The 66,065-nt window shown below is 43.0% G+C and overlaps 2 protein-coding genes across 2 annotated transcripts; one reads left to right on the top strand and one right to left on the bottom strand.

Annotated features, from left to right (window-relative positions):
* Nucleotides 1–13,126: 13,126 nt before the first annotated feature.
* On the bottom strand, nt 13,127–28,967 carry LOC139418690 (reticulon-3-like). The gene is made up of 7 exons (XM_071168334.1): nt 28,739–28,967; nt 22,921–23,128; nt 22,606–22,744; nt 17,809–17,878; nt 14,197–14,243; nt 14,043–14,101; nt 13,127–13,750 (listed from the first exon to the last, which is right to left on the bottom strand). Exons 1-7 carry the CDS (start codon nt 28,815–28,817, stop codon nt 13,702–13,704), a joined length of 651 nt encoding a protein of 216 aa, XP_071024435.1. The 5' UTR covers nt 28,818–28,967; the 3' UTR covers nt 13,127–13,701.
* Nucleotides 28,968–33,146: 4,179 nt separating this feature from the next.
* LOC139418689 (mitogen-activated protein kinase kinase kinase kinase 2-like) lies at nt 33,147–64,364 on the top strand. Its single transcript, XM_071168333.1, is given in 33 exon segments — nt 33,147–33,239; nt 48,050–48,107; nt 48,217–48,307; nt 48,388–48,452; nt 48,607–48,662; nt 48,836–48,883; nt 49,097–49,139; nt 49,787–49,859; nt 49,949–50,080; nt 50,266–50,328; nt 51,035–51,116; nt 52,777–52,887; nt 53,013–53,091; nt 54,931–54,989; nt 55,106–55,152; nt 55,251–55,289; nt 55,478–55,511; nt 55,604–55,820; nt 55,823–55,879; nt 56,009–56,148; nt 56,246–56,287; nt 56,372–56,456; nt 56,550–56,629; nt 56,835–56,895; nt 56,995–57,118; nt 57,269–57,327; nt 57,423–57,526; nt 57,632–57,806; nt 62,052–62,120; nt 62,274–62,360; nt 62,442–62,512; nt 62,621–62,676; nt 62,776–64,364. Coding segments are annotated over 33 exon segments (2,688 nt in total). The 3' UTR covers nt 62,864–64,364.
* Nucleotides 64,365–66,065: the final 1,701 nt, after the last annotated feature.

Genomic DNA, 66,065 nt, shown 5'->3' with positions numbered 1-66,065 from the left:
CTCAACCCAAGATTACCCAATTATCCACGTTGAAATGCCCAGTGGGTGGATTGTTGAGTTACTTTGACATGATGAATATGTTGAACACAATGACGCTTTATAGGGTAAGGGAGGCCGGGGATGGTTGTGACGGGATAGTTGTAACACTCTCTATACCTACAATCAGTAACAAGCTAGAATAATGTGACTCACTGTGCACTTGCTCAGTTTAGTGCTCAACCCTAATATGAAGACGCAAGACCCTGTGACAGACTGCAGATTTTATTGAGAAAAAATAAAGATTGAGGTAAAGAAAGTCTTTTGACCAAATTTGTTTTTGTGATGGCATCAAATGCTTTGCAGTTAGATTCATCAAATGTATATCAGCTTTATAACCAGTGTGTGTCTATCTTTGACGTAAGTTAGCAATGCTAAAGTTTTAACATGTAGCCAAAATTGAAGCTAGCTAATGGCTGCAAGGGTCAAACTTAGTTGCAACAGCATGTCCAGCACTCACTCTCACAGCGCGGGTGCACACGCACACGCCACCGCTCTGTCTCTCTCGAACTCACACACACACACACACACACACCACAAACATTCAGTTGTTTAGTTCAGATGTTGAGAAGGGCCAGTTAATGGAGTGTAAAAATAATAAACATTTTATGATTTGTATCATTATTTTATTATGTCAGCCATACAAATATTAAACATGGCAATGTTGTTCTCATCTTCTCAAAAAAGGCTTTCAATATTTCGTTCCATGTCATGATTTATGCATTTTCTTGCACTGTTCCATTTCACCCCAGGCACTGTTACAATTGCCCCGGGAGACGGGGTAGATTGTATCACTTCACAGATGTAGAGATCATACCTATCCCATTTTGTAGCAGACAGACGGACGTTGTTCTTATCATATTCTGAATGTAGTAGTTCAAACGACCTCTGAGAAATTGACAAAAATGCTAAAAGTCTTACAACCATCGGTCTTCCCTATTCCATGTATGGGGCAGGATGCTCCCCTGTCTGACAGCCCTCCAAATATGATGGCCCCATGCCACGACCCCAACATTGTAAATAGTCTGGCTCATCGGTTTCATAGGACGGAGGGTACAGACCAAGTCCCACTGGAAAACAAGATCGCAATCAAGCTTTTTCTTTAGCAGGATTTTAATGGGCCTATCCCATTCTTTGCCTTGTTATGTCATAAGGGCCACTGTTAGGAGATTATTAGGCCTACTGAAAGATAATCATAATAGTAATCCTAATATGCAACTTCATTCATAAATATATATTTTTAAATTGAATGGGTAAAAAGTGCGTTTGCATACCCGCACTTTTCTTATTTTCTTTTATAACACATAGACTACTTATTAATGGAGCATGTAGCCCACTGTAAAAATGCACATGGACAGCTCCACAGAAATGTAGATTTGTCATCAGGTCCAGCCATCCAGACATACAGTGCCTTGCGAAAGTATTCGGCCCCCTTGAACTTTGCGACCTTTTGCCACATTTCAGGCTTCAAACATAAAGATATAAAACTGTATTTTTTTGTGAAGAATCAACAACAAGTGGGACACAATCATGAAGTGGAATGACATTTATTGGATATTTCAAACTTTTTTAACAAATCAAAAACTGAAAAATTGGGCGTGAAAAATTATTCAGCCCCCTTAAGTTACTTTGTAGCGCCACCATTTGCTGCGATTACAGCTGTAAGTCGCTTGGGGTATGTCTCTATCAGTTTTGCACATCGAGAGACTGAGATTTTTTCCCATTCCTCCTTGCAAAACAGCTCGAGCTCAGTGAGGTTGGATGGAGAGCATTTGTGAACAGCAGTTTTCAGTTCTTTCCACAGATTCTCGATTGGATTCAGGTCTGGACTTTGACTTGGCCATTCTAACACCTGGATATGTTTATTTTTTAACCATTCCATTGTAGATTTTGCTTTATGTTTTGGATCATTGTCTTGTTGGAAGACAAATCTCCGTCCCAGTCTCAGGTCTTTTGCAGACTCCATCAGGTTTTCTTCCAGAATGGTCCTGTATTTGGCTCCATCCATCTTCCCATCAATTTTAACCATCTTCCCTGTCCGTGCTGAAGAAAAGCAGGCCCAAACCATGATGCTGCCACCACCATGTTTGACAGTGGGGATGGTGTGTTCAGCTGTGTTGCTTTTACGCCAAACATAACGTTTTGCATTGTTGCCAAAAAGTTAAATTTTGGTTTCATCTGACCAGAGCACCTTCTTCCACATGTTTGGTGTGTCTCCCAGGTGGCTTGTGGCAAACTTTAAACGACACTTTTTATGGATATCTTTAAGAAATGGCTTTCTTCTTGCCACTCTTCCATAAAGGCCAGATTTGTGCAATATACGACTGATTGTTGTCCTATGGACAGAGTCTCCCACCTCAGCTGTAGATCTCTGCAGTTCATCCAGAGTGATCATGGGCCTCTTGGCTGCATCTCTGATCAGTCTTCTCCTTGTATGAGCTGAAAGTTTAGAGGGACGGCCAGGTCTTGGTAGATTTGCAGTGGTCTGATACTCCTTCCATTTCAATATTATCGCTTGCACAGTGCTCCTTGGGATGTTTAAAGCTTGGGAAATATTTTTGTATCCAAATCCGGCTTTAAACTTCTTCACAACAGTATCTCGGACCTGCCTGGTGTGTTTCTTGTTCTTCATGATGCTCTCTGCGCTTTTAACGGACCTCTGAGACTATCACAGTGCAGGTGCATTTATACGGAGACTTGATTACACACAGGTGGATTGTATTTATCATCATTAGTCATTTAGGTCAACATTGGATCATTCAGAGATCCTCACTGAACTTCTGGAGAGAGTTTGCTGCACTGAAAGTAAAGGGGCTGAATAATTTTGCACGCCCAATTTTTCAGTTTTTGATTTGTTAAAAAAGTTTGAAATATCCAATAAATGTCGTTCCACTTCATGATTGTTTCCCACTTGTTGTTGATTCTTCACAAAAAAATACAGTTTTATATCTTTATGTTTGAAGCCTGAAATGTGGCAAAAGGTCGCAAAGTTCAAGGGGGCCGAATCCTTTCGCAAGGCACTGTATCTCTGTCTCAGGCTCTGTAAAGTTAGCCTGATGTCCGATGACGCTCGCATTGCTCTCTAGAAGATGCCACTGCGCTTCGACGTACCTTGTGCACTTCGACAATTCGGTCCCACTGGCATCCATCGGGATAAAGGTTTGAAGGAGCTGTCTGTCATCCACTTCTGACAGAGAATTTGATTCACTGCTCGGGTGGTGGACCTTCCTTCATACACACGGGAAACTGTTGAGTGTGAAAAACCCAGCAGTGTTGCAGTTCTGGACACGCTCAAACCGGTGCACCTGGCACCTACTACCATATCCCGTTCAAAGGCACTTCAATCTTTTGTCTTGCCCATTCACCCTCTGAATGGCACACATACACAATCCATGTCTCAATTGTCTCAAGGCTTAAACATCCTTCTTGAACCTGCCTTCTCCTCTTAATCTACACTGATTGAAGTGGATCTAACAGGTGACATCAATAAGGGATCAAAGCTTCCACCTGGATTCACCTGGCCAGTCTATGTCATGGAAAGAGCATGTTTTGTACACTCAGTGTATGAATAAAATACCATTTTATTTGTCACATGCTTTGTAAATAACAGGTGTAGTTTAAAAGTGAAATGCTTATTTACGGGTAAAAATGTAAATAATGACACAAGGAATAAATACACAGTGAATAACGAATAACAATGACGAGTAAAAATAACACGGCAATACAGGGAATACCAGAACCGAGTCGATGTAGTTGCGGTTGCTATGTACATATAGGTAGGGTTAAAGGGACTCGGCAACAGGATAGATAATAGACAGTAGCAGCAGTGGGTTACCATTTGATGAGCTATTTAGTCGTCTTGTTTAACAGTCTTGGGGGTAGAAGCTGTTCAGGGTGCTGTTGGTTCCAGACTTGCTACACTGGTACCGCTTGCCATGCGGTAGCAGAGACAACAGTCTCTTTGTCCATTTTTTGGGCCTTCCTCTTACGCCTGGTATAGAGGTCCTGAAATGCAGGGAGCTCAGCCCCAGTGATGTACTGGTCCGTATTCCCCACCCTCTGTAGTGCCTTGCGGTAGGGCGCCTTACCACAGTTGCAGTACCAACCGGTGATGCAGCCAGTCAAGATGCTCTCAATGGTGCAGCTGTAGAACCTTGTGAGGATCTGAGGACCATGCTAAATCTTTCCAGCCTCCTGAGGACAAAGAGGCGCTGTCTTGCCCTGTTCACAACTACGCAGGTGTGTGTAGACTACATTAATTCCTTAGTGATGTGGACACTGAGGAACTTGAAGTTCTCAACCAACTCCACTACAGACCCATTGATGTGGATGGGAGCGTGCTTGGCCCTCCATTTACTGTAGTCCACAATTAGCTCCTTTGTCTTGCTGACGTTGAGGGAGAGGTTGTTGTTATGGCACCACACTGCCAGGTCTCTGACCTCCTCCCTATAGACTGCCTCATCGTCATCAGTCCTACCACTGTCGTGTCGTCAACAAACTTGATGATGGTGTTGAAGTCGTGCACGGCCACACAGTCGTGGGTGAACAGGGAGTACAGGAGGGGACTAAGCACACACCCATGAGGGGCCCCGTGTTGATGGTCAGTGTGGCGGATGTGTTGTTGCTTACCCTTACTGCCTGGGGGCGGCCTGTCAGGAAGTCCAGGATCCAGTTGCAGAGGGAGGTGTTCAGTCACAGGTTCCTGAGCATGGTGATGAGCTTGGAGGGGACTATAGTGTTGAATACTGAGCTGAAGTCAATGAACAGCATTCTTACATAGATATTCCTTTTGTACAGGTGGGTGAGGGCAATGTAGAGTGCAATAGAGATTGCGTCATCTGTGGATCTATTGGGGCAGTATGTGAATTGGAGTGGGTCCAGGGTGTCTTGGATGATGGTGTTGATGTGAGCCATGAGCAGCCTTTCAAACCATTTAATGGTTCTAGATGTGAGTACTATGGGGCGATAGTCACTTAGGCAGGTTACCTTGGCGTTCTTGGGCACGGGACTGTGGTAATCAGCTTGAAACAATTTGGTATTACAGACCGGGTCAGGGATACGTTGAAAATGTCAGTGAAGACACTTTCCAGCTGGTCAGCACATGCTCTGAGTACTCGTCCTGGTATTCCATCTGGCCACGCGGCCTTGCGAATGTTAACCTGTTTAAAGGTCTTACTAACATCTGCTATGGAGAGCTCTCTCATGCACAGCTGGTGCTCTCATGCATGGCTCAGTGTTGCTTGCCTCAAAGCAAGCATAGAAGGCATTTAGCTTGTCTGGTAGGCTTGCGTCGATAGGCACGTGTCGGCTGGGCTTCCCTTTTGTAATCAGTGATGGTTTGCAAGTTCTGCCACATCCGTCGACCATCAGAACCGGCGTAGTAGGATTTGATCTTAGCCCTGTATTGACGCTTTGCCTGTTTGATACAGTGCCTTGCGAAAGTATTCGTCCCCCTTGAACTTTGCGACCTTTTGCCACATTTCAGGCTTCAAACATAAAGATATAAAACTGTATTTTTTTGTGAAGAATCAACAACAAGTGGGACACAATCATGAAGTGGAACGACATTTATTGGATATTTCAAACTTTTTTAACAAATCAAAAACTGAAAAATTGGGCGTGCAAAATTATTCAGCCCCCTTAAACCTCTTAAAGCTCCCCTGAATTATTTCAACATTTTGATAAAAATCGCGCAACATTTCAACGTCCTGCTACTCATGCCAGGAATATAGTATATGCATATGATTAGTATGTGTGGATAGAAAACACTCTGAAGTTTCTACAACTGGTTAAATAATGTCTGTGACTATAACAGAACGTGAACAGCAAGCGAAATCCCAAGAAAAACCTGGTCACAAAAACCACAGAAAAGTATTAATCCGCCAGTCTCTGAATTGTTTATTGCAAGCAAAAATATATAACGGTGAGCTTGCAGTTCCTACAACTTCCACACGATGTCGCCAATACTGCCATTTTCGTTGACAAAAATCCTTTGTGTAATGAGAAGTAGATCCTTCCTTTTGTCCAGTATACAGGAAGAGACTTTTGGAAGAGAGAGAAAGGACAACGTTTTCTAGAGTAGCTGCTATTGAATACAGATCGCCCAGTGATCAATTTGATCGATTATTAACGTTTACAAATACCTAAAGTTGGTTTACAAAAGTAGTTTGAAGTGTTTTGTCAAAGAATATAGGCAACTTATATAATTTTAAAAAATGACGTTGCGTTTTGGAACGGAGCTTTTGGATGGATCAGACAGGCTATATAAATTGATATTTTGGGCATACATGGACGGATTTAATCGGGAAAAAGACCCAATTGTGATGTTTATGGAACATATAGGAGTGCCAACAAAGAATCTCATCAAAGGTAATGAATGTTTTATATTTATTTCTGCGTTTTGTGTAGCGCCGGCTACGCTAATTCTTTTGTTTACGTCCCCTTCAGGTATTTTGGGGTGTTGCATGCTATCAGATAATAGCTTCTCATGCTTTTGCCTAAAAGCATTTTAAAAATCTGACATGTTGGCTAGATTCACAACGAGTGTAGCTTTAATTCAGTACCCTGCATGTGTGTTTTAATGAAAGTTTGAGTTTTATCGAATATTATTAGCATTTGGCATTGCGCACTTCCATTTCCTGTTGCCTAGGTGGGACGCTAGCGTCTCACATGGCTCTAAGAGGCCCTTAAGTTAATACTTTGTAGCGCCACCTTTTGCTGCGATTACAGCTGTAAGTCGCTTGGGGTATGTCTCTATCAGTTTTGCACATCGAGAGACTGACATTTTTTCCCATTCCTCCTTGCAAAACAGCTCGAGCTCAGTGAGGTTGGATGGAGAGCATTTGTGAACAGCAGTTTTCAGTTCTTTCCACAGATTCTCGATTGGATTCAGGTCTGGACTTTGACTTGGCCATTCTAACACCTGGATATGTTTATTTTTTAACCATTCCATTGTAGATTTTGCTTTATGTTTTGGATCATTGTCTTGTTGGAAGACAAATCTCCGTCCCAGTCTCAGGTCTTTTGCAGACTCCATCAGGTTTTCTTCCAGAATGGTCCTATATTTGGCTCCATCCATCTTCCCATCAATTTTAACCATCTTCCCTGTCCCTGCTGAAGAAAAGCAGGCCCAAACCATGATGCTGCCACCACCATGTTTGACAGTGGGGATGGTGTGTTCAGGGTGATGAGCTGTGTTGCTTTTACGCCAAACATAACGTTTTGCATTGTTGCCAAAAAGTTAAATTTTGGTTTCATCTGACCAGAGCACCTTCTTCCACATGTTTGGTGTGTCTCCCAGGTGGCTTGTGGCAAACTTTAAACGACACTTTTTATGGATATCTTTAAGAAATGGCTTTCTTCTTGCCACTCTTCCATAAAGGCCAGATTTGTGCAATATACGACTGATTGTTGTCCTATGGACAGAGTCTCCCACCTCAGCTGTAGATCTCTGCAGTTCATCCAGAGTGATCATGGGCCTCTTGGTTGCATCTCTGATCAGTCTTCTCCTTGTATGAGCTGAAAGTTTAGAGGGACGGCCAGGTCTTGGTAGATTTGCAGTGGTCTGATACTCCTTCCATTTCAATATTATTGCTTGCACAGTGCTCCTTGGGATGTTTAAAGCTTGGGAAATATTTTTGTATCTAAATCCGGCTTTAAACTTCTTCACAACAGTATCTCGGACCTGCCTGGTGTGTTTCTTGTTCTTCATGATGCTCTCTGCGCTTTTAACGGACCTCTGAGACTATCACAGTGCAGGTGCATTTATATGGAGACTTGATTACACACAGGTGGATTGTATTTATCATCATTAGTCATTTAGGTCAACATTGGAACATTCAGAGATCCTCACTGAACTTCTGGAGAGAGTTTGCTGCACTGAAAGTAAAGGGGCTGAATATGGATAGATTAGAGCATTTTAGTCTGATTAATGGTTTGAAAAGTTTTCATGGTACAATGTTTTCTAATCCCTGGGTTAAGGGAACTGAGTTTGACTCGAAGGCAGGTTTTGTTTGGGACATGTATCAAGAGTTGGCATTAAAATTGAATTATCAGCAGATTGCTCATTCTCTTGAAAAGCCATGTTAGCGACAGAAGTTATGCTCACAAACACAGAATGTCCTTCTCTGAACCAGATAATATAGGTTACTCAAATATAGATGATTTCTATCCTTCATCAATGATTTCAGTTTGGATGGCTATTTAGGGAGACCTTTCTCCACTTCTCCCCAGAATTACATCCTCCATATCAGCCTTTTTTTCTGCAGGTGACCTAACTCCAGACTCTGATGGGGAGCTTGTACCCTGGGCCGCTTGGGTGTATGTTGATTCCGGATTGTTTGAATGAAGGCCAGCATTGATGTTTGGCTGCCTTCTTTTGTATTCCCCAGAGAGTTGCACCGTCTTCGGGATCTCTTATTAACCTCAATGTTTTCTATTGGGTTATGATTGTCACTTGACTCAGTAGCCACTTTCCCAGCTTCATTTTTAGCATTTTTCTTTTTCTTGGAATGAGAGGTCAATGTTGCAGACTCTGGCTCATCAGGTACCATTCTCCAATGTTCAATTCACTCCGTCTTTGTCCTTGGGAGCCGAGGAATTATTCTCTTCAATCTTAGTAATTTCGTCTGAGATATGGGACACGTCTGCCCTACTCACGGGGACATGATTGTTGTCCGGCAAATAGTGTGACAACGTTTCCTCTATGCACCTTACGCTGTCCAGTGGAGTAGGACTGTACTCTAGCATCTCCTGACCCCCTCTAGCGTGGGATTGTGTCAGCCAGTCCTATATACGCGCAGGACCTTGTCCATCATAAAATACTTTGATCCAGTGAGAGGCCCATCTTTACAGCCCGTGTTATAGGAATGATGGATGCTGCTTCAACATACACAAAACAATCTCCACTGGAGCAGTTTATGAAGTTGACCCTTGTATCTTATCATGTGCCTCATCACTCTCCCCACCACCTTACATCCAGCTCTAGCCAGAAACTCAGTCACAACACTATCATCAGCTGATTCAGGTAGTTCTTTAATTGTAACTTGAATTGAGTTCTGGTCAGCCACGTGCGACTTCAAACCGAACAGATTATTCTCTTTGAACACGACATGTTTTCCTCTGACTGTTATTCCTCTGATCAGAATCTTTGCCTTTGCTTCCTTACTGAGAAGATACATACGCCAGAGTGCACGTACTCTCTGTGCTGACCTCAAGTGGTTTGGATGAATTTCATGTATGAGACTGTGGTAGAGCTCCTCCTCCTTAACGGGGTTGGATATGGCCTCCTCCTTTGTCAGGATTTCTCTCTCCATGATAAAAAGAGGTAAAACAGTCTCCTTTGGGGTATTTCGACCCACAACCTTGCTCCAGGTCTCATTTTCCTTGACATCAGTTTTTACATCGCTGGAAATAGACACAACTACAGCAGCCATTTTAATTGTAATGTTAATGATTCAAGTCATTTGTTGTGATAATGAAATAAATCAACAAATCTATTCAGCATTATACAGTGAGGATACTTCTTACTTAAGAATTGATGGATGGTTGATTCACAAATATACACTGCTCAAAAAAATAAAGGGAACACTGAAATAACCTCATCCTAGATCTGAATGAATGAAATATTCTTATTAAATACTTTTTTCTTTACATAGTTGAATGTGCTGACAACAAAGTCACACAAAAATGATCAATGGAAATCAAATTTATCAACCCATGGAGGTCTGGATTTGGAGTCACACTCAAAATTAAAGTGGAAAACCACACTACAGGCTGATCCAACTTTGATGTAATGTCCTTAAAACAAGTCAAAATGAGGCTCATTAGTGTGTGTGGCCTCCACGGGCCTGTATGACCTCCCTACAACGCCTGGGCATGCTCCTGATGAGGTGGCGGATGGTCTCCTGAGGGATCTCCTCCCAGACCTGGACTAAAGCATCCGCCAACTCCTGGACAGTCTGTGGTGCAACGTGGCGTTGGTGGATGGAGCGAGACATGATGTCCCAGATGTGCTCAATTGGATTCAGGTCTGGGGAACGGGCGGGCCAGTCCATAGCATCAAAGCCTTCCTCTTGCAGGAACTGCTGACACACTCCAGCCACATGAGGTCTAGCATTGTCTTGCATTAGGAGGAACCCAGAGCCAACCGCACCAGCATATGGTCTCACAAGGGGTCTGAGGATCTCATCTCGGTACCTAATGGCAGTCAGGATACCACATGGAGGGCTGTGCGGCCCCCCCAAAGAAATGCCACCCCACACCATGACTGACCCACCGCCAAACCGGTCATGCTGGAGGATGTTGCAGGCAGCAGAATGTTCTCCACGGCGTCTCCAGACTGTCACATGTGCTCAGTGTGAACCTGCTTTCATCTGTGAAGAGCACATGCCAAACGTCCTGCACGGTGTTGGGCTGTAAGCACAACCCCCACCTGTGGAAGTCGGGCCCTCATACCACCCTCATGGAGTCTGTTTCTGACCGTTTGAGCAGACACATGCACATTTGTGGCCTGCTGGAGGGCATTTTGCTCCTCCTTGCACAAAGGCGGAGGTAGCGGTCCTGCTGCTGGGTTGTTGCCCTCCTACGGCCTCCACCACATCTCCTGATGTACTGGCTTGTCTCCTGGTAGCGCCTCCATGCTCTGGACACTACGCTGACAGACACAGCAAACCTTCTTGCCACAGCTCACATTGATGTGTCATCCTGGATGAGCTGCACTACCTGAGCCACTTGTGTGGGTTGTAGACTTCGTCTCATGCTACCATTAGAGTGAAAGCACCGCCAGCATTCAAAAGTGACCAAAACATCAGCCAGGAAGCATAGGAACTGAGAAGTGGTTTGTGAGCACCTGTAGAACCACTCCTTTATTGGGGGTGTCTTGCTAATTGCCTATCATTTCCACCTGTTGTCTATTCCATTTGCACAACAGCATGTGACATTTATTGTCAATCAGTGTTGCTTCCTAAGTGGACAGTTTGATTTCACAGAAGTGTGATTGACTTGGAGTTACATTGTGTTGTTTAAGTGTTCCCTTTATTTTTTTGAGCAGTGTATATTTGCTGGATTCAGTGTTCTCCGGCAATTGAAGCTTCCCAGCCAGGCCAAATACCCAAACAAAAGGAGATGTCAAAATAAAACAAAATATGGATATATCATTCCGGACCTTAAATCCCAAAATAATCAAACAAACAAACAAGCAAGCAAGCCGTCTGGTGAGTATCAATTAACCTATTTACAAAATAAAATTATCTGGCAACAGCTCTGGTGGACGTTCCTCCTTGGAGGCGGCTCTGGAGCACTGTAGGGAGCACTACACGGACCTCACCAACCGAACCATTTCTTTGTGGATTTTGATGTGTGCTTGGGGTTATTGTGTTGCTAGAAGATCCACTTGCGGCCAAGTGTCAGCCTCCTGGCAGAGGCAACCAGGTTTTTGGCTATAATGGCCTGGTACTGATTAAGGTTCATGATGTCGTTGATCTTAAGGGCCCCAGGACCAGTGGAAGAAAAATCACCCCATGACATCAAAGATCCACTTCCATATTTTACAGTAGGTGTGGGGTTATTTTCTGCATATGCACCAAACCCACAACTGGTGTGTGTGGCCAAAGAGCTCTATTTTCATGCCATCCAACAAATCTAAACTCCTGAAGTTTGCTAAATGACATTTGGATTGGAACTATCGGTGCTATGGTTTGATGACATGAAAATAAAACATTTTAGAAAAAGGCTCAGTGCCGTTATCCTCGCAATGTAAGTAATTGAAAGGTATTGGGAATTGTTTTTATTACAAAATCTGAGCAATTGTATTAGTTTACAATAATATAATCCCCCCCCCCCCCCAAAAAAAGCATACAATATAGCTCAGTTTTGTATAATTTATTTTATACATTCTTTGCTTATCTGTACCAAGGGTGCAAATAATTTTGGACCTGGCTATCTTACTTCCCTTGAGATATCCAAGGGGTCTTACCCAGTGTATAGACCCCACTGCGTGTGTACATAGTTGGCCATATAGTGGCCCCTGAGTGTAAACAGGGACAGTAAAGCCATGCATAACCTGGCCAATCAGAGATTGACAACAGGGGTCCTGTGACTGTTTAAGGCTAACTAGGCTGAGGAATAATTGACAACAGCACTCTTTGCTCTGAATATCTGGATCCTTCTCTTATAACGTCTATTGGCCAGTATAAGGACAGTTATATCTTATCCACCTTGACCTCTTCATCACCGATAGACCTCATCTAGGGCACATGCACATGATTTAGTTCTGTTTGATTCACCCAGATCACATAAGAACACGGCAGAAACCATGGCAAATGTGTATAACTGCAGGAAATTAGCTTTAAAACAAAATGTTTCCCTCAGTCCCAAGGCAAAATTAGTACAATTAAAACATCAAAATCTTCTCTTCACCATCAAGATGGTGTTTGTTATTTCCCCAGGGCCCCAGGTTTGGTTAGTCCGGCACAGTCATCATAATCACCACCAAACTAATAACGCTTATGGGATGACTTCTCAATTTGAAGTACCAACCACATCTGATTGAAATTGCTCAAGCTAGAGCAAGATCACATCATTCACTCAATGTTTTAACCAAATTGTTCCCTATTTCACGTCATTGCCGCCATCTACTGCTCAGAATAAAGAACTGTAGCCTCCCTACATCACTCAAACTTTTCATATGTCATCTCTTTTCCCCCCTTCCCCCAAAATTCACAAATTGTCAGGGATGGAAGTAAAATGGGATGAGAGCCAGATGGCACTATATCCTACTCAGTGGAGGGCTATGGGGTGCCATCACCATACTGTACTTCTTAAACCAGTCTTCCGGTTAAGGTGCCAGAGTGTCATTGAAAAACGTTTTTGGGGGGGATTTTTTAATTCAAGAATTGAAGTGGCATATGTAGCCTACTTAAGCAATCAATGTTTGCTTGTCTAACACTCTTAGGCTGCTCTTTTGCAAATAAATTGTGCAAATGCTAATACAGCCATATTAAAGTTTGGAACATCTGTGTATGCCTTTGCTTTGCTAACTGTTTCCCCAACTCATACACACAAAACAGGATCAATCATGACTGATGAGAGCTTTTTCCAGAGTTTCCTTCATTTTTATTTCAAGTTTGATGAATTACTTACAAAATACTCCGTGCAGTACAGATACCAAGTGTCTTTAGGATGAACTGAGACAATGCTGAAAAGGTTGAGTGCCCCAGAAACAGAAAACACACCAAGTGCTTAAGTTATTATTTTTTTCATAAATTAAAAATGATTTATTTTGTGAAAATGTACAAAACTACAACAAAGAACTTTCTCCGCAAAACAGATTAGAGTACAAACATTTGCTTTTTAGAGATGTTTCACACCATTCTGTATCCTTGAAATAATTAAAAGTGAATCAGTGATTCTCCTGACTTAAACCCCCCCCCCCCCCCCCCGGGTTCAACCAGGAATCATATGTTAAGGAGTACATGGTCTTTGAGGATCAAGAGAATGTACAGAATGTGGATGGCTCCAACAACAAAACACAAGCATTGCACCCTATGCAAGTTAGTTACGGTACATAGAATATTGAGCGATGACTGCCACTAGTTCGACGCTGTGTAGGACTGGAGTTGCAATATAAGTGAGGGAGATTAGTTGTTGAATAGGGTTCATGGACCGTCACTCTGCTTTGGTGCGCTTTACTGCCCCAGGGAGTTTATCTTGAAGCCTGAAAAGGAAATGGGAAAAAAATGAATAATACTATACTAGAACAAGGTTGGTGTGGCTGGCCTTTCACCTTTATATACACGGATACATTAGGTGTCATATTGTATCTGGACAAAGACAAATCCTTTTAATGGTCCCACCAAGACAGTTGATCATGAAGGTACTGATGCTGCGTTCCTTCATGCCATGACTCTAAAGGTAAAATGTCCACTTATACTGCTGAAAAACGGAAAATTGTGTTCTGTGATTTCACTTTATCTACACATTGATGATTAGAAAAAGAATGCCCTTACTTTGCAAGTGTGACTTCAACTCTGGTGCGAATCAGTTCAATGTATTGATCGATCTGAGTCTGAAAGATAACCATTTTTAACCAACAAGCACACAGGTTGATAACAAACATTAGTAATTGTATGCCAAATAAAAACTGCTTCCATTCACACTTACTTTATTTCTCTCATAAACCAGAGGCGTGCTGAAGAAAATGATATCAGCTGTCAATGAGAAACAGAGTGGACATCGGTCAAGTATGTCATTTCTAAGGAGGTTTCCAGATGCACTACATGGCCAAAAGTATGTGGACAACTGCTCGTCAAACATCTCATTCCAAAATCATGGGCATTAATATGGAGTTGGTCCCCCCTGTGCTGCTATTACAGCCTCCACTCTTCTGGGAACGCTTTCCACTATATATTGGAACATTGCGGCAGGGACTTGCTGCCATTCAGACACAAGAGCATTAGTGAGGTCAGGAACTGATTAGGCCTAGCTCACAGTTGGCGTTCCAACTCATCCCAAAGGTGTTCGATGGGGTTGAGTTCAGGGCTCTGTAGAGGCCAGTCAAGGTCTTCCACACCTATCTCAAACGATTTCTGTATGGGCCTCGCTTTGTGCACGGAGGCATTGTCATACTGAAACAGGAAAGGGTGTTCCCCCGAACTGTTGCCACAGTTGGAAGCACAGAATCGTCTACAGTCGTGGCCAAAAGTTGAGAATGACACATATTAATTTCCAAAGTTTGCTGCTTCAGTGTCTTTAGATATATTTGTCAGATGTTACTATGGAATACTGAAGTATAATTACAAGCATTTCATAAGTGTCAACGGCTTTTATTGACAATTACATGAAGTTTATGCAAAGAGTCAATATTTGCAGTGTTGACCCTTCTTTTTCAAGACCTCTGCAATCCACCCTGGCATGCTGTCAATTAACTTCTGGGCCACATCCTGACTGATGGCAGCCCATTCTTGCATAAGCAATGCTTGGAGTTCATCAGTATTTGTGGGTTTTGGTTTGTCCACCCACCTCTTGAGGATTGACCACAAGTTCTCAATGGGATTAAGGTCTGGGGAGTTTCCTGGCCATGGACCCAAAATATTGATGTCTTGTTCCCCGAGCCACTTATACCCCGACTACACCGCTCGCGTCGAGTGCGTAGCATTTATTTTTTTAGGAATCTATGTTATTCATTTATTGCGCGCGTCAACGAGTGTCTGCGTTGCCATGGCTAAAATAGAAGTCATTCCTATTTCTGACGCAGATCGCGCTGCAAGTCCTGCCTCTCCCATCTCCTCATTGGTTTATAGAAGCAGGTACCCACGTGCCATCTCCTCATTGGTTATACCCACGTGGGTGATTGAAATATTAACTGTTGCCGGTTGTCGTGGTAATACTATGAAAGTTTAGATGCCAATCACCATATAAGTTCAAAAATGAAAAAGCCTGGAAGGAGGAGAGATGACTAGAAACGATTCGGTTGACTGTTTTTATGTGTGGATTAATTGTCGGAGTAGAGGACCTTGTGCATTTCAGGTTAAAAAAAAACAACCTAATGTTTATATCCCAGGACAAATTTGCTAGTAACAGCAAGCTAGCTAAATAGGACAAATTAGCTAGCAAGTGCAACTCAAACCTGAGAAAAAAATCCAACCAGGAAGTGGGAAATCTGAGGTTTGTAGTTTTTCAACTCATTGCCTATCGAATACAGTGTCTATGGGGTCATATTGCACGCCCTAAGGCTTCCACTAGATGTCAACAGTCTTTAGATCCTTGTTTGAGGCTTCTACTGTGAAGTGGGGGCGAATGAGAGGGGATTGAGTCAGAGGTCTGGCAGAGTGCCATGAGCTGACCACGCGATAGGGAGTTAGCTTGCGTTCCATTGCAATTCTACATACAAAGGAATTCTCCGGTTGGAACATTATTGAAGATTTATGATAAGTCCTAAAGATTGATTCTATACTTCGTTTGACATGTTTCTACGAACTGTAATATAACTTTGTCTGAACTTTCGCATGGATTTGCCTGCGCGTCGTGAGTTTGGATTGTGTACTAAACACGCAAACAAAAAGGAGGTATTTGGACATAAATGAGGGACTTTATCGAACAAATCAAACATTTGTGGAATTGGGATTCCTGGGAGTGCATTCTGATGAAGATCAAAGGTACGTGAATATTTATAATGCTATTTCTGACTTCCGTTGACTCCAACATGGCGGGTATCTGTATGGCTGGTTTTTGTGTATGAGCGCTGTACTAAGATTATTGCATGGTGTGCTTTTTCGGTAAAGCTTTTTTGAAGTCTGACACAGCAGTTGCATTAAGGGGACGTTTATCTAAAGTTCCATGTATAACACTTGTATTTTCATCAACATTTATGACGAGTATTTCTGTAAATTGATGTGGCTCTCTGCAAAATCACCGGATGTTTTGGAGCTACTGTCCATAACGCGCCAATGTAAACTCAGATTTTTGGATATAAATATGAACTTTATCGAACAAAACACACATGTATTGTGTAACATGAAGTCCTATGAGTGTCATCTGATGACCATCAAGGGTTAGTGATTAATTTTCTCTCTATTTCTGCTTTTTGTGACTCCTCTCTTTGGCTGGAAAAATTGCTGTTTTTCTGTGACTAGGCGCTTACCTAACAATCATTTGGTGTGCTTTCGCCGTAAAGCCTTTTTGAAATCAGACACTGTGGCTGGGTTAACGAGAATTTTATCTTTAAAATTGTGTAAAATACTTGTATGCCTGAGGAATTTTAATTATGAGATTGTTGTTTTGAATTTGGCGCCCTGCACTTTCACTGGCTGTTGTTGAGGTGGGACGCTACCGTCCCAAATATCCCAGAGAGGTTTTAACGAGAGAATCACTGAAGTGTTTTTGGGGGATTTAGTTCATTTGCATGGCAGAGGGACTTTGCAATTAACTGCAATTCAGCTCTTCACTCTTCATAATATTCTGGAGTATATGCAAATTGCCATCATACAAACTGAGGCAGCAGACTGAAAATGTATATTTGTGTCATTCTCAACTTTTGGCCACGACTGTTGGACTAACATTTCACGGCTGAGTCGTTGTTGCTACTAGATGATTCCATTTCACAATAACAGCACTTACAGTTGACCGGGGCAGCTCTATCAGGGGAGAAATTTGAGGATCTGGCTTGCTAGAAAGGTGGCATCCGATGACGGTGCCACATTGAAAGTCACTGAGCTCATCAGAACAGGCCATTCTACTGCCAATGTTTATCTATGGAGATTGCATGGCTCTATGCTCGATTTTATACACTTGTCAGCAACGGTGTGGATGAAATAGCCAAATCCACTCATTTGAAAATGGTATTCACAATTCCACATACCTTTGGCCATGTAGTGTAGCGTTGGACACACCTCTAACATGATAGTATTCAATGAATAGCGTTGTGTTAAACTATCAACCCGATTAAAAGAGCAATTTATTACAGCAGTACTGCACAGGATCTCACGAGGCAACTTAAACCATGTCTACTATACACCATTCAGACCCCCCCAATGTAAACACAGGTCTGATTGTTTCAATTCAAAATACTTTATCCCATAAAGGACAACATTTTAGGCAGGACTGCAGATACGTAAAAACAACAATCCCAGTAGTTGAATGAAAAAAACATGATAAGTCTAGGTTCCTAAAGAATACTAAAAAACAGACTATCATGAACATAACGTGTCTAAGTGACTGGGTGCACCACACTGTTTTGGGACATTAGACATAAAATCAAAGACTGGAGTGTCTTACTCAGTATCAGGATAGTGATGCCATTGAAGACAGCGCCCACATAAGTCAGCAGCCACATGAAACCAGCCAGCTGCAACAGAGGGACCAGCACATTTCAGACCACCACACTATACCGCTAAATGCCATGACAAGCATAAGGGCTGCATTTTCCTTGGCCACAATCGATCAATGTAATTATCATCGAAATTCTAACATTGTGTGTGTTTGAAAAAAAAGAAGGTTAAACTATGAAAATAAAGGAAGTCGTTCACTCCATGTATAAACACAGTGATGCCGAAACATGGTAAATACCCATTAAATTGCTGGGAGTTTATTCGCCGTTAGTCAGCACCTCCACACAAACTATTATTCTGGGTGTGCGCCAGCTCATGTTTTTTATCTGTTTGGGAAAAAAAGGAAAATATAACAAGCATCCCATAATATGTAGCCTTTATTAATACTTGTTAGGATACCACACACTGGCTGCCTTCAGCTGTGTAATCCACTCCTTACTTCATCTGATAAACTCTTAATCCCTAATTTGAACATCAGCCAGGTATTTCTCTCTCTGCCAGTCCTCATCACATGACGGCTTTTCAGGCTTTCTTAGCCAGCCGTTTCAATGCACAATAGTGTGGACTTCAGTGTTTTAAAAAAACATATCGCCAACGGCACAGAAGGTGACCACAGTGTATATGGACAAAGCCTCTTAAGGCATGCATTTTTATTTTTTAAATCATGAGCCCTATTTACAACCATTTTTTCCTACAGTCAAAATAAATCCATAAAGAAAGTGTATTGCCATTCAGTCTAGATAAAGCTAGACAGACTATTCTGTCATGCATGCGAGTTTGTCAATCAAGCACTGCTAGAAATAATAGTTTAAATCCAATTAAAGCTACAGTATGTAACTTTTTAGGCGACCTAACCAAATTCACATAGAAATGTGGGTTATAGATATTTCATTCTCATTGAAAGCAAGTGTAAGAAGTGGTAGATCTGTTCCATGTACGCTATTTCTATGCTTTCAGTTCTTAAGTTTCGTTTTTGCGTCTTTTGCTTTCGGTTTTGTACACCAGCTTCAAACAGCTGAAAATACAATAGTTTTGGTTACGGAAAATACATTTCACAGCAGATTAGATGGTACAATGACTCTCTACACAATGACTGCTTGTTTTGTCACAAACTGAAATATTACAATTTCAGCAACTAGGAAATGGCTGAGCGATTTCTGCATAGTGCATCTTTAAAGGCCATAGCATTGGAAATATCCTAGACCGCAGTAGCCTATAGCCGATGAACACACACTCAAAATCAATCAAATGTATTTTAACCCCCTAGAGTCGCAATCTATGTAACATTAAAAAAATCCACATCAAAATCCATCAGTTTAAACTAGATATGTTTTTTGCATTGGACACGTCTCAATCCACCACATCCGCCGGTGTCACACTTCCGCATCTGTGGTGAAAGGTGGCAGAGCTAGAGCGGTGTTTGTCAGACCAGGAGACATCCCGAAAATCGATCTTCTCACCAAAACAGGTTGATTTATTATGACCACTATGGAAAGGGGAGACTCTCACGAACATGACGGTGGTTTCGGTTTTACTCTACGACTCCCACAAGTGATACCTAAAGGGTCCCTACAATTTAAAATCAAATAGCTAAATAAGCCATAGTATGACAATCTTAAAACAATTCCATATGTAATCTTAGAACCCCCCCTTTAAAGCCCTTTTTACGTCAGCAGTCTGCTTTACAGACACCCAGCCTAAAAACTCAAAAGAGCAAGCAATGCAGAGGCAGAAGTATGGCTAGAAAAAGACAGAAACCTAGAGAGGAATCAGGCTCCAAGGGTTGCCTAGCAGAGGTCGACGTGGTCGATTAATTAGGGCCGATTTCAAGTTTTCATAACAAATCGGTAATTGGCCTTTTTGGACGGCGATTACATTGCAATCCATGAGGAAACGGCGTGGCAGGCTGACAACCTGTTACGCGAGTGCAGCGTCAAAAGGACCTTGTGGCTGCAAGGAGCCAAGGTAAGTTGCTAGCGAGCATTAAACGTTAAATCTTATAAAAAAACTATAAATCTTCACATAATCACTAGTTAACTACACATAGTTGATATTACTAGGTTAACTAGCTTGTCCTGTGTTGGATATAATCAATGCGGTGCCTGTTAAGTTATCCAATCACAGACAACTTCACCAAACGAAAAAAAGCACAATCTTAGCACAATTGTACCTAACCATAAGCATCAATGCCTTTCTTAAAATCAATACACAGAAGTATATTTTTTTTTAAGCCTGCATATTTAGTTAACCTCTTGAACCTCTTGGGGCAATATTTCATTTTTGGATGAAAAACGTTCCCGTTTTAAACAAGATATTTTGTCACGAAAAGATGCTCGACTATGTATATAATTGACAGCTTTGGAAAGAAAACTCTGACGTTTCCAAAACTGCAAAGATAGTCTGAGTGCCAAAGAACTAATGCTACAGGCGAAACCAAGATGAAATTTCATACAGGAAGTGAGCCAGATTTTGAATGCGCTGTGTTCCAATGTCTCCTTATATGGCTGTGAATGCGCAAGGAATGAGCCTACACTTTCTGTCGTTTCCCCAAGGTGTTTGCAGCATTGTGACGTATTTGTAGGCATATCATTGGAAAATTGACCATAAGAGACTACATTTACCAGGTGTCCGCTCAGTGTCCTCCGTCGAAACTATTGCGTAATCTCCAGGTGCGTGCATTTTTCCATTTTGAACAGAGGAGAAACCAAACTGCCACGAGTGATTTATCGTCGAATAGATATGTGAAAAACACTTTGAGGATTGATTCTAAACAACGTTTGCCATGTTTCTGTCGATATTATGGAGTTCATTTGGAAAAAAGTTTGCCGTTGTAATGACTGAATTTTCGGGATTTTTTCTTAGCCAAACGTGATGAACAAAACGGAGCGATTTCTCCTACACAAATAATATTTTTGGAAAAACTGAACATTTGCTATCTAACTGAGAGTCTCCTCATTGAAAACATCCGAAGTTCTTCAAAGGTAAATGATTTTATTTGAATGCTTTTCTTGTTTTTGTGAAAATGTTGCCTGCTGAATGCTAGGCTTAATGCTATGCTAGCTATCAATACTCTTACACAAATGCTTGTGTAGCTATGGTTGAAAAGCATTTTTTGAAAATCTAAGATGACAGTGTTGTTAACAAAAGGCTAAGCTTGTGAGCCAATATTTATTTCATTTCATTTGCGATTTCATGAATAGTTAACGGTGCGTTATGTTAATGAGCTTGAGGCTATAATTACGCTCCCGGATATGGGATTGCTCATCGCAACAGGTTAAAATAAATTCCTGTTAGCAGGCAATATTAACTAGGGAAATTGTGTCACTTTTGGGTTCAGTGCAAGCAGTGTCAGGGTATATGCAACAGTTTGGGACACCTGGCTCGTTGCGAACTGTGAACAAATTTGCCAGAATTTTACATAATTATGACATAACATTGAAGGTTCTGCAATGTATCAGCAATACTTAGACTTAGGGCTGCCACCTGTTCTATAAAATAAGGAATGGTTCCGTATTTCACTGAAAGAATAAACGTTTTGTTTTCGAAATGATAGTTTCCAGATTTTACCATATTAATGACCAATGGCTCATATTTCTGTGATATTATAATTAGGTCTATAATTTGATAGAGCAGTCTGACTGAGCGGTGAAAGGCAGCAGCAGGCTTGTAAGCATTCATTCAAACAGCACTTTACTGCGTTTGCCAGCAGCTCTTAGCAATGCTTGAAGCACAGAGCTGTTTGACTTCAAGCCTATCAACTCCCGAGATTAGGATGGCAATACTAAAGTGCCTATAAGAACATCCAAAGGTCAAAGGTATATGAAATACAAAATGGTATAGAGCGAAATAGTCGACGCATCACAATACCTATAATAACTTCAACTTCTTAACTGGGAATATTGAACCACCAGCTTTCATATGTTCTCATGTTCTGAGCAAGGAACTTAAACGTTAGCTTTTTTACATGGCACATATTGCACTTTTACTTTCTTCTCCAACACTGTGTTTTTGCATTATTTAAACCAAATTGAACATGTCATTATTTATTTGAGACCAAATAGATTTTTAGTTATGTATTATATTAAGTTAAAATAAGTGTTCATTGCTCATTCAGTATTGTTGTAATTGTCATTATTACAAATATATACAGTTTACATACACTTAGGTTGGAGTCATTAAAAAAAAAAATGTTTTTCAACAACTCCACAAATTTCTTGTTAACAAACTATAGTTTTGTCAGGAGGAATGGGCCAAAATTCACACAACTTATTGTGGGAAACTTGTGGAAGGCTAACCAAAACAATTGACCCAAGTTAAACAATGTAAAGGCCATGCTACCAAATACTAATTGAGGGTATGTACACTTCTGACCCACTGGGAATGTGATGAAAGAAATAAAAACTGAAATAAATCATTCTGACATTTCACATTCTTAAAATAAAGTGGTGATGCTAACTGACCTAAGACTGGGATTTTCACCAGGATTAAATGTCAGGAATTGTGAAAAACTGAGTTTAAATGTATTTGGCTAGGGTGTATGTAAACTTCCGACTTCAACTGTAAATGTAAAAAAATAATTGTCCGATTTTTTTTGATCCTCCAATAAATCAGTATCGGCGTTGAAAAATCATAATCAGTCGACCTCTAGTGCCTAGTCCTCTTCTGGTTGTATCGGGTAGACTTAAGAGTACATGTGGCCATTAATGCCAGATCGTTTTTCAAGAGTGAGATCTTAAGCAAGTACCTTCAGCGAGTCCACCATGTCCTCCACCAGCAGCAGGTGCCTGGCCTGTGTGATGGCAAGATTCACATAGGTCAGACACACATCCACATATTTTCGGAAAATCTCAGGCTGAACGGTCAGGTCCTTCTCCATCAGAGCCCTGGGGGAGACAAAGATTTACCATCATCACCAAAAAAACAAAACTAAGCTTAAACTACAACGACTCAAATCAGACAATGACTCCAAGGGGTAAAGTTCAATGTGCCTTGTGTACTACTAAGTACACTAAGAATATATCCTTGTTCTCCCATCATATCCCAAACTGAGCTGTCGTACTTGAAGGGGTGGCCCTCTTCAGACTTCTGCACTGCCTGAATGACAGACTTGTAGACGCGGAAGGTGATTGTGACACAGAGCAGTGCCAGCAGCATGTAGGAGACCACACTGATGACGCTGAAGGTAGCCAGGGACAGAAGGACCAGCAGGGACATGCCAAAGGCCACCGCAGATTTCTTTGGGTCCCGCCAGTACACCAGCTCCATCACTTGAAGAAGGACGAGGGACAAACAGGAGGGAGCAGGATTAATTATCAAGCCAATCCTGACGGTTGGACGATCACAGATCTCATTTATATAATGGGCATTTTCATTAACCTCTGGGGTAGGGGGCAGTATTTTGACATCCGGATGAAAAGCGTGCCCAGAGCAAACTGCCTGCTACTCAGGCCCAGAAGCTAGGATATGCATATAATTGGTAGATTTAGATAGAAAACACAAAAGTTTCTAAAACTGTTCAAATGATGTATGTGAGTATAACATAACTGCTATGGCAGGCGAAACCCAGAGGACAAACCATCCCCCGAAAAACCCATTCAGCTTACCATTATTTTCAATGGCTAGTACTAATTATAAGCCCAAGTGCTCCCAAACTGCAGTTCCTAGGGCTTCCACTAGATGTCAGTCTTTAGAAAGAGTTTCAGGCTGTTTAAAAAAAAATAATTAAATGACCCAGAAAGTGTAGTTTTTCTAGGTGGCTCCCATTTTGGCTGTAATGTTTCCAAGCGTGTGGAGGAAAGCGTGTTCTCATTTTTCTCCGGTAATGAACATACTATTCTCAGTCTTAAATTTGATTGTTTATTTGCGTATTAGGATACCTAAGTTGATTATAAATGCTGTTTGACTTGTTTGGAAAAGTTTATTAGTAATGTTTGGGATTCATTTTGTATGCATTTTGATGGAGGGAAACAGTGGATTATTGACTGAAGCGCACCAGCTAAACTGAGTTTTTATGGATATAAAGAAGGACATTATTGAACAAAACGACCATTTGTGATGTAACTGGGACCTTTGAGTGCCAACAGAAGAAGATCAAAGGTAAGGCATTTTTTATATCACTATTTCTGACATTTGTGTCGCACCTGCCTGGTTGAAATATGATTTTCATGTGTTTGTATGCGGGGTGCTGTCCTCAGATAATCGCATGGTTTGCTTTCGCCGTAAAGTCTTTTTGAAATCTGACACGGCGGCTGGATTAACAAGAAGTTTAGCTTTATTTTGATGTGTAACATTTTCAAGAATGTTAAATATTTTAATGTAGCATTTTGGAATTTCGCGCTCTGCAATTTCACTGGATGTTGGCCAGGTGGGATGCTACCGTCCCACGTACCCTAGAGAGGTTAAAAGGGACCCTGAGCACCAACATGTGAAGTTCCTAGGATCATGTCAAATTGAAAGCAAATAATTTTTTATAAAACTCTGAAAGAAAAAAAAATCCTCACTGTCAACTGTGTTTATTTTCAGAAAACTTAACATGTGTAAATATTTGTATGAGCATAAGATTAAACAGCAGACAAACTGAACAAGTTCCACAGACATGTGACTAACATAAATTGTATAATGTGTCCCTGAACAAAGGGGGGGGGGGTCAAAATCAAAAGTAAGTCCGTATCTGGTGTGGCCACCAGCTGCATTAAGTACTGCAGTGCATCTCCTCCTCCTCCTCTCCTTCTTCTTTAGTTCCACCTCCCACACATGCAGTGACCTCACCTGGTTTAAATGATGTTTCTAGAGACAATATCTCTCATCGTCACTCAATGCATAGGTTTACCTCCACTGTATTCACATCATACCATACCTTTGTCTGTACATTATGCTTTGAATCTATGCTGTTTTTACTCTGTTTCGAAAGTACTAGACAACCAGTTCTTATAGCCTTTAGCCGTACCCTTTACCCGTACCCCACTCCTCTGTTGATGTAGAGGTTAATTTCAGGCCCTGCAGTGCCTAGCTCCACTCCCATTCCCCAGGCGCTCTCATTTGTTGACTTCTGTAACCGTAAAAGCCTTGGTTTCATGCATGTTAACATTAGAAGCCTCCTCCCCAAGTTTGTTTATTCAATGTTTTAGCGCACACTGCCAACCCGGATGTCCTAGCCGTGTCTGAATCCTGGTTTAGGAAGACCACCAAAAACCCTGAAATTTCCATCCCTAACTATAACATTTTCTGATAAGATAGAACAGTCAAAGGGGGCGGAGTTGCAATCTACTGCAGCGAGAGCCTGCAGAGTTCTGTCTTACTATCCAGGTCTGTGCCCAAACAATTCGAGCTTCTACTTCTAAATCCACCTTTCCAGAAACAAGTCTCTCACCGTTGCCACTTGCTATAGACCACCTTCTGCCCCCAGCTGTGCCCTGGACACCATATGTGAATTGATTTCCCCCCCCCCCATCTATCTTCAGAGCTCGTGCTGTTAGGTGACCTAAACTGGGACATTCTTAACATCCCCGCCATCCTACAAACTAAGCTTGATGCCATCAATCTCACACAAATGATCAATGAACCTACCAGGTACAACCCCAAATCCGTAAACACGGGCACCCTCATAGATATCATCCTAACCAACCTGCCCTCTAAATACAGCTCTGCTGTCTTCAACCAGTATCTCAACCTCACTGCCTGCGGTCAAACGACCACCACTTATCACTGTCAAACGCTCCCGAAAACACTTCAGCGAGCAGGCCTTTCTAATCGACCTGGGTATCCTGACCTCACTCCATCAGTAAAGGATGCCTGGTTATTCTTTAAAAGTGCTTTCCTCACCATTTTAAATAAGCATGCCCCATTCAAATTGAACCAGGAACACTTCAGACCTGACTGCCCTTGACCAGCCCAAAAACATCCTGTTGTGTACTGCATTAGCATCGAATAGCCCCCGCGATATACAACTTTTCAGGGACGTTAGGAACCAATATACACAGGCAGTTTGAAAAAGCTAGCCTTTGCTTTACTAACAAAAATGTGCATCCTGTAGCACCAACTCCAAAACATTCTGGGACACTGTAAAACCCATGGAGAATACGAGCACCTCCTCCCAGCTGCCCACTGCACTGAGGCTAGGAAACACTCACCACTGATAAATCCACAATAATTGATCATTTCAATAAGCATTTTTCTACAGCTGGCCATGCTTTTCACCTGGCTATCCCTACCACGGTCAACAGCCCTGCACCCCCCACAGCAACTTGCCCAAGCCTCCCCATTTATCCTTCACCCAAATCCAGATAGGTGATGTTCTGAAAGAGCTGCAAAATATGGACCCCTACAAATCAGCTGGAATAGAAAATCTGAACCCTCACTAAAATTATCCGCCAAAATTGTTGCAACCCCTATTACTAGCCTGTTCAACCTCTTTTGTATCGTCTGAGATCCCCAAAGATTGGAAAGCTGCCACGGTCATCCCCCTCTTCAAAGGAGGAGACACTCTAGACCCAAACTGATACAGACCTATATCCTACCCTGCCTTTCTAAAATCTTCGAAAGCCAAGTTAACAAACAGATCACCGGCCATTTCGAATCCCACCGTACCCACCGCAATCTGGTTTCCGAGCTGGTCACGAGTGCATCTCAGCCACGCTCAAGGTCCTAAACGATATCATAACCGCCATCGATAAGAGACAATACTGTGCAGATGTATTCAACGACCTGGCCAAGGCTTTCGACTCTGTCAATCACCACATTCTTATCGGCAGACTCAACAGCCTTGGTTTCTCAAATGACTGCCTCGCCTGGTTCACCAACTACTTCTCAGACAGAGTTCAGTGTGTCAAATTGGAGGGCCTGTTATCCGGACCTCTGGCAGTCTACAGGGTTCAATTCTCGGGCCGACTCTTCTCTGTATACATCAATGATGTCGTTCTTGCTGCTGGTGATTCTCTGATCCACCTCTACGCAGACAACACCATTCTGTATATTTCTGGCCCTTCTTTGGACACTGTGTTAACTAACCTCCAGATGAGCTTCAATTCCATACAACTCTCCTTCCGTGGCCTCCAACTGCTCTTAAATGCAAGTAAAACTAAATGCATGCTCTTCAACCAATCGCTGCCCACACCTGCCCGCCCATCCAGCATCACTACTCTGGATGGTTCTGACTTAGAATATGTGGACAACTACAAATACCTAGGTGTCTGGTTAGACTGTGAAATCTCCTTCCAGACTCACATTAAGCATCTCCAATCCAAAATTAAATCTAGAATCGGCTTCCTATTTCACAACAAAGCATCCTTCACTCATGCTGGCAAACAAACCCTCGTAAAACTGACCATCCTACAGATATTTGACTTCGGCCCTGCCTTATCGCAGCTTACTGGTCACCATAGCAGCACCCACCCGTAGCACGCGCTCCAGCGGGTATATTTCACAGGTCATCCCCAAAGCCAACTCCTCCTTTCGCCACCTTTCTTTCCAGTTCTCTGCTGCCAATAACTTGAACAAATTGCAATTTATTTATTTATTTTATTTAAAAAAATCACTGAAGCTGGAGACTTGTATCTCCCTCGCTAACTTTAAGCATCAGCTGTCAGAGCACTGCACCTGTACACAGCCCATCTGTAAATAGCCCAGCCAACTACCGCATCCCCATATTGTTATTTATTTTGCTCTCTTGCACCCCAGTATATCTACTTGCACATCATCATCATCTGCACATCTATCACTCGTGTTAATGCTAAATTGTAATTATTTCACCACTACGGACTATTTGCCTTACCTCCCTAATCTTACTACATTTGCACACACTGTACATATATTTTTCTATTGTGTTAATGACTGTACGCTTGTTTATCCCATTTGTAGCTCTGTTATTTTTGTCACACTGCTTTGCTTTATCTTGGTCAGGTCGCAGTTGTAAATAAGAACAAGTTCTCAACTGGCCTACCTGGTTAAATAAAGGTGAAATAAATAGAAACAATTAAAAGGCCCCTCCCCTGTGAATATGATGCCAGTTCAGAAAGGACTAGGCTACATCCATTACATGTTTCACCTACATGTAATAAGTGATGATCTTGTACACAACTAAAGGTGACTGGTATAACAAAGGTGGCCTAACAACCAGAACAGGGAATGCATCCTTATTTCCACACAGGAAATAACTGACCTGACAAGGTTGGTTTTGATTATTGAAAGCAAAAGGCTGGTAGCCATGCTTCTGCTCATCCAATTTTAGACAGGTTGATTATTAGAAACATTCGAATAGGGGCGTGTGCTTTTCCCAATCTAGTTAGGCATCTCTCATGTATCCATAGGAGTCTCCTGAATGTGGCAGTATAACGTTAAGAGTCTTCGTAGTCTTTTAGCTAAATGTTAAAGTAATATTTTATTTGAATAAGCTTGCAGCTTTAGCCTCAGTAAGTAGGTAGCGTATTAGTTAGCTTGCAACACGTTGAAAATACAATTGTTATCTTACATAGTTAATAGAGATCAGAGATCAGCTGAGTGAACAAACGACCTATTGTGAGTTAACGTTCAGCTACTCGAACATACAAAGGCTTTCTTTGGTCTCAAACGGTCCCATTATTTATGGTATTTGGCATTTCGCAACACTGCTAAAATAAATATAGAGGGCGTTATCTATAGCTAGTTATTTATTGATGTATTTTATTCTACTTAGTTAGCCAACATGTGTGTATTGTTGTGACATTGCTAACGTTAGCTAGCTGCTAGGTCAGCCAGCTTGCTGTCAGGTCGAACGAGTAAATCTTCCCGCACGTCAATTGTTCGAACTTGCATCGATATATACAAGGGTGGTTGAACTGATCTCGAACTAAGTCAAAATGTTTGCATTCAACACAAAAACGCTTTAGAAAATAACGTCCTACCGTAATATGTGGATTCTTTGGTCGATGAAGCGTTCATAGCGCACGAAATCTGGGCAGACTGTGTCGTCGGATCTGCCATTTTTTAAACGTAATAAATTCGATTTGTGTAGCTATATGTTCTGGTCAAAATCCTCCAAATTCTCTTTTTTTTTAATGGATGACAGATGGATGCTGAGTTGGCTCCCCACGCCCGTTGGTCGTTTTGAAAATGTTTTTTCTATCTAGTATTCTGGCACAAGCACAAATGATGACGTCATGTTCGTATGGTAATGACGAAACTTTCAAAATAAAAACCCGCATTTCAAAACTGCAATGTGGATTGAAAAATGTAATTTAAGCAATGGCCAATGTTATTGTGACAAAAAGAAAAGGCAATAAGTACCTTTTTGTTTTAATTAAAAAATATGGTTTAATTTTTTTTTTTTTTAACCAATAATGGAAAAATACAATTTTGACACTGGTATGTTGACAACATTGGGCTGTAAAGAGAACACTTTTCTACAAGGGTGCAACTTTGGTTTTAGAAGTGAGGGGGACATAAACATAACTTTTTGCAGGGAGTCTGAGGGTCCTCCCATTTTAGGGGCCTCTAAAGCTAATTTCCTGAATTTCTACACAATCTAATATGACCCATAGCCCTTCTAGCCATTTCTATTTAGAACAACAAAAAGTTACCAAAATGCCCACTGTCATCAAACTAGGTAAGATACCATTACTTAACTTTTCATTGTCTTTATTAAGACATTATCTATATCAAATTTCATCCAGACCGCCCAGCCAGCCAGAGCCACTTGTACGCCCGGCCCCCACCAATCTAGCCAATGACTCAACTCTCTCCCCAACACAACTTCCTTCCCATCTTCTTTTTTTTTTTAATGTTTCGAGGGAAAGGTTTGGAAATCAAAAGTTGGGTAAAAACACACATACACATACATACACATACACACACATACACATTAACACACAGAAACAGTATATCCTCCATATATCCTCCATATAATGCATATCAAAGGCCTAATAGTACTGTAGAGCTCTTTTTACTTGCACACAATATAGATGGGTGACCACATCCTGCCCCTAGCGGTCCATGGCTTAGTGAAACACTCATTATTGGTTTCAGGTGTGTTAGGCCAAGGCCAGAGTGACAACCAAGAGAATGGCAGACCCCCAGGGCCAGGATTGAGCAGCCCAGCAGCTAGCAATAGGTATCTCCCCTGACGTGGACATGTTTTCAATACAGACTCCTTTTGTCGTACAGTATTCTATATGAGGAATCCAGACCTTATGAAAGTTGCATAGTATACCCTTAATCTTGTACTAAATCAAATCTAGTGATACATAACTTGACATTTCTGCCATCCATTGTGACATTGTGGGAGGATAAACCTTCCAATTAATGGCAATGCATTTCTTAGCCACAATAAATGCTAGATTACACAGTTTCTTCTGTCTCCATTATCAACATTTCCAAGCAAACAAAAACAGGGAGAATCTGTAGACATGCTGAGATAAAAGGACATAATCTATGCCAGAATTCAGCCAGCATTCACAAGACCATAACATTTGTGTTTTACATCTTCAGCAGAGGAATTACATTTCTGAGTGCATGATATTCGGTTTAACTGGTATATAGTATGTTCCAGTGATGGTCTTAAACTGCAGTAATTTACGTCTGACATTATATGAACATGACTAGGCATTCTAACATACACTACTTGACCAAAGGTATGCGGACACCTGCTCATCGAACATCTCATTCCAAAATCTGGGGCATTAATATGGAGTTGGTCCCCTTTGCTGCTATAACAGTCTCCAATCTTATGGGAAGGCTCTCCACTAGATGTTGGAACATTGCTGCAGGGACTTCCATTCAGCCACAAAAAGTGAGGTTGGGCACAGATGTTGGTCGATTAGGCCTGGCTTGCAGTGGGAGTTCCAATTCATCCCAAAGGTGTTCGATGGGGTTGAAGTCAGGGCTCTGTACAGGCCAGTCAAGTTCTCTCACACCGATCTCGACAAACCATTTCTGTATCGTCCTCGCTTTGTGCACAGGGGCATTGTCATGAATTAACAGGAAAGGGCCTTCCCAAAACTTTTGCCACAAAGTTGGAAGCACAGAATCGTCTAGAATGTATGCTGTAGTGTTAAGATTCCCCTTCACTGGAACTAACAATGAAAAACAGCCCCAGATCATTATTCCTCCTCCACCAAACTTTACAGTTGGCACTATGCATTCAGGTAGGTAGCGTTCTTCTAGCATCCGCCAAACCCAGATTCCTCCGTCGGACTGCCAGATGGTGAAGCGTGATTCATCGCTCCAAGCTTTACACCACTCCAGCCGAAGCATAAGCATTGCGCATGGTGATCTTAGCCTTGTGTATGGCTGCTCGGGCCATGGAAACCCATTTCATGAGGCTCCCGACGAACAGCTCTTGTGTTGACGTTGCTTCCGGAGGCAGTTTGGAACTCGGTAGTGAGTGTTGCAACCCGAGGACAGACTTTGTGTATCACAGTGCAATTATAAAACTGGTGGGGGACAAAAATGCAATTTCAGAATGTGTGGCGGGGGGGGGGGGGGGGGGGGGGTTCATGTCACCATTGGAAATTGCTCCCCTGCTTTTCTACCTATCTCAGCTAAAGTGGAGTGGGAAATACTCAGTAGCATCTTTACTAACCAAATAGGGTTCGTTTTGGAGGAGGACTATGTTGCACGGCCGCATGCTAGCTTTTCACTCCGCCTCCCCTATACCCCAATGCAATGCACTGGAATAGACTGTACATGGATACATATTGGCTTGTAAAGAGAGAACTTTTCTACCTGTCTCAGCTAAAGTGGTATGGGAATTACTCAGTCGTACATATCCAGCAGCACTTCATTATCCACCCCCTCCATAGCTCCCAAATGCAATACACTGTAATAGACTGTGCATGGATACATATTGGCAAAAAAAAGTTGCAGTGTATTATTGTATTGGGGGCTATGGAGTGTTGCAGGATATGCATGACATGGTCCCCCTCCAAAACTACACATATGTGGTTAGTAGAGAGCCTACAGAGTATTTCCCACCCCAGTTTATATAGGACAGGTATTAGTGTTTTTTTTTCTCTACAACCCAATAAGTATACCATATACAATGTATTGCATTGCAGTGAATGAGTGGGTGGATTAAGGAGTAACCAGCACTCTGTATTAAACCTGTTGCTCAGCACAAGCGACCATTTCAAATTTTGCAGATTGAGTAAACCAATGTTGTATTTTATTAAATGTGTATTTCTTTAAATATAGCCTACACCATGACTTTCAACGTACAAGCATTTATGTAAACTTTCAAAAGAAATGCTGGAATAAATAATACAATATTACAAATAAATACATAAAATTATCAAAGGTGGTTGCAATGCTGTGAAAAACAGTGTTATTGCCCTAGAGTGCATTTCCCCCCCGATATTCCCCGTTTAGCATTTCTTTGCAAACCGACTCTGATTTTGAAAAATAAAATCCAAGATCTTGCTGCAATAATGTCCTGCTGCTAGGAGAACGATTATGTATTTCAGAGCACAACGAGGGGCGTATCTTCATCACGGCTGTAAAGCTGACGTCTCTCAATTTACATTTTAGTCATTAAGCAGACGCTCTTATCCAGAGCAATTAAGGTTATCATCGACAGATGGCACATCGACCGATTTTTTCACTCTGTCGGCTCGGCGATTTGAACCAGCAACCGTTCAGTTACTGGTCCAACGGTTTAACCGCCAGGCTGCCTGCCAGCCATAAGGTCATAGTTTCCAAATGAAGCTATTATCATTGCTTTATACCACATATTATACACAGTGGATTCTCGTTTATAAATCATAATATATATTTTTCATGGACGTAGGTTTGCTACATCTATTTAATAACCATAATAATCACCCAGTCAATCAACAAATCAATCAATTAACGTATCAATCACCACAAGAACCTCAAGGGTTCTCCCCAGGGTTTACTACCCCGTTGGGTACTACCCCGTTGGGCATGTGCGTGCGAGGGTTTACTACCCCGTTGGGCATGTGCGTGCAAGCGTCCGTGCGTGCGAGATGTTTTTATGAAATTGAAAGAAAAAAAAACGTTAAACAAAACAAGAACCGGTGGACAATTACTACTATTTGACAGGGCTTTGTTTCACTGAAAAACCCCAAATGCGGATTATTTTCTTCATTCAGGAGCAAGAACAATGCCTTATTATTTACATAAATGCCATGGCACTGGTAGGCTGCCGTTCACTGAGCATAACAGGGCTGTAGGTTATAGCTGCCATTTTTATTTCGGCTTTTGCCTCTGATGGTTTGTTGCTGAGGAAGTGCAGGCATCTGGACAGGAATCAACATTAGTCGCTAGACAGCGCGAGTCGAGGCTGACGTTGCTGCGATGGAGGCAATTGGTGTCTCCTACTCGAACCCGTTGGAGGACTACGAGTTGATTCACCGAATCGGCAGTGGTACATACGGAGATGTATTTAAGGTATTTTAAGTTTGCCACGCTCTATTATTTCGTACTTTAGTGACACTTAGGTCTCCTTCGTAGGCTATTGGATATGCATCAATCCCCCCGAATTGTGATTGTTTTGCATATGACTGTATTACCTGAGCCGACACATACCTGTTTGAATAGCTGGTCATTTATAGCATTAGTTGTATGTTGACTCCGTCAACGTTAAAAACAGAATATGATGGTTTTCTTAATACAACAAAAAAAAATGCTAGAAATTGTTTTGTGATTAAAACAATTTTTTTCGCCCTGATATAATGTTGCTGGAAAAGTGATATTACACCATCCTTAGTATCGTCAATGTGTGCATGGAGGCATGCTGCATGGTCTCTCTCCATAACTGTATTAGATGTTTTGGTTGTCATGAACACAGGGCTAAACATCAGAATGGCTCTAGTCTCCCTATGACTAGGCAGACTTGTTGCCTCCTACTGTATTATGCCCAGGGTCGGGTTTAGGAGACTAACAATGCTCAGGGAAATGCTGATTAAGCTTTTACTCTAAGTATACAGTGCATTTGGAAAGTATTCATTCAGACCCCTTGACGTTTTCCACATTTTGTTACATTACAGCCTTATTCTAAAATGTATGTATTTAAAAAAAAATCCTCAATCTACACACAAACCCCATAATGACAAAGCAAAATAGGCTTTTAGAAATTTTAGCAAATACCTTAACATAATTATTCAAACCCTTTGCTACGAGACTCGATATAGATCTCAGGTGCATCCTGCTTCCATTGATAACCCTTGATGTTTCTACAACTGGATTGCAGTCCACTTCAAATCAAATCAAATTTTATTTGTCACATACACATGGTTAGCAGATGTTAATGCGAGTGTAGCGAAATGCTTGTGCTTCTAGTTCCGACAATGCAGTAATAACAAGTAATCTAACTAACAATTCCAAAACTACTGTCTTGTACACAGTGTAAGGGGATAAAGAATATGTACATAAGGATATATGAATGAGTGATGGTACAGAGCAGCATAGGCAAGATACAGTAGATGGTATCGAGTACAGTATGTACAAATGAGATGAGTATGTAAACAAAGTGGCATAGTTTAAAGTGGCTAGTGATACATGTATTACATAAGGATACAGTCGATGATATAGAGTACAGTATATACGTATGCATATGAGATGAATAATGTAGGGTAAGTAACATTATATAAGGTAGCATTGTTTAAAGTGGCTAGTGATATATTTACATCATTTCCCATCAATTCCCATTATTAAAGTGGCTGGAGTTGAGTCAGTGTCAGTGTGTTGGCAGCAGCCACTCAGTGTTAGTGGTGGCTGTTTAACAGTCTAATGGCCTTGAGATAGAAGCTGTTTTTCAGTCTCTCGGTCCCAGCTTTGATGCACCTGTACTGACCTCGCCTTCTGGATGATAGCGGGGTGAACAGGCAGTGGCTCGGGTGGTTGATGTCCTTGATGATCTTTATGGCCTTCCTGTGACATCGGGTGGTGTAGGTGTCCTGGAGGGCAGGTAGTTTGCCCCCGGTGATGCGTTGTGCAGACCTCACTACCCTCTGGAGAGCCTTACGGTTGAGGGCGGTGCAGTTGCCATACCAGGCGGTGATACAGCCCGCCAGGATGCTCTCGATTGTGCATCTGTAGAAGTTTGTGAGTGCTTTTGGTGACAAGCCGAATTTCTTCAGCCTCCTGAGGTTGAAGAGGCGCTGCTGCGCCTTCTTCACGATGCTGTCTGTGTGAGTGGACCAATTCAGTTTGTCTGTGATGTGTATGCCGAGGAACTTAAAACTTGCTACCCTCTCCACTACTGTTCCATCGATGTGGATAGGGGGGTGTTCCCTCTGCTGTTTCCTGAAGTCCACAATCATCTCCTTAGTTTTGTTGACGTTGAGTGTGAGGTTATTTTCCTGACACCACACTCCGAGGGCCCTCACCTCCTCCCTGTAGGCCGTCTCGTCGTTGTTGGTAATCAAGCCTACCACTGTTGTGTCGTCCGCAAACTTGATGATTGAGTTGGAGGCGTGCGTGGCCACGCAGTCGTGGGTGAACAGGGAGTACAGGAGAGGGCTCAGAACGCACCCTTGTGGGGCCCCAGTGTTGAGGATCAGCGGGGGGGAGATGTTGTTGCCTACCCTCACCACCTGGGGGCGGCCCGTCAGGAAGTTCAGTACCCAGTTGCACAGGGCGGGGTCGAGACCCAGGGTCTCGAGCTTGATGACGAGCTTGGAGGGTACTATGGTGTTGAATGCCGAGCTGTAGTCGATGAACAGCATTCTCACATAGGTATTCCTCTTGTCCAGATGGGTTAGGGCAGTGTGCAGTGTGGTTGAGATTGCATCGTCTGTGGACCTATTTGGGCGGTAAGCAAATTGGAGTGGGTCTAGGGTGTCAGGTAGGGTGGAGGTGATATGGTCCTTGACTAGTCTCTCAAAGCACTTCATGATGACGGATGTGAGTGCTACGGGGCGGTAGTCGTTTAGCTCAGTTACCTTAGCTTTCTTGGGAACAGGAACAATGGTGGCCCTCTTGAAGCATGTGGGAACAGCAGACTGGTATAGGGATTGATTGAATATGTCCGTAAACACACCGGCCAGCTGGTCTGCGCATGCTCTGAGGGCGCGGCTGGGGATGCCGTCTGGGCCTGCAGCCTTGCGAGGGTTAACACGTTTAAATGTCTTACTCACCTCGGCTGCAGTGAAGGAGAGACCGCATGTTTTCGTTGCAGGCCGTGTCAGTGGCACTGTATTGTCCTCAAAGCGGGCAAAAAAGTTATTTAGTCTGCCTGGGAGCAAGACATCCTGGTCCGTGACTGGGCTGGATTTCTTCCTGTAGTCCGTGATTTACTGTAGACCCTGCCACATGCCTCTTGTGTCTGAGCCGTTGAATTGAGATTCTACTTTGTCTCTGTACTGGCGCTTAGCTTGTTTGATAGCCTTGCGGAGGGAATAGCTGCACTTGTGGTAAATTCAATTGATTGGACATGATTTGGAAAGGCACACACATGTCTATGTAAGGTCCCACAGTTGACAGAGCATGTCAGGGCAAAAACCAAGCCATGATGTCAAAGGAATTGTCCATAGAGCACCGAGACAGGATTGTGTCGAGGCACAGATCTGGGGAAGGGTACAAAAAAAATTCTGTAGCGTTGAAAGTCCCCAAGAACACAGTGGCCTCCATTCTTAAATGGAAGAAGTTTGGAATCACCAAGACTCTTTCTAGAGCTGGCAAACTGAGCATTCAGGGGGAGAAGGGCCTTGGTCAGGGAGGTGACCAAGAACCCGATGGTCACTCTGACAGAGCTCCAGCGTTCCTCTGGAGATGGGAGAACCTTCCAGAAAGACAACCATCTCTGCAGCACTCCACCAATCAGGCCTTTATGGTAGAGTGGCAAGACGAAAGCCACTCCTCAGTAAAAGGCACATGACAGTGCACTTGGAGTTTGCCAAAAGGCACCTAAAGGACTCTGACCATGAGAAACAAGATGCTCTGGTAAGATAAAACCAAGATTGAACTCTTTGGCTTGAATGTCAGGCATCATGTCTGGAGGAAACCTGGCACCATCCCAACGGTGAAACATGGTGGTGGCAGCATCATGCTGAGGGGATGTTTTTCAGCAGCAGGGACTGGGGTCGAGGGAAAGCTGAACGGAGCAAAGTATAGAGAGATACTTGATGACAACCTGCTCCAGTGCGCTCAGGACTTCAGACTGGGGAGAAAGTTCACCTTCCAACAGGACAACGACCCTAAGCACACAGTCAAGACAGCGCAGGAGTGACTTCGGGACACGTCTCTGAATTTCCTTGAGCGGCCCAGCCAGCACCCGGACTTGAACCTGATCTAACATAACTGGAGAGACCTGAAAATAGCTGTGCAGCGACGCTCCCCATCCAACCTGACAGAGATTGAGAGGATCTGCAAGGAAGAATGGGCAAAATTTCCCAAATACAGGTGTGCCAAGCTTGTAGCGTCATACCAAAGACGATTTGAGGCTGTAATCGCTGCCAAAGATGCTTCAACAAAGTACTGAGTAAAGGGTCTGCATCCTTATGTAATGTGATATTTCATATACAGTTGAAGTCGGAAGATTACATACACCGTAGCCAACTGTTTTTCACAATTCCTGACGTTTAATCCTAGTAAAATGTCCTTGTCTTAGGTCAGTTAGGATCACCACTTTATTTTAAGAATGTGAAATGTGAGAATAAAAGTAGAGAGAATTACATATTTCAACCTTTCTTTCATCACATTCCCAGTGGGTCAGAAGTTTACATACACTAAGTTAACTGTGCCTTCAAATAGCTTGGAAAATTCCAGAAAATGATGTCATGGCTTTAGAAGCTTCGTCAATTGGAAGTGTACCTGTGGATGTATTTCAACGCCTACCTTCAAACTCCGTGCCTCTTTGCTTGACATCATGGGAAAATCAAAAGAAATCAGCCAAGACCTCAGAAAAAAAATTGTAAACCTCTGGAAGTCTGGTTCATCCTTGGGAGCAATTTCCAAGCGCCTGAAGGTACCACGTTCATCTGTACAAACAATAGTACGCAAGTATAAACACCATGGGACCACGTAGCTGTCATACCGCTCAGGAAGGAGACGCGTTCCGTCTCCTAGAGATGAACGTACTTTGGTGCGAAAGGTGCAAATCAATCCCAGAACAACAGTAAAGGACCTTGTGAAGATGCTGGCGGAAACAGGTACAAAAGTATTTATATCCACAGTCAGAGTCCTAAATCGACATAAGCTGAAAGGCCGCAAGGAAGAAGCCACTGCTCCAAAACCACCATAAAGCCAGACTACGCTTTGCAACTGCACATAGGGACAAAGATTGTATTTTTTGGAGTAATGTCCTCTGGTCTGAAAAACAAAAAAATAGAACTGTTTGGCCATAATGACCATCGTTATGTTTGGAGGAAAAAGGGGGAGGCCTGCAAGCGGAAGAACACCATCCCAACCGTGAAGCACGGGGGTGGCAGCATCATGTTGTGGGGTTGCTTTGCTGCAGGAGGGACTGGTGCACTTCACAAAATATGTGGCATCATGAGGAGGAAATTATGTGGATATATTGAAGCAACATCTGAAGACATCAGTCAGGAAGTTACAGCTTGGTCGCAAATGGGTCTTCCAAATGGACATTGACCCCAAGCATACTTCCAAAGTTGTGGCATAATGGCTTAAGGACAACAAAGTCAAGGTATTGGAGTGGCCATCACAAAGCCTTGACCTCAATCCTATAGAGATTGTGTGGGCAGAACTGAAACGCCGTGTGCGAGCAAGGAGGCCTACAAACCTGACTCAGTTACACCAGCTCTGTCAGGAGGAATGGGCCAAAATTCACCCAACTTATTGAGGGAAGCTTGTGGAAGGCTACCCAAAACATTTGACCCAAGTTAAACAATTTAAAGGCAATGCTACCAAATACTAATTGAGTGCATGTAAACTTTTGACCCACTGGAAGAAAAGGGTGCCACTGAAAAGAGGGATTACTGGGGTAGCCATAAATGTAAAAGTTAACCAACTGAAGGGGAAGATTCCCGGTGTTTGTGACGCTTGTTGTTTGGTGCGACGCAGACAGGGTGGCTTGAGTGGTGAAACAGAAGTTGTCTGTTCTTTTGAGTTTTGGTGTTAAGATTTTGCCCAACAAAGTGAGGTTATGTATGTAATCCTGTATGAGGTTTTGTGCTGAATACATATTACGCTGTTACAGGTGTCAAGCTTATGGGAATGTGGCAGCAGTGTGTCGGAGGAAGGTTCCTAGGTGTGAGAAGTGTGCAGAAGGGCATGAGACAAAGGAATGTGTAGTATTGGGGAAAATAGTGGTATGTGTTAATTGTAAGGGTGCCACTGGGGTTGGGGATCAGAAATGTCCCGTGCAAGAGAGGCAGGTTGAGGTTTCCAGGGTTAGAGTAGTGCAGAAGTTGTCATGCTGAGGCAGTGAAGCAAGTAGAGAAAGATGTGTCAATGGGGAGGGATCTTAAGAGGAGTGGTGTGAGTAGTAGATCTTTACCAGTACAGAGGGATAAATCAACAAGTGATATATGTTTCAGTAAGATTGGATAATTTGCGTTTAAAGTAGACGTTGACCGTTTAATCGGAATGGCCGATTTTAATTAGGGCCAATTTAATTAGGGCCGCTTTCAAGTTTTCATAACAATCTAAAATCGGTATTTTTGGACACCAATTTTTTTATTTGTTTTAAAATGTATTTTTTTTTTATTTTTTATTTTTACACTTTATTAAATTTTTATTTAACTATGCAAGTCGGTTAAGAAAAATAAAATAAGTGTTCTTATTTTCAATGACGGCCTAGGAACGGTGGGTTAACTGCCTTGTTCAGGGGCAGAACGACAGATTTTTACCTTGTCAGCTCGGATGATTCAATCTTGCAACCTTAGTTAACTAGTCCAACGCTCTAACCACCTGATTACATTGCACTCCACGAGGAGACTGCCTGTTACGTGAATGCAGTAAGCCAAGGTAAGTTGCTAGCTAGCATTAAACTTATCTTAGAAAAAACAATCAATCAATCATAATCACTAGTTAACTACACATGGTTGATGATATTACTAGTTTATCTAGCGTGTCCTGCGTTGCATATTATCGATGCGGTGCGTATCGTTGCTCCAATGTGTACCTAACCATAAACACCAATGCCTTTCTTAAAATCAATAAACAGAAGTATATATTTTTAAACCTGCATATTTAGCTTAAAGAAATCCAGGTTAGCAGGCAATATTAACCAGGTGAAATTGTCACTTCTCTTGCGTTCATTGCACGCAGAGTCAGTGTATATGCAACAGTTTGGGCCGCCTAATTTGCCAGAATTTTACGCAATTATGACATAACATTGAAGGTTGTGCAATGTAACCGGAATATTTAGACATGGATGCCACCCGTTACATAAAATACGGAACAGTTCCTTATTTCACTGAAATAATAAATGTCTTATTTTCGAGATGATAGTTTCCGGATTCGGCCATATTAATGACCATAAGGCTCGTATTTCTGTGTGTTATCATGTTATAACTGAGTCTATGATTTGATAGAGCAGTCTGACAGAGCGGCGGTAGGCAGCAGCAGGCTCGTAAGCATTCATTCAAACAGCACTTTCGTGCGTTTGCCAGCAGCTGTTTATGACTTCAAGCCTATCAACTCCCGAGATTAGGCTGGTGTAACCGATGTGTAATGGCTAGCTAATTAGCGAGGTGCGCGCTAATAGCGTTTCAAACGTCAATCCCTCTGAGACTTGGAGTGGTTGTTCCCCTTGCTCTGCATGGGTAACGCTGCTTTGAGGGTGGCTGTTGTCGATGTGTTCCTGGTTCGAGCCCAGGTAGGGGTGAGGAGAGGGATGGAAGCTATACTGGCAATACTAAAGTGCCTATAAGAACATCCAATAGTCAAAGGTTAATGAAATAGAAATGGTATAGAGAGAAATAGTCCTATAATAACTACAACCTAAAACCTCTTACCTGGGAATATTGAAGACTCATGTTAAAAGGAACCAACAGCTTTCATATGTTCTCATGTTCTGAGCAAGGAACTTAAACGTTAGCTATCTTACTTGGCACATATTGCACTTTTACTTTCTTCTCCAACACTTTGTTTTTGCATTATTTAAACCAAATTGAACATGTTTCATTATTTATTTGAGGCTAAATTGATTTTATTGATGTATTATATTAAGTTAAAATAAGTGTTCATTCAGTATTGTTGTAATTGTCATTATTACAAATACAGTTTTAAAAATCGGTATCGGCTTTTTTTGGTCCTCCAATAATCGGTATCTGCGTTGAAAAATCATAATCGGTCGACCTCTAGTTTATAGTAATAGTTATCAGCTACTACAGGGATGGAATGTAAGACGCAGACAATTGAGGTTGTGGTGGCAGCTGCAGTGAGGTATTTGGGTGTGTGAGACTTGATGTCAGAAGAGTTACAGGGTGTGTTAAATGGTGGTGTCCCATCGTTTCAGGATTTTGGCCTGAGGTAGGACTACATGGATATAAATAGTGGAGTAGGGTGGTGGTATTTTTTAAAATGTATTTGGCAAAGTTTTATGTAAACTTCTGACTTCGTGTGTATGTGTCATGAACAAAGTAGATGTCCTAACTGACTTGCCAAAACTATAGTTTGTTAACAAGAAATTTGTGGAGTGGTTGAAAAACAAGTTTTAATGACTCCAACCTATGTAAACTTCCGACTTCAACTGTATACAGTACCAGTCAAAAGTTTGGACACACCTACTCCTTCAAGGGTTTTTCTTTATTTTTTTACTGTTTTCTACATTGTAAAATAATAGGGAAGACATCAGAACTATGAAATAACACATACGGAATCATGTAGTAACCAAAAACTGTTAAACTAATCAAGCAATTATTCAAAGTAGCCACCCTTTGCCTCGATGACAGCTTTGCACACTCTTGGTATTCTCTCAACCGGCTTCACCTGGAATGCTTTTCCAACCGTCTTAAAGGAGTTCCCACATATGCTGAGCAATTGTTGGCTGCTTTTCCTTCACTCTGCGGTCCAATTAATCCCAAACCATCTCAATTGGGTTGAGGTTGGATGATTGTGGAGGCCATCCCATCTGATGCAGCACTCCATCATTCTCCTTCTTGGTCAAATAGCCCTTACGCAGCCTGGAGGTGTGTTGAAAAACAAATAGATAGTCCCACTAAGTGCAAACCAGATGGGATGGCGTGTCGCTGCAGAATGCTGTGGTAGCCATGCTGGTTAAGTATGCCTTGAATTCTAAATAATTCACCAACAGTGTAACCAGTAAAGCACCCCCACACTATAACACCTTCTCCTCCATGCTTCACGGTGGGAATCACACATGCGAAGATCATCCGTTCAACTACTCTGCGTCTCATAAAGACACTGCGGTTGGAACCAAAACCTCAAATTTGGACTCATCAGACCAAAGGACAGATTTCCACTGGTTTAATGTCCATTGCTCGTGTTGTTTGGCCCAAGCAAGTCTGTTCTTCTTATTGGTGTCCTTTTAGTAGTGGTTTCTTTGCAGCAATTCAACCACGAAGGCCTGATTCACGTAGTCTCTTCTGAACAGTTGATGTGTCTCTGTTACTTGAACTCTGTGACGCATTTATTTGGGCTGCAATCTGCGGTGCAGTTAACTCGAATGAACTTATCCTCTGCAGCAGAGGTAATTCTGGTTCTTCCTTTCCTGTGGCGGTCCTGATGACTGCCACAGGAAGAACATTTCAAAGTTCTTGAAATTTTCCAGATTGATTGACCTTCATGTCTTCAAGTCATGATGGACTGTTGTTTCTCTTTGCTTATTTGAGCTGTTCTTGCCATAATATGGAGTTAGTCTTTTACCAAATAGCCATATCTGTCATGTTCTGACCTCTATTTCCGTTGTTTTGTATTTATTTAGTATGGTCAGGGCGTGAGTTGGGTGGGCAGTCTATGTTTGTTTTTCTATGTTGTGGGGCATTTCTATGTTTTCGGCCTAGTATGGTTCTCAATCAGAGGCAGGTGTCATTAGTTGTCTCTGATTGAGAATCATACTTAGGTAGCCTGGGTTTCACTGTGTGTTTGTGGGTGATTGTTCCTGTCACTGTGTTTGTTGTCACAGGATAGGACTGTTTTGCGTTTTCACATTTCTTGGTTTTGTTAGTTTGTTCATGTGTAGTTATTTATTAAAACATGAATCAAAACAACCACGCTGCGCTTTGGTCCGCCTCTCGTACAGACGAACGTCATTACAGAATCACCCACCACAACAGGACCAAGCGGCGTGGTAACGGGCAACAGCAACAGCAGAAGCAGGAGAAGCGACAGGTGCAGCAGGAGCAACAGCAACAGCGGCACAAGGAGGAATGGACTTGGGACGATGTGTTGGACGGCAAGGGTTGCTACACATGGGAGGAGATCCTGGCGGGAAAGGATCGCCTTCCATGGGAACAGGTGGAGGCAGCGAGGAGAGCAGAGGCAGCCGGAGAGAGGAGCCGGCGATATGAGGGAACACGGTTGGCAAGGAAGCCCGGGAGTCAGCCCCAAAAATTTCTTGGGGGGGGGGCTAACAGGGAGTATGGCTACGACAGGTAGGAGACCTGAGCCAACTTCCTGTGGTTACCGGGGGGCTAGAGAGACCGGGCAGGCACCGTGTTATGCGGTGGAGCGCACGGTGTCCCCAGTGCGGGTGCACAGCCCGGTGCGGTACATTCCAGCTCCGCGTATCGGCCGGGCTAGAGTGGGCATCGAGCCAAGTGCCATGAAGCCGGCTCTACGCATCTGGTCTCCAGTGCGTCTCCTTGGGCTGGCTTACATGGCACCAGCCTTGCGCACGGTGTCCCCGGTTCGCCTGCATAGCCCAGTGCGGGCTATTCCACCTCGCCGCACTGGCAGGGCGACCGGGACCATTCAACCGGGTAAGGTTGGGCAGGCTCGGTGCTCAAGAGCTCCAGTGCGCCTGCACGGCCCGGTCTATCCGTCACCACCTCCACGCACCAGCCCTCCGGTGGCAGCCCCCCGTACCAGGCTGTCTCTCCGGCCCATCCTTACAGGGGCTTCCTCCTCTCCAGCGCGGCCGGAGCCTCCCGCCTGTCCGGCGCCTCTGCCGGAGCCTCCCGCCTGTCCGGCGCCGCTGCCGGAGCCTCCCGCCTGTCCGGCGCCGCTGCCGGAGCCTCCCGCCTGTCCGGCGCCGCTGCCGGAGCCTCCCGCCTGTCCGGCGCCGCTGCCGGAGCCTCCCGCCTGTCCGGCGCCGCTGCCGGAGCCTCCCGCCTGTCCGGGGCCTCCCGCCTGTCCGGCGCCGCTGTCGGAGTCTCCCGCCTCTCCGGCGCTACCAGGGCCTTCCTCTTCTCCGGCGCTGCCGGAGTCTCCCGCCTGTTCGGCGCTACGAGAGCTACTCAGTCCAGCGCTGCCGGAGCTTCCCGTCTGCCCAGCGCCAGCTGAGCTTCCCGTCTGCCCAGCGCCAGCTGAGCTTCCCGTCTGCCCAGCGCCAGCTGAGCTTCCCGTCTGCCCAGCGCCAGCTGAGCCTCCCGTCTGCCCAGCGCCAGCTGAGCCTCCCGTCTGCCCAGCGCCAGCTGAGCCTCCCGTCTGCCCAGCGCCGCCCGTCTGCCCAGCGGCGCCAGCGCCGTCCGTCTGCCCAGCGCCGCCAGCGCCGTCCGTCTGCCCAGCGCCGCCAGCGCCGCCCGTCTGCCCAGTGCCGCCAGTGCCGCCCGTCTGCCCAGCGCCGCCAGTGCCGCCCGTCTGCCAGGGGCCGCCAGTGCCGCCCGTCTGCCAGGGGCCGCCAGTGCCGCCAGTCAGCCAGGGGCCGCCAGTGCCGCCAGTCAGCCAGGGGCCGCCAGTCAGCCAGGGGCCGCCAGTGCCGCCAGTCAGCCAGGGGCCGCCAGTGCCGCCAGTCAGCCAGGGGCCGCCAGTCAGCCAGGGGCCGCCAGTCAGCCAGGGGCCGCCAGTGCCGCCAGTCAGCCAGGGGCCGCCAGTAAGCCAGGGGCCGTCAGTGCCGCCAGTCAGCCAGGGGCCGCCAGTAAGCCAGGGGCCGCCAGTGCCGCCAGTCAGCCAGGGGCCGCCCGAGCAGCTGCCCCTCTGTCCAGAGCAGCTGTCGCCCCTCTGTCCAGAGCAGCTGTCGCCCCTCTGTCCCAAGCTGCTGCCGCCCCTCTGTCCCGAGCAGCTGCCCTTCTGTCCCGAGCAGCTGCCCTTCTGTCCCGAGCAGCTGCCCCTCTGTCCCGAGCTGCTGCCGTCCCTCTGTCCCGAGCTGCTGCCGTCCCTCTGTCCCGAGCTGCTGCCGTCCCTCTGTCCCGAGCAGCCGCCCCTCTGTCCCGAGCAGCCGCCCCTCTGTCCCGAGCAGCCGCCCCTCTGTCCCGAGCAGCTGCTTCACCTATGTCCCAAGCAGCCCCTCTGTCCAGTGGGGTCATTGAGAGGGGTGGCCATGGTGAGTAAGCCACGGAGGCGGACAATAAGGCGGACTAAGACAATGGTGAAGTGGGGTCCGCGTCCCGCGCCAGAGCCGCCACCGCGGACAGACGCCCACCCAGACCCTCCCCTATAGGTCAAGGTTTTGCGGCCGGAGTCCGCACCTTTGGGTGGGGGTACTGTCACGTTCTGACCTCTATTTCCGTTGTTTTGTATTTATTTAGTATGGTCAGGGCGTGAGTTGGGTGGGCAGTCTATGTTTGTTTTTCTATGTTGTGGGGCATTTCTATGTTTTCGGCCTAGTATGGTTCTCAATCAGAGGCAGGTGTCATTAGTTGTCTCTGATTGAGAATCATACTTAGGTAGCCTGGGTTTCACTGTGTGTTTGTGGGTGATTGTTCCTGTCACTGTGTTTGTTGTCACAGGATAGGACTGTTTTGCGTTTTCACATTTCTTGGTTTTGTTAGTTTGTTCATGTGTAGTTATTTATTAAAACATGAATCAAAACAACCACGCTGCGCTTTGGTCCGCCTCTCGTACAGACGAACGTCATTACAATATCTTCTGTATACCACCCTTACCTTGTCACAACACAACTGACTCAAATGACCTTTTAACAAGGCACACCTGTTAATTGAAATGCATTCCAGGTAACTACCTCATGAAGCTGGTTGAATGCCAAGCGTGTGCAAAGCTGTCATCAAGGCAAAGGGTGGCTACTTTAAAGAATCTAAAATATATATTTTTGGTTACTTCATGATTCCATATTTGTTATTTCATAGTTTTGATGTCTTCACTATTCACTTCACACACTATTCTACAATGTAAAAAATAAACATAATCCCTTGAATGAGTAGGTGTGTCAACTTTTGACGTGTGTACGTACATACACTACCGTTCAAAAGTTTGGGGTCACTTAAATGTTTTTGAAAGAAAAGCTGTGTTTTTTGGTCCATTTTAAAATAACATCAATTGGATCAGAAGTACAGTGTAGACATTGTTAATGTTGTAAATAACTATTGTAGCTGGAAACATTTTTTAATAGAATATCTAGGCGTACGGAGGCCCATTATCAGCAACCATCACTCCTTTGTTCCAATGGCACGTTGTTAGCTAATCCAAGTTTATCATTTTAAAAGGCTAATTGATCATTATAAAACCCTTTTGCAATTATGTTAGCACAGCTGAAAACTTATGATTTAAAGAAGCAATAAAACTGGCCTTTAGACTAGTTGAGTATCTGGAGCATCAGCATTTGTGGGTTTGATTACAGGCTCAAAATGTCCAGAAACAAAACTTTCTTCTGAAACTCATCAGTCTATTCTTCTTCTGAGAAATGAAGGCTATTCCATGCAAGAAATTGGCAAGAAACTGAAGCTCTCGTTCAACGCTGTGTACTACTCCCTTCACAGAAACTGGCTCTAACCAGAATATAAAGAGGAGTGGGAGGCCCCGGTGCACAACTGAACAAGAGGACAAGTACATTATAATGTCTAATTTGAGAAACAGACTTGAGACTGGTCCTCAACTGGCAGCTTCATTAAATAGTACCTGCAAAACACCAGTCTCAACGTCAACAGTGAAGAGACTCCAGAATGCTAGGCAGAGTTCCTCTGTCCAGTGTCTGTTCTTTTGCCCGCCTTAATCTGTTAAATCGCCTCTTCACTGTTGACGTTGAGACTGGTGTATGGCGGGTCATTTTGAGCCTGTAATCAAACCCACGAATGCTGATTCTCCAGATACTCTAAAGAGTTGTGCATATATATATATATATATATATATATATTCCAGAAATCTGTTTTTCTTTTATTATGGGATATTATGTGTAAGGGGGGGTCTGAATATTTTCCAAATGCACTGTATATGGTCATGTGTTTAAAAAAAAAAAACAAGATCCAGCACACCAAATAAAGTTAATGCAGTATAGAACAGAAAAAAATACTCATTGAGTTTGTGGTTATGTGAGATGGCGCCTTGGTTGTAGCAGTTAGTAACAGGAAACCAAAAATGTGTTCAGAAAGGAAGTTGTGTCAAAACCGTGAGAAACTAACTCTCTGTATACACCCAGGCCAGAACCCTGACCTAAATTCGGATATTTGGCATGGCCAGCAAATATAGTCTATCATTTTCACTGTAGCATACCCAAGAAACCCTTGTAAAGTATGGGAAAGATTTCTGTAAAAAAAAAATAGAAATCATCATAAAATAATAAATGGATTAGTTGCTAAGTCATGTTTTGAGAGTGATCTTGAGCTGAGATTAGCAATAATAGTCTCATTTAGTCGAGGATGTAAAAGTTCTGCTGCATAATATACATTACTTTCATCACAGGAAGTATTTTTTTACTACAGAAACAAAACAGGAAGTAAGTACCGCTCCATATCAGATGTCTTTTTTTTCAAGGGTAGCTGACAAGGGCCTCGTAGTTCCCACATGTCCTTTCACTGCTTTGCTTGGTAACATAATCATTGTGTCTGTATGATCTGTAGACATACAGTTAAGGGTGTACTTCCCCTTATCACCCATGTTTTATCAGTGGAAAACAAAGTGTGAGCACAAGGCCCTCAAATAGGATACTTAATCGGCTGAGGTGTAATCATTATCCCAAACAGTTGTGTTATGCAACGAAAACGAGAGTTTCGATCTGACAAATTCGGCTAGTTCCCTCGCAGTTTTGTTCAGTTTGCTTCCGTTTGGTTCAAAGTGAATAAAACCCTGGTTTTAAATCTAATATACCTAGAACTACTTTCAACTTGATGTGTGGTCGGCTATTATTCGTTTTCCCAATGTATAACTGAGTCTGTGGCACTCATGACTTTAACGGTCATGCCAGTAACCATAAAATTCACAGCAAAAAAAATGAAATCACAATGTCAAATGATCAGGAAAACATCAAACATTTTTGTACTCTCTCTTCTCTACAGGCCCGAGACATCAAGACGTCTGTGGTATCTGCAATCAAAGTTGTAAAACTAGATCCTGGTAGGATATTTATCCCAAAGTATGATTATAAAAATAAAAAAAAACATCTTTACCTCACATTGTGTCACAGTATTCCTGAATATAAATCAGTCTGCTCGTCTCTTTTCAGGTGACAATATCTCATCTATCCAACAGGAGATCACCATGATTAGAGAATGCACTCACAAGAACATTGTGGCCTATTTCGGCAGCTACTTCAGGTTTGGTCTGCAATCAAACGTTAAAACTTGATATGAAACTCCGAGCTATTGCTTTAACGGTGCGCTTTTTCCTTTGGTAGAAATAACAAGCTGTGGATCTGCATGGAGTACTGCGGAGGAGGTTCCCTGCAGGACATTTATCATGGTACAGTTGGAGAACGTTCCCCCTAACACCCACCCTGATAGATAATGTATATGAATGGCATCGTCCCAGTGTTTCAAGTAAAGATTTAACTAGTTACTGTGTCCCTCATATATTCTCTTTTTGAATTACTCACTTAATTGTTATGTTTCCATAGCTACTGGCCCCCTGAACGAGAGGCAGATTGCATATGTGTGCAGGGAAACACTCCAGGTAAGAATGAAATGATATGCAGCGTTATTCATTGGATAAAGCGTTTAACAATTTTTTTTTCTCTTGTGAAACTTTCCATTTGGATGTAACGTTATTTACATGGTAAATTCATAAATATCACGCTTGACCGTTGCGCTGAGATGCCACTGTCATTGGATTTTCTGTGCTTGCAGGGACTGCGTCACTTACATGAGACTGGAAAAATGCACAGAGACATAAAAGTAATGTATAGAAAATCCTGTTGGATATAAAAACATGTGAACAATTCGCTCTACCACTCATCTGAATTGAATCATTTGGTCTGGCGCTTTGGAACTACTTACAGAAATGTAATTTTGTAAGTGTATGTCTCTCTGTGTATTCGGAGCTTGGGACTGTCCTGGTGGGAGAGTGTGAAACGGTGCGCTCATTGTGTCAATGTGGGTTCTTCACAGGGAGCCAACGTTCTTCTAACAGAGCGAGGAGACGTCAAACTGGGTCAGTGACTCATCCACCCTCACGCTGTCACTCACTTTCGCATATCCTCTCTGCCTCTCCCGTGGACAGTTGTGGAAAAAGTAACAAGTGTCATACTTGAGTAAAAGTAAAGATACCTTTAATAGAAAAATCATCCAGAAAAATACTACTTGAGTAAAAGTATTTGGTTTTAAATATACTTAATTATCAAAAGTAAATGTAATTGCTAAAACTCCTAATATTAAGCAAACAAGACGGCCCCATTTTCTTGTTTATTTATTTACGGATAGCCATGGGCAGGCACACTCTTTTACACTCAGACATAATTTACAAAAGAAGCATTTGTGTTTAGTGAGTCTGTCAGATCAGAGGCAATAGAGATGCCAGGGATGTTCTCTTGATAAGTGTTTGAATTAGACAATTTTCAAAATGTAACTAGTACTTTTGGGTGTCAGGGAAAATGTATGGAGTAGAAAGTGCATTATTTTCTTTAGGAATGTAGTGAAGTAAAAGTTGTCAAAAATAGAACTAGTAAAGTACCAATACCCCCAAAAACTACTTAACAAGTACCACTGCCCTTGGACACACCCAGTCCCTGATTTATTTATTTTTAAATTTGATTTACTCAAATATTTGTCTCCACCTCTCACGCCATCGTTTCCTTCCAGCGGATTTTGGCGTTGCAGCTGAGATCAATGCCTCTGTTGCCAAGAGGAAGTCCTTCATAGGCACACCTTACTGGTGAGTGATCTATGTCCATCCATGGCACCAAAACAAGGCCCATTATCATGGTTTACCACAGTTATCCACGGGCAGCGTTGCTCTTCTAGGATGGCACCCGAGGTGGCAGCAGTGGAGAAGAAAGGCGGGTACAACCAGCTATGTGACATCTGGGCAGTGGGCATCACCGCTATCGAGCTGGCAGAGCTTCAGCCTCCAATGTTTGACCTGCACCCAATGAGGTGAGGGCACAGTTGCTGGGATGTCACCTCTCATTATTATAATTATACAGATTCTGTAATAACAAGTTAAATCTAGTTCTTGTATCCAGTCATATTAACAGATCAGATTTGGATAATGATCACTGCAGCATGTTGCACATCAAGTTATTGTTATGAGATTTCGATTTCCCTTCCCCCCCCCCCAGGGCCTTGATGGTGATGTCAAAGGGCAGCTTCCAGCCTCCCAAACTGAAGGACAAGTCCAAATGGTAGAAGTTAGTTTACAATTAAAAAGTCCAATGAGCAACATAACTAATAATGTATTTATGTAATGAATATGAGTATGAGAGGCTAAAATGGTAACACATTAAAGCATTAAACCTCTGTCTGCAAAAGTTAAACCCAAACTGCTTCTCCAGTAGTTTAGCTGGCTCATCCTTTGTTCAAAAATGGCCTTTTTGCCTGTATCCAGATTACAAGCTCTCTTTGTCGGTTAATTGAAAATGAAACCTTATTCAAAGTATCGCCTTTTTTAAAAAACGAGCCATAGAAAGCTGGTTACAATTTAAATATCATCCTCCTGAAAGCCAGAAAAAATATTACAACAAATATTATAGTTAAACTCAAATCTACTGATTGATAAAAAATGTAAAAACGAATAGCTGAGGGGTACGATTTAAAAGCTCAAGATCTGTAATAGTTAGGAACGAAAACACTATCATGTATACTGGATATGTCTGAGTACCATTTTAATGTGTATAAAAATGTATTTCTGACGTGTATAAGGGTACCATGTATGTCAAATGTAGGAATAATGTATATGTAACAAAATACTAAAACAAAGCACATGTTGTCCTCTGAAGGGAAGGACCAATAAAATGATAATAAATAAAAAATAATAATATAAATGTTACTGAGTGTCTCGGAGCCAATTAGCCCCTGTGGTAATAACCAGTGGCCTCTCTCCTGTTTTAGGTCTGTTGACTTCCACAGCTTTGTGAAAGTCTCCCTCACCAAGAACCCTCGCAAAAGGCCCACTGCAGAGAAGTTGTTACAGGTACTACCTCAGAGTTCCATCCTTTTGACGAGAACAAGAAGATGGCATCAAAGTTAATGAAAACCTGTTGAATTTACAGTGCCTTCGGAAAGTATTCAGACTCCTAGACTTTTTCCACATTTTTATTAGGTTACAGCCTTAATCTAAAATCTGTTTTTTCCCCTCATCAATCTACACAAAATACCCCAAGATGACGATGCAAAAACAGTTAAAACATTTTTTTTTGTTGCTCATTTATGAAAAATAAAAAAATGGAAATGTCACATTTTACATAAGTATTCAGACCTTTTAGTCAGTACTTTGTTGAAGCACCCTTAGGCAACAATTACAGCCTCAAGTCTTTTTTAGGTATGACGCTACAAGCTTGGCACACCTGTATTTGGGGAGTTTCTTCCATTCTTCTCTGCAGATCCTCTCAATCTCTGTCAGGTTGGATGGGGAGCGTCGCTGCACAGCAATTTTCAGGTCTCTCCAGAGATGTTAGAACGTGTTCAAGTCCGGCTCTGGCTAGGCCACTCAAGACTTGTCCTGAAGCCACTTCTGCGTTGTCTTGGCTGTGTGCTTAGGGTCGTTGTCCTGTTCGAAGGTGAACCATCACGCCAGTCTGAGGTCCTGAGCGCTCAGGAGCAGGTTTTCATCAAGGATCTCTCTGTACTTTGCTCCGTTCATCTTTGCCTCGATCCTGACTAGTCTCCCAGACCCTGCCGCTGAAAAATATCCCCTCATCATGATGCTGCCACCACCATGCTTGGCATTCAGGCCAAAGAGTTCAATCTTGCTTTCATCAGACCAGAGAATCTTGAGTCTTTAGTTGCCTTTTGGCAAACTCCAAGTGGGTTGTCATGTGCCTTTGACTGAGGAGTGGCTTCTGTCTGGTCACTACCATAAAGGCCTGATTGGTGGAATGCTGCAGAGATGGTTGTCCTTATGGAAGGTTCTCCCATCTCCGCAGAGGAGCTCTGTCAGAGTGACCATCGGGTTTTTAGTCACCTCCCTGACCAAGACCCTTCTCCCCCGATTGTTCAGTTTGGCCGGGCGGCCAGCTCTAGGAAGAGTCTAGGTGGTTCCAAACTGTTTCCATTTAAGAATGATGGAGGCCACTGTGTTCTTGAGGACCATCAATGCTATAGACATGTTCTGGTACCCTTCCCCATGTCTGTGCCTCGACACAATCCTGTCTTGGAGCTCTACGGACAATTCCTTCAACCTTATGGCTTGGTTTTTGCTCTGACATGCACTGTCAACTGTGGGACCTTATATAGACGTGTGTGTGCCTTTTCCAAATCATGTCCAATCAATTGAATTTACGACAGGTGGACTCCAATCAAGTTGTAGAAACATCTCAAGGATGATCAATGGAAACCGGATGCATCTGAGCTCAATTTAAAGTCTCATAGCGAAGGGTCTGAATACTGATGTAAATTTTGCATTTTTAGTACATTTGCAAAACATTTTGCTTTGTCATTATGGGGTATTGTGTGTAGATAGCCAAATTAAAATACATTTTAGAATAAGGCTGTAACAGAATGTGGGAAAAGTAAAGGTGTCTGATTTACTTTCCAAAGGTACTGTATGTCCCTAGTGCAGAAACTATACGTAGTTTCTAAACATAGTCCTTTAGGTGACCGACATGACCCCACATGACCTGCTTTCTTCTCAGCACCCCTTTGTGAGTCAGCGGCTGACCAGGACCCTGGCCATTGAACTGCTGGACATGGCCAGCAACCCTGTTCTGCAAACCTCACACACTATGGACGAGTGTGATCTTGAGGTGAGCTCTCCTCTCCTGTCCTAAAATGTATGCTTGGGCACAACACTGTACTATGTGGATTAGTACTACAAAGATAAATATGTCACTAATGACCTATCTACTACTGTGTATGTGTGGGTTTGCAGACATGCAGTGCATTCCCTGATAAGATCCAGTCTTTAGGGAAACCCCTGTCGGTCCAGAGGACTCAGTCTGAGGAGCAGTGTGAGTAACTCTCCGATCCTAGCATCCACAGCTTCTCAAGGACTCTGGAATTACTGATGAGACATTGTTATGGCCGACGTAGCATTACCGCATGCAGGGGCAAGCAGCCAAGGTCAGGAGGACACAAGGGGATAGTCACTGGCACCAAGACTGAGCATCCACTCAAATAAAATGAGAGTAGTTTTAGAACAAGTGTGTTTTTTGTTTACTGCTATCTCGTATCATTTTCATAACAAAAGATTATGATGATGATGATATTGAGGAGGATTTTCGTCTACAGTAATTCAATATTTTAAAGGTGTTATTATGTATTATATGTACAGTACCAGTAAAAAGTTTAGACACCTACTCATTCAAGGGGTTTTCTTTATTTTTACTATTTTCAACATTGTAGAAAAATAATGAAGATTTCAACACTATGAAATAACACATATGGAATCATGTAGTAACCAAAAAAGTGTTAAACAAATCAAAATATATTTTAGATTATTCAAGGCTTTGTCTTGATGACCGCTTTGCACTCTTGGTATTCTCTCAACCAGCTTCACTTGGAATGCTTTTCCAACAGTCTTGAAGGAGTTCCCACTTATGCCGAGTACTTGTTGGCTGCTTTACCTTCACTCTGTAGTCCGACTCAACCCAAACCATCTCAATTGGGTTGAGGTCGGGTGATTGTGGAGGCCAGGTCATCTGATGCAGCACTCCATCACTTTCCTTCTTGGTCAAATAGCCCTTACACAGCCTGGAGGTGTGTGTTTGGTCATTGTCCTGTTGAAAAACAAATGATAGTCCCACTAAGCCCAAACCAGATGGGATGGCATATCGCTGCAGAATGCTGTGGTAGCCATGCTGGTTGTGTGTGTGCCTTGAATTCTAAATAAGTACCATCACACCTCCTTCTCCATGCTTCACGGTGGGAACCACACATGCAGAGATCATCCGTTCACCCACTCTGCGTCTCACAAAGACACTGGTTGGAACCAAAAATCTCAAATTTGGACTCCTCAGACCAAAGGACAGATTTCCACTGGCCTAATGTCCATTGCTCGTGTTTCTTGGCCCAAGCAAGTCTCTTATTGGTGTCCTTTAGTAGTGGTTTCTTTGCAGCAGTTTTACCATGAAAGCCTGATTCATGCAGTCTCCTCTGAACAGTTGATGTTGAGATGTCTGTTACTTGACCTCTGAAGTATTTATTTGGGCTGCAATCTGAGGCTGGTAACTGAAGTGAACTTATCCTCTGCAGCAGAGGTAACTCTGGGTCTTCCTTTCCTGCGGCGGTCTTCATGAGAGCCAGTTTCATCATTGCGCTTGATGGTTTTTGCCACTGCACTTGAATAAACTTTCAAAGTTCTTGAAATGTTCCACATTGACTAACCTAAGTAATGATGGACTGTCATTTCTTTTTGCTTATTTGAGCTGTTCTTGCCATAATGCGGACTTGGTTTTTACCAAATGGGTATATCTTCTGTATACCACCCCTACCTTGACACAACACAACTGATTGGCTAAACGCATTAAGAAGGAAAGAAATTCCGCAAATTAACTTGTAACAAGGCACACCTGTTAATTGAAATAAATTCCAGGTGACTACCCCATGAAGCTGGTTGAGAGAATTCTAAGAGTGTGCAAAGCGGTCATCAAGGATGGCTACTTTGAAGAATCTCAAACTATAAAATATATTTTGATTTGTTTAACATAGTGTTGATGTCTTCACTATTATTCTACAATGTAGAAAATAGTTTTAAAAAATAAAGAGAAACCCTTGAATGAGTAGGTGTGTCCAAACTTTTGACTGGTACTGTATATGTGGGGATTGTGACACTTTCCCCCTCCCCCCAGTTGATCTGCTAAAATTTGGCCCTCCCATGAGGAAGGAGACTGACCCCTCTCCTGACCTGGTGAGTAGCCTATCATCTGTGTCTAACCTCTGTTATATGAACGTCATGTTCAACATAGAAAAACAATACATTTATTTGTCGACTTGACAGTATATTAATATATTTTTGCCCAACAGGGATCATATGACGAATGGAGCATTTCAGGAGATGAAAAGAACTCCTCGTAAGCTATCGTTTATTTGACTTCCTATGACAAATCGGCCGTAATAAATTACAAATGAAGGCAGTAATAACTTAATCTACTCTACATTTGAGGTGCAGGAGTCTACTGGAGTGTGTTGAGGAAGCATTGCTTGAAAGGTGAGGCTATAAAACCGTCTTTATACATCTCTTCATAGCACTTACCAATAACACACCAAAATATAATTCCCATTACAAACAAACACACCAAGTAAGCTGAATGCAAAGGAATTTAAAACAATTCTGCACATCCCAAATCACTGCACATGTTTAATTCCCATAACGCGGTCTGTTTGATATCATTGCAGGAGGTTAACCGTCAAGAGAGCGCCCTCTGCTGAGGTGAGAGGGAACTACAGACTGTATCTTATCCTCTCAGGCACTCCACACTGTTTCTTTGGAACCGCACCAGCGTCTGTGTTCATCTGTTGCAGCACTCTCCTGAAGAAGATGATGGTGGTGGTGATGATGATGATGATGATGATATGGATAAATGTGGCACAGTGAAGAGGAGTGGGGTCCTCAGTCCTGCCCCAAGGCATACCATCCCCCTGTCCACTGACACTACTTGCCCCATAGAATGCACTGGCAATTGTGACTCCACCCCTTCCACTGTCACACCTCCATTCACAGACCCCACCCTGGCTGACCCTCTCTCTTCAACTCTACCATCTTTGCTGACACCACCAACTGCTCCTCTCCCTCTGAAGGTGCAGCATCCACTCACACGCAACACATCCTGTACACACACAAACACTAACTAAAACAATCTAAGGAGTCATTGTGTAAAGGTAGTGACATCAACTACTAATTATGTCAATCTGCATTACCAATTTTAGAAAAGGCTCAAATCCATCATCCTGAGACACTATACTGCGCTGAAGGGTCTGGACAGAGGCCGGAAAAGATGGCCGCCAAGGCCCAGCAGCCCCCACTGTCTCCCGAATGGAGCACACTCAGGAGGAAAACTGAGGACTCGGTGAGTCCCCATCAGACAAGTTACTGACACACCTCTTAAATGCATCTCTTGTGCAAAAATGATGACTGATAATTCAGTGGAATTTGTTTTTCTTCAGAGAGGTGATTGCCATGGACTTCCACCCACACCCAAAGTCCACGTAAGTCAAGATGTCTGGATATATAGCTACCAATAAGAAAATACCGCATTGAAATGATGCATTGAACCACACAATATTTTCTAGATGGGGGCCTGTTTTTCCAAGGTGTTTAATGGCTGTCCATTAAATATCCACTGTGCTGTCACATGGGTCCTGCCAAAGACTAAAGGTAAGCACAGGCTATAAAGGATAACAATCAGTCAATAGAGCTTCTGTCAAACTAGTCATTGCTCGGGGAGAATATCTGACTATCCTCCCTCAGATCAACACCTCATCCTGGGGACAGAGGAGGGCATCTATACCCTGAACCTCAACGAGCTCCATGAGGACACAATGGAGAAGGTACCATCATGTTAACACCCAATTGTACTGTGTGTGTGTGTGTGTGTGTGTGTGTGTGTGTGTGTGTGTGTGTGTGTGTGTGTGTGTGTGTGTGTGTGTGTGTGTGTGTGTGTGTGTGTGTGTGTGTGTGTGTGTACACACACACACACACGTATATGTGTTTTTCTACCAGTCTGTTTAAAAAAATATTTTCTGTATTTTTCAGTTATTACCCCAGAGGTGCAGCTGGCTGTATGTCATGAACAATGTGCTAATGTCTATCTCAGGTAGGGCCCTCCGTGTCCCTCACACCAGCAACAATGACAACACACCCTAATACAGTGTGTTCCATCTAGATGTGTGTTTACTGTCTTTGTGCTCCACAGGGAAATCATCGCAGCTGTGCTCCCAGAGGCTGACCACCCTGTTTGATCATCGCAGACACCTGCCGAAGAGGCAGGGCCACCTGTCCATCAACACCCACCGCCTCACCGAGAGGATCAACTCAAGGTAAGGACACCCCACCCCTGGGCAGAGAGAGGCCGCAGTGAAAATACCCAAGCAATGTTGCTTTTCACTGATATTAGCCTGAGAGGAAGGGAAATCATCCTGGAAATTGTACATTTTAAAAAAGGTATTGTTAATGTGTTCTCTTTGTAGAAGGTTTTCTGTGTCTGGAAAGATACCAGACACCAAAGGCTGTCGACGCTGCAGCGTTGGTAAGGAACATGTTATTTTAGTCAAAAATGGAGATGTACTGTACCGTCTTTATGACTAAGGTGACATCTCTCTCTTCTGCCTTATCTATTCTCAGTGCGTAACCCGTACACTGACAGCACATTTTTGTGTGCTGTTGTACCAACTGGCCTTGTCCTACTGCTGTGGTACGAGCCCCTGCAGAAGTTCATGCAACTCAAGGTGTGTATTCCCAATGCATCTCTATACAATGTCAGCATTGTGTTTTTTTAAATAGAAAAGCATCACAAAGCATTCTTCCGTTCCGCTTTCTCCTATCCCTCTCAGCATATCGCTGTGAGTCTCCCAGAAAGCCTCCCCATCTTTGAACTGCTTGTCCTGGAGAAAGAGGAGTTGCCACAGGTGTGTGTGGGTGTGCACAAGTTACAGGCCCCTGTCAAGACCTGTGAGCAGGTCCACTTTGACATCATCCACTTGAATGACACACCCAGAGCCCAGACAGGTACCTCCATGAATATTTTATCTAGTTTAATCTAGATCAGCAGTCACCAACCTTCAAGATCACTTTCACAGTCAAAAAGCAAGCCGAGATCTACCGCTCAGAATTTGTTTTAAACATGACTTAAATGTTTTTTTTTTTTTTTAGGTTAATGTCAAAAATAAAATAAAAAAATATGTAGGAATCGGTGATGGTTGGTGCCATTTAAGATGAGGGGGATGATAATTTTCTTATGAACATGGCACTATTTCTATTACAGCATATTGGATGACTGTCGCTCATTTTCCATTCACCCAGCTCAATGTAACATCGATAGGTTTAGGCTACTACATGATAGTCTAATTTTCCCTGTACCCATCATTCAGTTGCCACAGCCTAGCCTATGAATGAAAGTTTACAACGTGGAGAATTGTGAGTGATCAAGGTGACAGACAGTGACACATTCAATACTGCCTTGCACACTCTTGCCTGCATGTATGTAGCTGATCTAGGAGGTAATCATGAGTGCAACAGTTGCAAATGTGAATTTCTATTGGACAAATTCAGGTATTTTTGTCACCGTTCCGTTTGCTTCCATTTTAAGAAACGCTCTTTCAACAGAATCGGCGGAATGAATAGTATTGGTCTTTTATTAGGATCCCTATAAGCTGTTGTGAAATCAAATCACATTTTATTGGTCACATACACATGTTTAGCAGATGTTATTGCGGGTGTACCAAAATGCTTGTGTTTCTAGCTCCATCAGTGCAGTAATATATCTTACAATGCACAAAAACCTCAAAGTAAAAGAATGGAATTAAGGTGTATATAGAAATATTAGGATGAGCAATGTGGGAGTGGCATATACTAAAATACAGTAGAATAGAATACAGTGAGTAAAGCAAAAATATGTAAACATCATTAAAGTGACCTAGTGTACCATTAATAAAGTGGCCAGTGATTTTAAGCCTATGTATATAGGGCAGAAGCATCTAAGGTGCAGGGTTACGTAACCTGGCGGAAGCAGCCTTTTGATGGCTATTTAACAGTCTGATGGCCTTGAGATAGAAGCTGTTTTTCAGTCTCTCGGTCCCAGCTTTGCTGCACCTGTACTGATCTCACCTTATGGATGATAGCAGGGTGAACAGGCAGTGGCTCGGGTGGTTGTTGTCCTTGATGATCTTTTTGGCCTTCCTCTGACATCTGGTGCTGTAGGTGTCCTGGGGGCAGGTAGCTTGCCCCCGGTGTTGGGCAGACCGCACCACCCTCTGGAGAGCCCTGCGGTGCAGTGGCCATACCGGGCGGTGATACAGCCCAACAGGATGCTCTCAATTGTACATCTGTAAAAGTTTGAGGGTTTTAGGTGCCAAGCCAAATTTCTCCTGAGGTTGAAGAAGCGCTGTTGCGCCGCGTTCGCCACACTGTCTGTGAGGGTGGACCATTTCAAATCGTCAGTGATGTGTACGCAGATGAACTTGAAGCTTTCCACTTGCTCCACTGCAGTCCCGTCGATGTGGATAGGGGCGGCTCCCTCTGCTGTTTCCTGAAGTCCACGATCAGCTCCTTTTATTTTGTTAAACGTTGAAGTTTTTTTTTCTTCCCTGGCACCACATTCCCAGAGCCCTCACCTCCTCCTTGTAGGCTGTCTCGTCATTATTGGTAATCAGGCCTACTATTGTTGTGTCGTCTGCAAAGTTAATGAATGAGTTGGAGGTGTGCATGGCCATGCAGTCATGGGTGAACAGGGAGTACCGGCGGGAGCTGAGCACGCACCCTTGTGGGGCCCCAGTGTTGAGGATCAGCGAAGTGGAGGTGTTGTTTCCTACCTTCACCACCTGGGGGCGGCCCGTCAGGAATTCCAGGACCCAGTTGCACAGAGTGAGGTTCAGACCCAGGGCCCCGAGCTTAATGATGAGCTTGGAGGGTACTATGGTGTTGGTGCTGAGCTTCTAGTCAATTCACAGAATTCTTACATAGGTATTCCTCTTGTCCAGATGGGAGAGTGCAGTGCGATGGTCTGTGGATCTATTGGAGCGGTAAGCAAATTGAAGTTGGTCTAGGCTGGCCGGTAAGGTGGAGGTGATATGATCCTTGACTAGCCTGTCAAAGCACTTCATGATGACAGCAGTGAGTGCTACAGGGCGATAGTCATTTAGTTCAGTTACCTTTGCTTTCTTGGGTACAGGAACAATCTTGAAGCAAGCGGGGACAGCAGACTGGGTTAGGGAGAGATTGAATATGTCCGTAAACACACCAGCCAGCTGGTCTGAGGACGCGGCTGGGGATGCCGTCTGTGTGGTTTTCCCTTTGTAGTCCGTGATTGTCTGTAGACCCTGCCACATACGTCTCGTGTCTGAGCCGTTGACTTGCGACTCCACTTTATCTCTATATGGACGTTTTGCCTGTATGATTGCTTTAGAGGGAAAACTACACTGTTTTATATTAGGCAATATTCCCAGTCACCTTGCCATGGGTTTTAATAGTCACAGTGGGTACAACCACTCCTATACACTTCGTGATAAACCCAGTCACCTTATTCGGCGATGTTATTCTCAGAGGCTACACGGAACATATCCTAGTCCGCGTGACCAACAATCTTGAAGCAGTAGCTACTCTTCCTGGGGTCTACACAACATCAAACATGACATAATATAGAATATTAATAGACAAGAACAGCTAAAGGACAGAATACACTCCTGATCACACGCAAACACCGTTCACTTTCATAGCAGCCACATGAAAACAGCGTGATCACTTTGCTCGTTGTATATGTAATTCCTTCTCGCTACTATCTATGCCTTCTCCTCTTACCTTTTTCCTTCGCTTGTGGACTTCTAGCTAACATAGCATCCCTGTCTGTTTTGAGCTGGGTGTTTGAGTAGGCTAAACTAGTTAGCTGTATTCTCTAGCAAAATGAACGTTTTTAAAAATACAACACTCTCTCTCGCTTCTTCTTAATTTTGGAAGAAATTACTTTTTTCAAAACTATTCAACTATTGTACTTCTGAGTCAACTACTCACCACATTGTATGCACTGCAGTGCTAGCTAGCTGTAGCTTCTGCTTTCAGTACTAGATTAATTATCTAATATTTTTATTAGGTGGACAACATGTCAGTTCATGCTGCAAGAGCTCTGATGGGTTGGGTGACGTCCTCTGGAACTTGTCATAATAACTGTGTAAGTCTATAGAAGGAGGTGAGAACCATGAACCTCCTAGGTACTGATGTCAATGTACCCAGAGAAGGACAGAAGCTAGCAGTCCTCCGGCTACACCATGGTGCTACCCTACAGACTTCTGCCGAGGCTCCTTCATTATAAAACTGTGTTTTTTTTGTTTTTTTACACACACCCTTTTTCTCCCCAATTTCGTGGTATCCAATTGTTAGTAGCTACAATCTTGTCTCATCGCTACAACTCCCGTACGTCCTCCGATACCCAACCAAGCCGCACTGCTTCTTAACACAGCGCGCATCCAACCCGGAAGCCAGCCGCACCAATGTGTCAGAGGAAACACCGTGCGACAGAGCCTGGTCGCGAACCCAGAGTCTCTGGTGGCACAGCTGGCGCAGCTGGAGCTGCCATTAACCACTGCGCCGCCCCATAAAACAATCAATTATTTGGTGATGTGAATATAATTAGTATAGTTTTATCTAAAAAGGATAACGCCACTGGTAGGAATGAGGTTTGTGCAGTAGGCCTAATACATTATCACAGCATATTGGCTATATACCTGGCCTGCCAATATTCTTCTCAGACCATATTATATTTTAGAAAAACTTGAGCTTTGATAACAAAATAGATCAGTTGGTGTAGCACTTGCGAGGCAAAGCAGAGCATAAATTAAAAATAATTTGCAAATTAACTTTTTATTTTATTTTACTGGACTTGATGGCATCTCATGGTCATGGTGCTTTCAAGACAATTGGGATCTCTGGAGGAGAAAAAGAGGTCAAATCGTGACGTCAGTGATCTTAAGGTCAGAATTGGAATTCTGAGTTGGACGACTGTTTAAAAAAAATTATGTCCCAGTCGGATCCCAGTTGTCTTGAAAGCTCGGATGTTGTAGATGGCTCAAAATGGGAACACTTTGCCTTCCCGGTGCACAGGGCTTCTGAACCAAGTGCACTTAACAACGACAGCGAAAGCCTTTATCGTTGGCTTTTCTACAAAAATATTTGGTAATCGACTAGGAATTGCGATCGACAGGTCTAGACAGATGAGCAGATGAGCAGTGTGCAAGCTGTGATATTTTTGTAACATTTTCACAGGTAGTCAATCTCTGAAGGTGATGCAGGTAACTCAGCTGGACAGAGACACAGTACTGATCACTCTGGAGAGTGAGTTCCTTTCTTTCAATACTCTGCTTTCAGTATAATTTGATCAGGAACATTGGATGTGCCAGTGTTCTATAGAATGGTAAGAACCCTTGAATGAAGAAAAAAAAAAAAACAAGATTGAATTGTGACCATTTTCCCATTTGACCTTTGCAGACACTGTGAAAATTGTGAATCTGAATGGAAATCCAAGCAAAGGGAGGACCTCAAAGTTGACTTTTGACTTTTCCATTGAGACTCTTGGTAAGGGAATGGATGAGTGCTGCCTTCTAATCATTTAGCTTTGTGTCTTTGGATTGGAGGCGAATAAATTGTTATTTGCAGTATGTTTGCAGGATAGTGTTCTGGCCTTCTGGAAGCATGGGCTTAAAGGTAGAAGCTTGAATAGTGATGAGGTAATGCAGACCAAAACACCAGTCCTGCTTTTCTGTATTGTCAGACTGTATTGTCAACTCTCATATTGACTAAAAAATAACATTGTGACGTTTTTACATTTTTCATAGGTTACACAAGAGATCACGGATGAAAGTCGAATATTCAGAGTCTTGGGAACCTCAAGGCATGTCTCTTAACTATGGGAGTTTGATAGCAGAACATTTGTCAAATTGCTGAAGCAAAATTTTAAAAATGTACATTAACATATGCTTTTATTCTTCAGGGACATTATTTTGCAGAGTACTCTCACGGACAATCCATCTGCCTTAAGCAACTTGTACATCCTGACGGGGCATGAGAGTAGCTACTGAGGAAATCTGAGAATGAAGGACATTCTGTCTCGAGGAAGTACACAGCAGTCTCCTACTACTCCTAAAAGAACAAGCACAAAGTCAATAAGGATGGAGCAAGGATGCCTACAATGGCGAGTGGTTGGCCAAAGAGACACAGCTGGGACTGTCTGAGCTTTGATTGGAGTGGGCTTTCCTCACGGCTTCTTCGCATCCAACCACCAAATGGACCTGTGAAAATCAGTGGTTCAAAACAATACCAGTGGCCTAGACTACGTGAAGATCTTGGCATTGCAGTCACAGTTTTTTAAACCACACTTGTCATAACTCTCCTGTGAGAGTTAGGATCAGGTTACAGTGGGTCCGCTCTACAGCGTGCCCCCTCTCATAGAGCGGGAAGTCGGCTGTTTTTATGGCGGTCATAAAATACGCTGCATTCCAAGACCCTTGGACATAATTTAAACAATATTTATATTTTTGGGAATGTGGGAGTGGTCCGTGAACACTTAAGGGACAGTCATGACGAGTGTGTTTCATTTGGTGATCTCATGAAGGACAGGAAACCCTCTACTGTGTCTTTGGTTGTGTACACTTCTTAATTATGGAGTTTACATCTAAATATTGTGAAATGTTTGTGATTAAACATGAAACAATTTGTGAAAAGATGTAATGTGATGTTAACCTTCTAAATGAGAAAATATGGGTTTTCATATAGTTAACCAAATCAGTGGCCACGCCCACATGAGCATAGACTTTGTCGGCGTCATGGAGCGCCCTTTTCTCAGACGTATAAAACCCACTCCTGACTAAATTTACATTAGACTAAAAAACATGGAGCTGACGCTACATGTTGAAATGGTTAAGAACTACAACTCTATAGGCCCAGGAGACCAGACAGCGTGTAGTGATTGCCACACGGCTGGAAATGGTTAAACTCTGAGACTATCGATCACTACAGAATAAGAGCAAATCCTAGACGTAGAATTACTAGTCTGCAGCTGGAAATTGCGTAAATCTAGTATGAGAATAACGACAACCGCGGAAGCATCTATTCTATGCAACGGCCACCTGTACGCCTGACATATCCATTACAACAGACACTATCCAGAGCCGCTGAGAAAGCTACAACCGCGAACGACATTGACTTCTGTGGACGTTAACCAGAGACTCTCTGAACTGACTCTCCAGCAGACTGACCGACGATTCCAACAGAGAAGACAACGACATACATTAAATACGTAAATACGTAAATGTATACATTGCAATTATTTTCCAATGAGCGGCCGTTCATGTGCAAAGGATTAGCATTTCAATTAATATAATTATCAACTGGGTAGTGAATCCATTTTGTCTTTCCTGCTCTTTCTGTCCCCACCCCTTTCCATTGTCTACCAAGCCTCACATAATGGTTTAGCCCACTAGGGACTTTTCAATGCGTTGTGTTAGTAACCAATAACTATATTGTTTGTTTATGTGTTTCTGTGATTTGTTTAGTTAGTAAATAAATAATTAAGCCAATTTGTATATCGCTGATTCATTATGGAGGCTAGGGTTCATGTAGATATCCAAGGGTTTGCGACGTTCAGTAATGAGAACTGATGAGGTAATAAAATATATGAATACAAGACTGTACTCGATAAGAAAATATCTGAGTTATATTTGGGAATTAAAACTCTATAAAACAACATATTCCTGTGGTGCCCTGACTTCCTAGGTAATTGAAGTTGCATGATTAGTTTAATTGCGTAATTAAATTGCACAGAGATTTGATAAGATACAGTCTTCACATTTAATGATAGTCCAGACACAACACTTGTGTGAATTCTTCTTCTTCAGACTGGTTGTGACTGGGTAAAAACTTTGAACTGTAGCCCAAGACTGTCTAAGTCTGCAGTAACCCAGTACCAGCCTGAACAAAACTTTCATAGGGCTGCTGTGTCAGTACTGAAGACGAGTAAAGTACAGGACCCAGTTTCCATGGATTGAGGTGGAAAACAATGGCATCATGCATCATGTGTAGGCTAACTGACAATAAGTTCTATGTGGTGAAAAATACTTAATTACAAGCAGAGAAGAATGTGTCTGCCTGTTCACCACGGGTTCACCATATGTTATAATTGTTTTTTCAGTGGGTTTTTTTCAACAACGCTGACGAGAGATATTTAGTACCGTGTCAGGCTTTGAATCACAAATTGTAAATCATTCATTACCATATTGTTTTGGTCAGTTGTCTATATAGCTACAGTGTGTCTATGTACTGAATACACTCTTAAGATATTTTGCAGAGTCACTTTTACCAAGGCTACTTCAGAGTACCATTAGGAAATGTTATCATAGAATAGGTGCATGGGACAAGACTGTAACTACCAACTGGATATCACGAAATTGGGGAGAAAAGGGTAAAAAAAAAATGTACTTTAAATAAAATGATGAAGGCCACTGTGTTCTTGGATCTTCAATGCTGTATAAATGTTTTGGTACCCTTCCCCAGATCTGTGCCTCAACACAATCCTGTCTCGGAGCTCTACGCACACTTCCTTCTACATCATGGCTTGGTTTTTGCCTTTACAAATCATGTCCAATCAATTACATTTACCCCAGGTGGACTCCAATCAAGTTGTAGAAACATCTCAAGGATGATCAATGGAAACCGGATGCACCCGAGTTCAATTTCGAGTCTCATAGCGAAGGGTCTGAATACTTCTGTAAATAAGGTATTTCTATTTTTTTTATTTGCAAAAAATGTCTAGAAACCTGTTTTTTCTTTGAGGAAAACTAATTATTTAATCCAGTTTAGAATAATGCTGCAACCAGTGGATGCTGCTGAGGGGAGAACGGCTCATAATAGTTCCTGGAACGGAGCAAATGGAATGGCTTCAAACACATGGAAACCATTTGTTTGATGTATTTGATGCCATTCCATAATTTCCAGTCCAGCCATTACCACGAACCCATCCTCCCCAATTAAGGTTCCTCCAACGTCCTGTGGCTGGAACATAACAGAATGTGGAGAAAGTGAAGGTGTCTGAATACTTTCCGAATGCACTGTAAGTTAAGCAATTATATTACACTCATACAGTGCCTTCTGAAAGTATCAATAACCCCCATCCACAGACATTCATGCAAAGTATGATATCTAAACTATTGCTTTAAAACGAGTGCTTTTAAAACATTGTAAATCGAGAAGTCTCCTTGATATCAACTGCATGGGACTGTGCAGGAA

The sequence above is a fragment of the Oncorhynchus clarkii genome, chromosome 10 (assembly GCF_045791955.1).
Source record: "Oncorhynchus clarkii lewisi isolate Uvic-CL-2024 chromosome 10, UVic_Ocla_1.0, whole genome shotgun sequence".
Taxonomy (NCBI): Eukaryota; Metazoa; Chordata; class Actinopteri; order Salmoniformes; family Salmonidae; genus Oncorhynchus; species Oncorhynchus clarkii.
Note: the sequence above shows the minus strand (reverse complement) of the source record. Positions and strands in the feature narration are given on the sequence as shown.

Bases quoted from the DNA above. Each gene is read 5' to 3' on its own strand.
- LOC139418690 (XM_071168334.1), bottom strand. From the start codon at position 28,817: ATGGCAGATCCGACGACACAGTCTGCCCAGATTTCGTGCGCTATGAAC. The intron at 14,102-14,196 runs GTAAGTGTGAAT...GTTATCTTTCAG, and splicing joins TGGTTTATGAGAGAAATAAA to ACTCAGATCGATCAATACAT. The intron at 13,751-14,042 runs GTAAGGGCATTC...TTTCCTTTTCAG, and splicing joins GTTGAAGTCACACTTGCAAA to GCTTCAAGATAAACTCCCTG.